The sequence below is a fragment of the Streptopelia decaocto genome (genome assembly GCF_964273445.1).
Source record: "Streptopelia decaocto genome assembly, chromosome: 4".
NCBI lineage: Eukaryota > Metazoa > Chordata > Aves > Columbiformes > Columbidae > Streptopelia > Streptopelia decaocto.
Window position 1 is genome coordinate 49,348,774 of NC_138658.1, and position 52,052 is coordinate 49,400,825.

A 52,052-nucleotide genomic window follows, 5' to 3' on the forward strand; every position below is an offset into this window, starting at 1 on the left:
CAAAGCTTCTATAAATGTGTTCATTGATTTGGCAGCCAGCAACACAATTCTTTTCTTAGTCCATGGCCATTACATCCTTTAAAACACCTGGGCTTTTTGTTTTACTCTGAATACAGCACGTTCAGCTAAACTCCAGTCAGGCCACATCTGTCTTGGTAGATGTATTAAATTCCCAAAAGGATATCTGTAATGAAATGACAAACATATAGTGCACAGATTTGCAAATGCCTTGCAAGCCAGTCCCAGCTTTATCTCCATTCTGCAGCCATGCAGTGGCACGTCAGCATTCGGATCAGCATCCTTATCCATGAAATGCATGAGAGATTCCAGCCTGGATTTCAGCCCAATGAGCTGCAAAGAGAAGGGACATTAATGAGATTAGGGATCCAAACATATCAGTGTGAGCAGCTGGTTAGGAGTGGGGAGAAGCGGTGATGGAGTTGATTCCTCCTGTTCAGAAGGACTGCCAGCATGAACTGGAATTGATGGTGGGTTTGGATGTGGGAAATCAAGAAGAGCCCTGTCTGGAATAGGCAGTTTTGCAGCTTGAATATGGCTCATGTCAGCTCTTATCAATGTAAACACAGCCCATCTGAAGAATGCAGAGGCATTTGAGCATGGTAGCCAGGTCCTTCTCCCTGAAAAAGTATTCTTTTCCATTCTTTGCATGGAAAATCCAGTTCTTGCCTAAGCTTTTCTTATTAACACATCTCTGATCACAAGCAAATGTATTTCACACAAGCATAAAAACATTCAACTGAAAGTGTTATGATGCTTCTCCATGTCCTCTTATGTGATTGTCCCCAAGCACCATGCCTAGGGACTTTTGGCATGGAGTGCTCATTAATTCTAAAAGCAACGTGTGACTGAAAAAGCTTACAATCACGGAGCTGTTGAAATTGGGGACAAAAATTTCCTGCTAATTGCATACCTTTTTGATGGTTCTATGACTGGAAAACATAGTTGGGTAGGATGGATAGCCTCCAGATATAAAGCCGGAATTTACTATTTTTGTGTGAAACATTCCCAAACCATGAATCATCTGAGGTTTCCCCTCATCGCTGGTACTTGAGTACACGCCCTGTGTTACCTCGCAGTATGGGACCTCACAAAGCAACAGCTAGGGCAAGGAAAACAAAGTTAACGTTTGTTCTTACTAATTGACAAATTTATTAGGGACAGAAGTTAACCAACAAAGACCTTTTCCTTGGACTCCAGCCCTGCATTTTCATTCTGCCTGGCTGAGCATTACATTCTGTGTCATAATATATGTCCTCAGCTCCTCAACCCCTGACATTCGGGCTGATTAAGTCCCAGAAGGTCATTGGGAAACATAGCAGGAGCTCGTAACATATGGTACTGATAAACATCTCAGCATTAGAGATAAGGGGCTGGTCAGTGTAATCTTAGGAAGCTCAGGTTTTGTTACCATAAAACTATACAATGTAAAGCCTAATCCCTACACAGATTTAATTATCTGTTAAACATATCAGGTTCATGATGAAGGGTGTTCTGGTTCCCTAGATGTTATTCACTGGCTGCCACTAGCTGGTTCAAAAGTGAAGTATCTCTGCCTTGCAGCTTGTTAGGGTGACAGGTTAGGGTGAATGATGACTGCTCTGTAAGTTTTGGGGTGGGAGTAAATGAATTAAATTTCCAGACCCAGCTGTAGCATCAGACACAGCCTCTGGTGTCAGGAAAAATGGCAGTACTTTGTGGTTTCCTAAGTCCTGGTCAAAAAAAGACTTTCTTAAAAGTGGGCATATATGAACTGAGGTTTAGTTTTGTTTTTCAGGGGGAACTGAAGCTGTTCAGCATCCCACAGAGCTGTTTCCCTGGACTCCATGCTGCTCTCTCTTCCAGTACAGTCATGCTAAGTGGCATGTTTAGCAGTGGTTTCACAAAGTGAGTGGAAATGTAGTTACTTTTGGTTTTATTTCTCTTGGTCTGTTTTCACACTACAGTCAGAAGCATGATTGCAACATGCTGTAGACAGACATGATGTAGTTTTCATCCTGCCTGGCTAAGCAGCAGTACCAGGGGGGCTCAGCAGCCTGGACTTCTGCTTGGTGCAGCGTTGCCCGTTGATAGTGGGGCACACAGCAAAGCCCGTGTTGTCGGCACCAACCTCACCAACAGCCAGCCAGCTGTGGGGTACACCTCTCTGTGTGCCAAAATCACACCTTCAGCTGCAGCACATCCACATTTAGGAATAACCACAGGGATGCAAGTCATGTTTGGTTGCTGGAGTTTCTTGCACTTCTGGATGGACTGCACTAACCCATAATTATACCTGTGTCATGCACCACAGTGACAAAACTTACGTGCAATGTTTCATTTCTTTGGTTTCAGAATGTCCTTCCTGCAGTCTCTTCCCAGACTTCCCAGTCTTTTCCCAGATTTTAACTTTGATGGCTCCAGGTATTTTCCAGTACACAGACCAAGTATTCCCTTGTCATTTTCTCCATGTTATTTAACATTTTATGGGCAGCTATCCCCTCGGTCATTCCCTTTCAAGCCAGAATATTCGTAGCCCATAGTAAAATCTGTTTGCCTCTCCCAAAACCTGCAAGTAGGACTCCTTGGTGAGAAGGTGACATCTGCTTGGCACAGTTCTCAAGCAGGTCTCCACCAAATGCCCAACTTCTGTCGGGAGGAAGGAGGCTGTTGGACAACCAGCAGAAGACAGATTTGTGTCAACTGATTTGAGTGACGTATGTACCACAGCATCGGCAAGCATCGGTCAGTGTTGAGACCCGACTTTGCTGGCATCCTCTTAGTGTTGCTATTTTTGGTAGGTGACATGTTTCTGAGGATTGGGCTGGACTTGTCCCCTGTGTGTAAAGTGTCCCCTGCTCCCAGGCTGTTCGCGCTGGCTCCTGCCTGGCTGCGGGCAGGGATAACAGGCAGAAAGCAGGGGCTGTACGGCTCAAACACCACACAAATGGGGCACCACTTACCACCACAAACAAGCAGAGCAGAGTGAAAGCCTGGCCTATCTTATCAGTTACTTACTGAGTTAAGACTCAAGGATATAAAAACTCTCTTTAAAATCTTGGTAATACCCATAAAGGGAGCCCTTAGGAGATAACTTCACAAGCGGTACTTTTTGGGTGCACTTATGTGTAGTTTTAAATTACAATCACAAAGACATCTTTATATTGTCTGATAAACTTCTTGAACTGGCAACAACTATTTAACATTACAGTTTAGTTAAGTACTAAAACAGCAGGGAGTGTGCAGCTAAAGTGATACAATTATTAACGTATGGTTTGGTAAGACTATCAAAACAATGGCTTTAGGCATTTCAAGCCTGCTCTCAGGCTAATGATGCCAATTTTTCAGGAGGATTATTAAGTTTTATTAGCAATTTGCAACTCAGTATAATTATACGGATATTAGAGAAATCAATATTCTATAATGTAGAGTCCCTTAATGGCTATACAGTTTGTTGAGTCTGTTATGGGATCAGCTCTGAAGTAAATTTAAGGAGGAATCTTTATAATTCTGCTGGAATTGGGCTTTGCATGATGAAATAATTGCCTTATACATTGAAGAGAGGGTTGCAAAACCTGTCCTCAGTATTGAATCTTTGTATTCAAGTGACAGTTTTACCAGTAGACTTTAGAAAATCTTTGCTGTATGTTTGAATATCTTTCCCCCATTCTGACTCCTAAACCTCTTTAAAATTCCTGACCTCTACATAGCTTTCAAGAAAATTGATATATTCATCTAAATATATTCATTCAAATCACCACGCCATAAACATGTTTGTCACCCATTGCAAAAGTTCACAGATCTAAGGTGACTTAGGCAGAGAACTTCTGCAAGTCTGCTGCAGAAGTGTCTGTGACAGATTTCTCATCTGAATTGATGAAGTGCTTTTTATTTTTCATTATATAGTGTTTTTTCTTTTTCTAAGGGCTTTTCCTTAGGTCTGGGCATATGACAGATAATGAGAGATTAAGTATCTGTACTTTCTTTTGTGTCAAAAGCCCCAGGTGTATCTTTCTTTTCAGGCAGCTTTCTTTTCAGGAGCTATACTTGCAGTATCTTTACTTTCAGTATAGGTCAGCCCAGCATTTCTCTGACACTTAATCTGACTTAAGGTGGCAACATCACCAAAAGAAACTACCCTACCTTTCCTCAGGACCCTCAGGCTTCACTACTAACCCCTGCTGTATGCTTTCCCGTGCTGGCAAAGCAGCTGCCTGACCACAGAGTGAATCCAGTCAAAAGACAGAGCTGACTGAAAAGAAATCAGGGGGTTTGGTTGGTTGGTTGGTTGGCTGATTTTCTCAGGTTACTTTGAACTCAAATAAGTCCCAGGATGCAGTTTGCTAAGCCCTCCGGGGCTGCAAAGGGACATGGCAGCTGCAGAAGGGAAGGCAGTGGGTGCTGGCAGTGGTGGAGACTCAGCTTCTTTTCTTCTGCTGGCTGACACCACTAATGGAACTAGAGCCATGGTGGGCTTTTCCAAAGGCAGCACGGCGTGTCTGTGCAGCTATAAGCAGTTTTCTGCATTTCTTGTATTTGTGTTACAGAGAAAGAATGATAATACCTTGCTAGTTCTTCACATAAGTTGTACATATCTCACAGAAGGGGAAGAATTGTAGGGGAAAGTTGCTTTCTGTCTCCTTCAGCACAAGAACTAGTGAGTATTAGCTGAGAAAACAGGGGACAAGTTCAAAACAAATCCAAGAATATACTTTTAATCTGTGTTTGTTGAACCTGCAAAACTCTTTTCCACAGGTTGCTGATACTTACATCAGTTCAGAAATCTGTGGGAGTAAATTAATGGAAGAGGAAATCACTCAGAGGTGCTAAATATAAAGGTGCCATCACAAGCTAAAGAAATCTCTGAGCTGCAAATCATGGGAAACTGAGACAGGATATTTGGGAGAAGTTATCTATGTGCTTATCCTTCTCTTTTACTCTTTCTTAGGCTTCCACTATCAACTGCTAGAGCTCCTAGAAGGGTGCTTTGGTATACTGTGGTATGAGCCCCTGAGGTTTTTATAAATTAATGTATAACCTCTTGCAGTTAACTAGAACAATGGCTTGACACAGTAATTCTCTGAGAGAATTACAGTTTTCAGGCTTCACGTAAAAGATCATAAGTGCGTGCACTGAGCACTGCATAGGTTAGTAAAGGGAATCCTTCTAAAATTGCTCTTGGAAAATGAGTGTGTCTCCAAAAAGAGCAGGAAGGGGCAGCGGGTCAGACATGGTACCTTGCATGTGTGGCTGCAGCCTGCAGTCTGGTCTCAGTGATGTTCCTGCACCACTGTGTGCCAGCTGCGCAGCTTCTACTTCATGTCAGCAGCTTGTTGAAGAGCTATGCAACCTCTGGATGAGAGACTTTAGGCCCCGATTTTAAGCCTTTTGGCTGCAAATAAACAATGCATTCCTGACATTTCAAGTACACAGTCAAAATATCCTCAACTCCAGCAGGCTGCTGACAAGTTGTGCAGAGGAAATCTACTACAGCCTCAGGAACTGATGGCTTTCCTACCCATTCTCAACAGATTGACTAGTGCTAAATATGTATATCCTGTATTTCCACACAATCTTGGCAAAGAAGTCAACCTGTTTACTCTTTTTTTTTAAGACAGAGAAAAACATAAGGTGAATTTGAAATTGTAATTAATAAAGAAAAACCAAATCAGATTTTTCTTACCACTCCATGCTTCTAGCATGAAGTTCACTAAATGCCAAATCAGACCATGTTCAGCAATGAACAAAAGGGAAAATTCATTAACATCATAGGGAATTATGTGCAATTAGTAATATTACAAGGAAAAATTTCCTTGAGACTAAAGCATGGGAGCGTTAACTGCTGAAAGTTCATGAGATGTAAACATTGTGTATTTCTGTATCTTTGGATGTTCCCCTCCTATACTGACCTTTAAGAGATACTCAGATATTTTGGTCTTGGGACAATCTCCAGTGACAATGCAGTGAGCTCAGTCTTGGAGCTGCTGGGACTCAAATCCACAGCTTCTCGGTAGACAAACAGCAGCCCAGAAAATGAACTTGAGCAGAAAAGCCCCATCAGATGTGAAGCTTGGTGTGTGGTGCAGTTGAGCACACAATACCTGGCAGTATTGCTACAGCTCTGTCAGCCTGTGCACAGCATGTACTCGCTGGGGTGAGACGTCAGTGGGGGATCTGGGTCCAGGGGCTGTACAAGCCACATGTGGTGCATTCAGGTAAGAGACCTTCCCAGGACTGTAACTCAGCAGTCAAAGTGTGTGTGGGCTTCCAAGCCTTGCCCATAAGGCCGAAGAAACCGAGCAGACAGCCTGATAGTGCTGCACTCTGTGAAATCCAGCTCTCTGTTTCAGGTTACACCTCACTATCCGTGATTTTCCAGCAAGTCAATGTCTCACTTAAAGTCTTCTCCCACGTGGGAGATATGATATAAGCTTGTAGACAAGCTGCTTCTGCAAATATTCCTGTAAGTCTGTGATGAGGCCCCAGGAAATTTCAGAAACAACTTACTTTGCTCCCCCTTTAAAAAGACTCTACCTTAAAAGTTTAAGATGAGCCCTTAGGTGTTAAACATTCAAATAGTTTTTTCTTGTTGTCTTACTCCCTTCCTTCACATACACACTGACACCTTAACATTTCAGTCATCCTTCCCAGGGTCTTTAGAGCAGGGTTGTATAAATTTGATCTATCTTCTCTTAACTATTGCTGGGGATAGATGGAGATGCAAGCAAGGCTGTGATTGGCATCATCAGAGCAGGAGCTAATCAGCCCCTGGGAACAAACGTTTACTGTTCTGCTAGGAAAGCAGTAGAGAAAATTCTAGTTACAGCTGAATTTCTCTAAACTCAGCCCTGCCCAGATAAGGGTGCTCTAAAATAAAATAAAACTTGTTGGAGGAAAAATGTGTTAATGTTACCCAAGACTGGAATAAAATGGAGAAGTAGACAGGTCTGTTTGCAGGACCACAGAGAGAAACAGAGTCAAGCCTCCACGAGTGTAAGCCTCATCAGACCTCCTCAAAGCACTCAGAGCATCGTGTTTTGCTTCAACTCCATGGTCTTTCTTGGGAGACTTACCAACCTGTGCACCGAAATTTTCTTTCCTCCAGCCCAGACTTGCTGGCCTAAATTTTTCCTCCAGCAAATTTAGAGGAAATTTTCTTTTCCTCCAAGATTTGTGGTTTGAGCTGGGAGCTGTGGATCCCTGTGGACCAAGGGAGATGGGAGCTGGGGACAGGCATGGGACACCCCTCATCAGGAACAGCTCCTTGTCTGCCCTCTGAGCCTGATTCCAGCAAAGCTGAACAAGCTGCAGCTCCTGCTCTTGCGGTCAGATTTCTTAGTGCCTAGTGAGTCACAAACTCCATTGAAGCTTTTCCCCAGCACTGGAGTATATAGGTATATAATAAAATGGAAAACTAATGGATTAAAATGGTCAGTGGATTAAAAAGTCACTACAGGGGGCAGGAAGGGAGGACAGACAGGCAGTATGATTACATTAGAGTGATTTCCTGCCCAGGGTCTACAAGAACCATCAGAGTAGTGTTATGCAAAAAGTTAAATGTCATACATAACATGCCATAACCACTGAATACTTTTTTTTAGAGAGTTCAGGGAAAACTTGCCTTTTTTCTTTGAAATTCACTTCATTTTTTGCCCTCATACAAACCTCCTCCTTGTGAGGAACATCATCCTGCAAAAAGAACTGGATGAAACTCTGCCCTCATTGAAATCTGGGAGTGTTTCACCTTTGGTTTTAATCCAGACAAGGTTTTACTTGTTGCTATTTCTGCAAGATCTCACAAACTGTGCATAGAAGAATCACCTTTCACTGGTCTCACAGTTTCTGACCCCCATGGGACAGTATCTGTGGAAAAAAAACAACAAGGCAAATTAGACAACAATAACTCAGGCTTCTCCCTGCAAAACAGCAGTCCCCTCCCAGCACAGCTAAAGGAAGCAACAAGCCAGATGAGGAAGGTAAACTTGGGATTTGAAAGGAAAGAGTCTCTGGTATTTATAAAAGTCAGAGGTTCACACGGAAACTTAGTTACAGCACCGATCCTCTCCAGCCTATTTCAGGATATGCAGCCCTTTATTCAGGCATAGCATTTGACTCATTAGTGTTGGAATATTTTTCCTCTTTTTAACTCTTTCAGTGGAAAACCTTGTAATGATTTGCAACCATGTTGACAGCTAGAATATCCAAAATAAGAGCTGAACACTGAAATTCATTACTTGAGTGAGAACAGAGGGAAAACTAAATCACAGCTTTAGCATGTGATCTGTAAGCAACAAAGCCACTTGACCCATCATGGTCTTCTATGAGTAACAAACCCGTAGCACAGAACTGCAGCAGTTGTGTTGCAGTGCAAGGAGCGCTGATGCATGCTGCATTTCAAATGCTGTAATAACATGCATTTAATGCCTTGTCAAAGGATCATGGGGTAACTCAGGTTGGAAAGGACTGCAGAAGGTGTCTAGTCTGGCCTCCTGCTGAAGTAGGGCCAGATCTGAGATCAGATGAAAGCATACTTCACCACCTCCTTCAGGTCATTGATAGAGATGTTAAATGCAAGAGCTTCCAAGGTAGAAACCCATGGTACTCCAGTCATTACCAGCCTCTAGGTGAAAGATGACCCACTAATCCCCTAAGCCTGATTATCAAACCAGTTTTTAGCCATCTCATTATCCACCCATCCAGACAGTAATGTCCTAACTTAGGATACAAGAACATTGCGAGCAACAGTCTTAAAAGCCTCACTGAAGTCAAAGTAAAGGACATCCACTGCTCTCCTCTCATCCACAAATCCAGTTATTTTATCACAGAAGAAAATCAAGTTAGTCAGATGTGACTTATCGTTGGTAAATCCATGCCGACTGTTCCAAATCACATGCCCAGAAATATCTTCAAAGATGACTTGCTTCAAGATTTTCCCAGGGATCTAAGGGAGACTGACTAATCTGCAATTCCCTGGATTGTCCTTTTGGCCTTTTTTGAAGATGTGTGTAGCATTTTCTTCTCTCCGGTCATTAGAGAGATACCTCTTCCAATTTCCATGTTTTTTCAAAGATGATAGAGAGGGACCTTGCAATGACAACAGACAGTTTCCTCAGCACGTTCGGTTGCAGCCCATTTGGTCCCTTGGTGTGACCGCCTTTTTTTTGGGCAAACATTTAGGTTCGCTATGTATTGGTTGCCAGTACTAGCAACCTGCAGTAGCAGTAACAGTACTGAGAAATTGCTAAATAGGGTGCTAGAACTGAAAAAACATACACAAAAGGATTTTCATTGTGACAGTAGGCAAGGGTTGATAGCTTTCTTTATCATCAGAGAAGTCAAACTAAAGCAAAGATTGATCTTCTCCTCTGTTCCTTCAAATTAAGAATGTATCCACTGCCAAGGCTTCATAATGGTGTAAATTTGTAGTGGTTCCATATTTTAACCAAAAGCATTTTTGTGTGTTTCCACCTCATCTAGTGGTATGGGTAGCACTGAAATACTCATCTCTATTAAACATGGTTGACTTTGTAAAATTGTTCCTCAATATTTCATAAAATCTGTCTCCCTGACACCAGTTGAGGACATCATCTATGTAGAATCTTTTATATGAGTCAGCTGCTTTTGACATCCATCTCCATTGACTGTGGCTACAGCTTCAGGAGCGACCAGAGTTACTTTAATCCTTTAACCACTGAAAGCCAAGGAAATATTTAGAGCAGCAGTGTCAAACGCATTTTCACCAGGGCCCACATCACGATTTAGAGGTAGCTGGTCCTTCACCCCATGAGCTCCTCTGAGAGCTACCATAGAGGTCTAATCTCTTAAATTTTCTATTCAATATGTCTATATGATACTAGACGGGCAAATAAAGTCTCCAGCTGTTGTGATATATAGATGTCAAACAGCAAGGTTAAAGAATCAAACTATAGATGATATCTGGTTCTAAGTTTCCATTGTTCCTGTCCAGGTTATATATTGACTCAAAGGAGTCACTACTTTTGTTTAGAAAAGATCTGATATCAAAAACTGGAAAAGAGCTAGATGCCTCAGTCCATAGAAAAGGAAATATGCCTTGGTCTATAGCAGAGATAACTGGGAAGCAAATGAGATACCCTAATGAATGGGAATGGTCATTTATAACCCAAGTGTAAAATGTTTCTAGTTGCTGAATGACTCAGGTATCAGCTTGGGACAAAACTGCTCTTTGCAATTAACAATTAATTCTGGATTATTTATTACTCACTCACACTGTGATCTGTGCTTGGATTGGCTGCACCAAGAGGCTGGGCTCTGCACTGTTCTCACCCCAGCTTTTGTGAGCTTTCTGCTGCGGTTAGTGCAGAAAGCAGCAGCCATCCTTATGTACATAATACCATTACACAGACCTTACTGCCTTTCACGCATTGGAGGAGACTAGTATGTTGCAATTTCATATTTAAATTCTTGGAAAGCTCAGAACAAGTGCCTGGATCCTCAGAAATACTGGGACCCCTATGTCCAGCTGAAATCTATAGCAGAGACATATTTGGTTTTGATTTGGCCCCAGACTATTTCTGAAAGCCTTTTTCCAGTCATGTGAGACATCATCCTCGGAAGGACAAGTACTCTAGCTGAAACTCTGCTGTATGGAAGATACTCTGCATGCAAATGCTGGTTAGGCATAAAAAAGATGCAGGCTCAAATTTAATCTTCTGGAAGGTGGGTGAGTCTTTCTTCATTCTAGAGAATATTTCTTGGCTTTTAACAATTGTACCTGGATGATTTCATGCCAGTATGTACTCTTGTTGTGTTGATCTACATAAATTGTCTATGAGGCTGTGTCTGCATTAGCATCAATACAGATCTGTAGAGTGGACCAGTTGGTGCCAAGGACTCAGTGCCCACATATGTGGGGAGAGGATGTTGCTTTGAACTGTTTCTAGCATGATCTCAGAGCTTGGGTGCCCATTAGTGGCTGGGACACGAGAGTTGTGTTTCTCGTGCTCACCCTTCTGGCCCGTGCCATCTGAAGGGGCCCCAGTTTGCACTCTCTGCGACAGTGCCCCAGTGTGGCCAAAGTGTTCATCCATGGGGGAAATGGAAGATTTGATTCCAAAATGTTCCTTTAAAAAGGAACAAAAATGCTAATGTAGATGTAGCCTGAGTTACCCACTGTGAATATTCTTGACTGTAGGAGTTTCCATATCACTGTTCAGGCACCTCTCCTTGTCCAGACATTTCCTGAGACTTGTTAATGTAAGCCTTTAGCTTTTCTCAACAAATTGGTTTGAACTTTCTAACCTCAAAGGTTAAGCCTGCTACTCAGTGAGTATTTTATATTATCTGCCTTTATAAATTAGAAGAGGGCCTGTGTCATCCCAGCTGTAGATGTTTGCTCCACTCCTGGCAGGATTTTAAAATTGCAGGTTACACCTGTTTATCATCTGGAATGAGAAAAGCAATGTGACTCTCCCTGTAGCAGCCCTGTGTTTATCTGAGAGCTCAGGCTCAGGATCGTGAGATCCTCAGGAGACCACATTTCAACTTGGTATCCTGATTTGTGGCCTCTAATTGTTTGTTTTGAAAACAGGACTGTCACCAGCATCCCTTGAAAACAGAGCTCTGGGCTTTAACTATGTTGCAGCAGTCACTTGATATTACTGCTAAAATGAGAGTGCATGTCAGTGTTAATTGAGGTCAGCATCAGATGTGTTTTATTGGCTTCTGATTGCTACCATTACAATGGTTATTACTACTGCTAACCTTTCTATAACTTCCTTGCTCATCCATTAGGTAGTATATCAGTTAAGCAGGTTTCTTCCCATTGTAATAAATGGCAAATGAGAGGTGCTAAGGAAGTCAGCTTCTGCTCCATGAGATTAATGGAAGTGTTAGCGCTGAAAGAGTTGTTATATCATTTCCCTCATTTAAAAAAAAAAAAAAAAAAAAAAAAAGACCACAGAAAAAAATATAGGGTTCTGCACTTAAATCAGTCCTAAAACTTAAAAGCCAGAATTCCAAAAGAGATTAAAGGAGAGAGAGGCACCTGTCAGCACCATCACTTTGAGCAGCCCTGGCTTCTGATATAATGATAAGTACTTTTCTCTGCTTTGACTTTGGGAAGACATCCTAGTTTCTGGATGTCTGAAAGTCACAGGGTACACACATTCACAAGAACATTCAGGTATGTTTGTGTTTTGTGAGAAGGAAATGAAAAGGCATGATGCTCAATACATGGTGCACAGTACTTTTCCACTGACAATCACTGGAAGTCCGTATGCCTTTTGTGTTCATAGGGGATGATATATAAATGGTGTGATGTGTTGGACAGAAATGATGGGGACTGTCATACCATTCCAGGCCATCTCAAGCAAAATCTTGAGGTGATGGCAGAATGGGCTAACAAAATTCAACAAAGACCTGCAAAGAACTGAGACATCTTGTGTCCTGCTGCAGTAACCCCACACAGCAGCATGGGCTGGGACCAGTTCTGTGAAAACGGGGGACCTGCTGGACCAGAAGATGAACACAAGCCAGCAATGAGGACATGATGAAGGAGATGAGTTTGTTTATCCCATGGAAGCAAAGACTCAGGGGGACCTAATTGTTGTCTTCAGCTACCTGTTATGGGACAGAGAGATGTTAGAGCCGAGTTCTTCTTGTAGGTACAGCATGAAAGGAAAAGGGACAATGGTCACAGATATGAGCAAGGGAAATTTCAGATGGATATAAAGAAAAGCTCTTCACCATGAACACTGGAGCAGGTTGCCCAGAGAAGCAACCTTGCAGATACTGCAAACTTGATGGAGAGAAGGCCCTGGATAATCTGATCCAGCTTTGAAGTTAACCCTGGTTTGGGCAGAATGATGGACTAGGTGACCCCCCAGAGCTCCCTCCAATCCTAAATTATTTTGTGACTCAAAGTGTCAGGTTGTACTGGGAAAATATTTCAGCAGAAACTTTTCCATAGAAGAATTCTGCTCTAGTAACACTGAAACTATTTCATAGGACCATGTGTATTTTGACATGAAACTTCTTAAAAATCTGAAAACCACTATTGAACAACTCCAAACTGAAATAGGACATATTGTTTCAGTTGTTACATTATCTGTAGACATTTTTTTACAAATGTATACCATGAATATGTATGTATATTTTCTTTTGTAACACTGAACTACTGTGAAAATGAACAAATTCTACATTATCAAATTACTGTTGTGAGGTCTGGCTGATGTTTCCAAATCCACACTGTCTGGAATGCTCCGTGCAAAAATTTACACAGTTCTATTTTCTGAGAAAAAGAAAGTCAAACCTATCCAAAAAGAGGCAGATATAAATTCTGTCATCTATAAATCACATATTAGCTCACAGAAGTGATAAAGTGTAGCATAGAAAATACATCCTACTTGTATGTTGCCTCACACAAAAGCCACCCATGTTTTTGTTCCAGAGAGGCTGTGTTATCACCAATTGCTTTCAATTTTGATCTCTGTATCATCTCAGTGGTAAAAGGGATGTACCTCCAGATTGAGGCAAGTCTTTTTTCTGCTTAATGATTCAGAAACTATGACATAGCCCCTTTTTGAAGCATTTGGTGAATTTCTTTAAAGAAATAGGAACTTCTTTCACAGCTATTGAAGTTCCAGGAATGCATCGTTAAAGGGAAAGATGAACTCTCTCTGTAAGCTGGACAGTTTGACTAGCCCTATGTTTTGTGTATGGCATTGGCACTCTAACAGTTGAAAGTGGTTCCCAACATTGTGTTCCTCATTCAGTAGAACAGATTATTTCTTCTCTTTCTGCTCCTGTTAGCTTAAATTTATCTGATCGACTGGTTTTGCTTCATTTTTTTTAAGTCAGGTTCCTGTTATGTTCTTACACTTAGCAGTAATTTTGATTTATTTTGATTTAGTTTTCATGATTTTATAAGGGAGCATAAGAGGAAACAGGTGTTTCAATAACCCAGTTCACATTTGCAGGGACATAATGGAGTTTGAAATCATGCTTGAACATTTGCCCCTCTCCCCTGACAAGTAAGGCTGATAAGTCACCAACCATGGGCTCAGGCATGGAGACAACTGGCCTGGGAAAATGTTGTCCTTCAGCTCCTGGATGAAGTGAGGACAGGTAACAGTGAGTAGGCAGGGTAGCAGGTATGTTTCTGCCTGGCTGAACCTACTACCCAGAGAGGGTACAGTGAAAAGGAGCCAAAAGTAACAGTGGGGAGAAGGCTGTCTCATTGCTTTGGCCAAGATGAACATTAAAATTAGTAGAATCTATTCAAGAGGCTTGGGAAGAGAGAAAACAAGTGTAAGAGAGCACATTCTCACTCCCTTTCCTCCAGTCAATTTGGGTAGTTGGAAACCCCATTTTCCTTTGCCTTTACTGTCTTTTCCCACACAACACTAGTAGCGAATTAACTGAGAAGTGTGACCAGGATGGATCTCACTCTGGCTGCTCAGGGCTTTACATCCAAACCTGCAGGGACAGGTCCCATGGGCTGAGGGGTATGCAATGAGATGTCCTGGGAGCGACAAGATTTTAACACCAAGCCAAGTCCAAGCACTTAATGGCTAAGAGTTCATAGACTCGCACATGGATAAATTGATTTTACCATCACCATTTGGATGTCATCAGCATTCACCTCATCTGTCCTGGAATTAAGCTGCATGATTTTAAAAGAAAATATTGTGTTTATCTAGTTAATAAAAATGATTGGCAGTGTCCTAATATTGAAGTGTGATATTTTCACAGAAGAAAAAAAAATACTAATAAAAACTTGTAATTAACAGCAAGAAACAAGAACATAGAATAATTGAGCATAATTGAAGAATGGTACCTTAAACTGATCTCTTGAAAGACCCTTGGAAAAAGAAAATCATCATTCATCTTTGCACGTCTTTTGATTGAAGTTACTTCAGGGATCATCTTTCAGAAGGAAAACAACCTCAGCATATTAACCACTTTGGCTGATGTTTATCCAAACCGAAGCATGAGGACACAACTTAGTTGTGTATAAACAGTTAATTTCACGGGGAATTAGTCTGTATTTCAGGGATCAACAGGGCAACAAGGTACAGTGTTCTTCAAGCTGCCATTGGAACTCAGAAATGTCTGTGGCAAGAGTTTTAATTGAATATGTAATGTTATTCAGACTACTTATCTCTGTAGTCATTTTTGCACTGTGATATAAGTTTTCATCTGCAACAACACCCAGCAACGGCTGAGGTAACAGCAAAAATGGAAAAAAAAAAAAAAAAAACAACAAAAAAAAAGAAGAAAGAAGGTGTACTTGTGCAGGCTTTTGTGAAGCTGTGAAGCTGTTACAGGTGGGAAAACGAAATGTAGAGATTAGAAATTATCGATAGAGTGAGGCAGATGAACCCCTCACTAGTGTCCCTGCCACTTTTGAAGGTAAAGGTATCTGAGTGATGGAGTGAAAAGTCTCCCACATGCCAAAATTTGCAGCACCTTTAGCAACATTTGCAGACTGTCAGTTTCTTAGGCTGGAACCTATGAGGAACCGCCATTGTCTTCAGCGGTGAAAACAATCTACGCTGCAGAAAAAACTGCATGAGAAATGTCTTCCTGCTTCCTCACCGTTCTTACTGGGAGCAGGAGATCCCACAACTGTCCAGTGACCAGAAGAAAACTCAGAAAACTCACTGTCTTTGCCTTGAAAAATCTGAGAGAAGGATTTGAGTAGAAACTGAAAGAGAAAAAAACGTTCAAGTAATACTACAATGATTTTTTTAAAATGAAATTTTAAAGAAAACTTCATATTTAAAGAAAACCTGTGTCTTTTTTTAGGGAAAAAATATCCCTCATTTGAATCCTTCCCAAGTAGAACACTACAACAGCATAAATAACACTGACTTTTTGTCAAAAAAATTGTTCTTAATATATATTCAATAGACAAGATTATGTCTGAATGGACATATTAATTTTAAAAATGTATTTTCTCTCTCCAATTTGCAGGGTAACTGACTAAGGTGATGAGAATCAAAATCAAAAGCCACCTCCAGGTTTTGCATCTAGATACTCTCACTTGTAAGTTTGAGAACTTAGGAAGACAAAAATCAGAAGAGCATGCAAGGCAATTGGGAAACATGACTTTTCTCTGGTCTTCACATTTTGGTGGCTGTTACTCACTGGGCGTTTACCTGCTAGCATGTAAGTCCTCATATAATCCTGATTGCCCCTTTTATAAAAAGTTTGCAGTGTATTTGTTTGTTGTATCTATGCAATAGTAGGGGGCTATTGATGGGCTACATGGATTTTTTAACTTCGGCCAATGTTAATAGCTGAGCTTGCCTGCTGAAATCTGCAAGCAACTGTCACAGCTGCAGAGAAGGAGCTGCCCTCCCCGTGTCTGCCTTTTCCTTCTCAAAAACTCTGCCAAGAGCTCACAATTGCCCGCAAGGGGCTGTTCCTCATATCTGAGCTGCAAGGCTTTAATGTGAAACCACCTTTTTCTGGCTGGGAAACTGGTAAGAGCAGTGGACCACGAGGCTGTGGGGGTCTCAGCAGCCTCTGTTAGCTGGGGTGCCGCACTGTAGAATCACAATGATGAAGGAGGTGCCATAGCTATTTGGATACATAGCCCTGATGTGTGTTTTAAATTGCAGTGTAACTTGTAGGTATAATTAATATTTTTTTTCCTTTTTGGAAATCTCTACCATTTCCAGCAATATTCCTTGTGGGGAATTCCCCTGGAAATGTCCAGCTTTTTGGTATGACACTCATTTTACTGGACATTAATTATCTAGGGGAAGATTTATCATGTTCCTACTTATGACTTTAAAGTCTAAGATACTCTCTGGAGGCTCTGAAGTCAGTCTTTCACATCATGACCTATAACTATCTTTTACATAGAAATGTATTACATAAAAATAAATATAAAAGAAGGAAAACAAAGTATAAAATATACCATATATTTTTTTTCAGGCAAATGTCAAATAAAAACAGGAGCTAACTGGCTGTGCTTCTGTATGATATGGCATTTAACATGTAAAAAAACAAGTCAACAAGACCATCAGGGTTCTTACTTCCAGGAAGCAATCTATTTTTAATATTACAAGTGCTTTCCTGTTTTCTTTTCTCTAACTTTTCTCCAGTGCACATGAAATTCAAGGCTTAAACATTTATATTTTTCCTTGGCCAAGGTATGCAATCAGAAAGAGAGATCAGCATTTGTTATTTGTTTAAAGAAAGTCTCTGCACTATATCAGCCGAGCAGGATAATCTTGATAGGCTTCATGGTTCACAAATGTCACCCTTGTTCTAGGTGAAAAGCTGCTGCTGTTGGGCAGCTCGTGCACCGTGTGTGCATCCAGTGTACGTGGGATACATGTTCTGAGAATGAGAGCGGTCAGGATATCTACTGATCTACAATTAGATTATCCAGGTTAGTATTTTTAGTTCTTATTGAATTGGAAGCAAAGTGAGCTCAAAAAGAAACTATCAAATAGCTCCAACTGAGATCAGCGATAAACAATTTTTTAATTTTTTTTTTTTTTTTTCCACACAGTAAAAAACAGAGTAAACACAGCCTGGGTTTGCTCTGGTAGCGATGCTTGTAATACAGCAAGGACATAGTTTACAAATTCTTGTCTAGGCTGCTGCAACAAGCAGAGAGCAGGGTGTGTTTTGAGAGACTTCTCCAGGCTTTACACAATCTCTGTGGCAGCTGCAACACAGTTTGGGGGTGCCAGGGCAGCAGAGAGAAGCATGGGTATGCATGGCTGCATGTATAGCAGATACTCTTCTCGTTTAGATGGTTGGCCAACCTGTGGGGTCCTGCAGATTAGGAGGAAAATCCAGTGGTGGAGTTGATTGCCTCTGTTGGATAGTAAATATCTATAAGAAAATCACATTCCTTGTTTCAGCTCCACGAGAACTTTGGCAGCTGAAACCAGTCAAGATGCTGGCATCAGGGTGCAGCTGGATCATTCCTCTATTTTTCTTTACAAGGTACCTTTCACAGTGAGTGGATGCTATAGCAGTTTCTGAAAGCAGGTTAGCTGTTTTTTCTGAAAATTGCCCAAACATTGCACAAACTACTTTCTAAAAATAATCTTCATGTTTCATTTCCTATTGTATTAGCATACTACTGGCTTTTATTACAAATTCAGAAGCAGTAATGCTGTCCAAATGGATTTTCGAGTTGACCTCTTCCCTGAGCAATGAGATATATGGTTTTCAACCTCAGTTTTTTGCCAGAATCCCTCAGTCTCCAGATGATCTTGCATGTCTTGTCTTATGACTACAGTGTTTGCTTTTCTTATGCATTGTGTACTCAATAGTGAAACACACACAATCACTCTTGACATACCCAGACTTAACCATCAAGCTGATTTTCAGATGCTTCCCCTTTTGCTCCATGTCCCTTCCCTTATTTCACTTCAGAGGGTGATTTATATTTCTGCTGCTCCATCCTCTTCTGACTTGTGACAATTTATTTATTTTTGAAACTGAATGGTTACCCATTACAAACTGGATTTAATGGTTTTCTGGTTCTTCGTGCTTTATCATGAGTCATACCAGAACTGCTGATTCTCAGCAAGATGCAGAGCTGGAGTTACTAGGCTCAGAATGATCTGCACCCATCTTCCTTACTAGCACCTGCTTCCTTTTCTGGTGCACTACTGCAACAAAAAATGTAAGTAGCATGGCAAATTCCAGAGCCATTCAGAGTCATTTGGCATTCATCCACTGACCTTTGTTCATGAGCTGAAGACCAGCTGAAAGCCTGTAAATTGGTTAATTGCCAGTTTATCCTGGAAATCCTTGGTAGCTTTCTTATCTGCTACTAAGACTTGACTTTGGTGGTCCTCCAGCAGCTCAGGTAGAGTGTCCTGTTTCCCTCTCAACCTCAAGCCCCCACACCTTTGGCTTCACTCTCAGCTGTTTCTCTGGTTGCTCATATTGCTGTCTGCAACATCATGAAAGATGCACTGTTCATGCAAGGGCACTGACAGGAGTTCCTGTCTCAGGAATGACCTAGGAGATAGGACAGAGTACACACTCAGCAAGATTTCACGGTTCAAAATCAGTAGGAGTGGCTGATGCACCAGCTGCCGTGCTGACCTGGACACACCAGAGAAATAGGCTAACAGGAACCTCATGAAGTTCAACAAGGGAAAATTTGAAGTCCTGTGCTCGGAGCGGAATAACCCAGACATCAGTTCAGGCTGGGGACCAAAGGTCTGTAAAGCAGCTTTGCAGAAGTGCCCTTGAGGGTCCTGGTGGACACCATGTTGAACATGAGCCAGGAATGTGCCTTTGCAGCCAAGCAGGTCAACAGCCTCCTGGACTGCACTGGGAAGAATGTCTCCAGCAGGCTGAAGAGAGGATCCTTCCCCTTCCCTTGTTACTGGTGAGATAGATCTGGAGTGCTGGGCCCAGTTCTGGGCTCCCCAGTGCAAGAAGGACGTGGACATTCTGGAGTGAGTCTGGCAAAGGGCTATGGAGCTGATTAAGGGATTGGAGCACCTTTCACACGAGGAAAGGCTGAGAGAGCTGAGACTGCTCATTCAGCCTGGAGAAGAGAAGGCTTGGGGGGGATCTTAGTGATGTGTATACACACCTGGTGGGAGGCAGTAAAGGAGGAGTCAGGCTTTTCTCAGTGGTGCCCAGCAGCAGGACAAGAGTCAATGGACACAAACTGAAAGAGAAAAGGTTCTCTCTGAACATCAGGAAACACTTTTTTACTGCGAGGGTGACTGAACACTGGCACAGGTTGCCCAGAGAGGTTGTGGTGTCTCCATCCTTGTAGATATTCAGAACCTGACTAGGCATGGCTGTGAGCAACCTACTCTGAGCAGGGGGGAGAGACTAGATGATCTCCAGAAGTCTCTGCCAGCCTTGCCCATTCTGTAATTCTGTGATCTTCGCAGTATCTGAAGTGGGATGATTCAACCACCTAACCCTTTCCATGGTTAGAAACAGATTGGAAAACAGTCATAATAATCATAAAACTGGCTTGATCCATTATTCTTGTGGATGACTTCTACAATAGCCTGCAAAACTTCTGTTATCCTTGGGGAAATAATTCTGCTTTTTTCCTAAGTCCTTGTAGGAATTCACTTCTGCTAGAGAGAGCTGAGTTGGGCAGAGGTTTCCTAGTGCCTCCGTATTTCTAGTCCATAGCAGCCAGGCTGCTGCTCTCGCTTTTCCAAACTGGGAATGTTGCATCCGGGATTCACAGTTCTCCAAGAGTTTGCTGATTTTATCCATGCTTCAGAAAAGCATCCCAGGCAAAATACTTTTTCTGTGTTCTTTTTGTGAAGCCTTCAGTTTCTGTTTGAGACTCTCCTGCTAAACATGCAGCATTTATTTGAGTGCATCTTTAGATTCATACATCATGGACCAAGTTTGTGATATGGAAGAACCTCTGTTTTTTGTTCATTCTTAGTTCGAGAGAACCACAAAGTCCTGTTATCTTTCCACAAGAGACCAGTCACAGTTCTTGACACTAGCTAATACTAGCCAAAGCTCAGGGCTCCTCAGGAAGAGAAAATCAGGGGATGGAGTCAGATATCAGATATAAACTTGTAGATATAAACAGATATAAACTTATCAAGAAACTTCTTCCTGAATTTTCTTTAATTCAAATAGGACAGAAATTAGATTTTTTTTACCCAGAAGTCCAAATATTTATCTTGTCCCAGTAGCTTCACTGCTTCTGGGAGCAGTGATATGAAAGATATGTGTCTACCGCTCCCGTATCTTCATTATTAGTATCTCCTGCCTTTCTGCTGCATTTCTCCCAACATCAGCTCAAACAAGCAATGCCTGCCCCTTAACATTGCCAAGTGAGTTCCTGGGACATATAAGCATACAAGGTGAGCCATAGAAATAGGTGAATGCTTTGGTTAAAGCTGTCTATAGCCTCCTGTTTCACTAGTGGCTGCTTTGACCTGACTGCCTAAAACACCAAATATAGGGAAGTTGTCCAACACATAATAAGGTGTACTTTGCTACCATGGGCCTGGGTTTGACAGACTCAGATGTCGCCAGCAGTGCTCTATTCCCCAGACCTGTAGCATCTGAAAACTAATGACTAAATACACAAAGCATTATGGATTAGCACAGATTTACCCCCAAACAAAACACACTGAAATATCAATCATTGAGCATTTTTTTTTTCATTTTCACTGTTCAGGAACTCGCACTGTAGAAGTAACCCAAAGCTATAGCTGATTCTAAATTACTGATCCCTTAACTGCAAAGATTTAGGCACTGAATGTTGCACAAAATATTGCTCTGCACTGGCATTCACAAACAATTTTCTGTGGCTGACACTCTCTGCTGCAGGCATTAATTTTTAATTCCTTCACTTTCATTATCTGCAAGTAGTGATTTTTCCATTATATTTGTAAAGGTGCAGCCAAGAAAAAAAAAAAAAAGATATGAAACAACAAATGGCCACTGGACAGGAAATGAATCACCCTGGCTTTGAGTGTGCTAACTACAGATACTGCAAACATACAGAAACACTTTGAAAAGTTTCCAAGGACAATGCTCTGTTAAAACTATAACATGTATTTGGGGATCTGGATGTATTATTACACAACTCTTTGAAAACAAAAAACAAATGAAGCACGCAGTAAAAAGCCCGGGGATATGCTTGGATGGGAACTTTAGTTTCAAAAGGGCTGACATCCACTACTCTCAGGCAGCACTCTGTAGCCAGATCTCTGTTCTCCTTTCTAGGAAGGACTCGGCTGACTACTGAGTGAAATTCAGGTTAACTCTTGCCAGAGGATTGTTTTTTGTTTGTGGGTTTGTTTGTTTGTTTTCCTCTGCACATCAGTGTCACCCCAAAAGGATGCTGCAGTAACGTGTTGCCAGACAGAGATCTGTTTTGTCAGAGAATATGTGACTATTTTTTTTCCAAAAGGAAAAGTAAGGAGTTTCTCCATGCCCTGCTGTGACACTTGGCATTTTTCAGAGCATGTGTATTTGCCATCATGTTTATGATTTATGTAAAGTTTCCAGTTTTATTTGCTTGATGGGAACCCACTTGCTCAAGAGGGCTTAAGATATATAGTTAAAATCAAAGGTTGTATCAGAAACTTTTCAGCCTCCTCTGCTCCTGCATTGTAATCAGAGAAGAATATTTAAAGCAAAGCTGCAAGCTATGGGCAAAATTCAATCCTAACTCAGACTCATTGCCTCAACTTAAGTGATGGGGAGCACAAGTAGTTTGGACAGGATCAATTACTTCCCAATATTTTACTCCGTGCCATTATTAGAGATTATATTTATTTCCTTATCTTTTCAGGTATGTGCAGAATATTATCTAAAAATCAAATAAACTATTGACCTTGTTTAGGAGACTTTGTCGTTGTGACTCCTGCTCAAGCTGCTGCGATCTGGCCTGGATAATAGGTGACTCAACCAGGGGGAAAAAAAATGAACAAAGTAAAACATCTGTGCTTCATTTTGAAAACATCATAACAAACAATATGAAGTGTGAAAGTTCATGCAGCTTTATTTGAACAGCATAACTTAGACCAATCTTGCTGTGTTTCTTTACCCTCAAATCCAGCACAGAATTAGTTTTTTCATAGCTGTTTGACCTTCAGTTGGGGCTGCAGCTGGGTCAGCTCTCAAGTGAAGAGTTTGTTATTTAAAAAAACCCAAAGGGAGAAAAAACAGTAAGTAACAGCTGTTGCTTACTCGAAAGAAAATTTTAAACCAAGGTATTTTGGCCGTGTTTCAGACACAGGCATGGCAGCAAGAGCAAGGAGTATGCAGGTTTGAGTGTTAGCCCAGGGTGTGGGGCAGGCTCTTCCCCATTTGACTGCCTGTTCCTCCATCACATGGAGTGAGGAGTGCTGTGTGCTGCCAGATGGCCAAGGAACCATCACACAAACCAGTTCCAACCAGCTGAAACTTCTGGTTTCTCAGTAGGATGCAATGTCTATGATGCCTCAAGGACCTTCGTTGATTCCTTTATAACCAGCTTGGCCCTACTTGTGAGCTAGACAGGATCATTACCTCACTATAGTGATTTGACACACGTATGAGAACCTCCAGTTTCATTGAGTGGTATTTGCATGGAATCTGATACTCGGTGTACGGCCAACACAGGGACTTATACACCCATGCAGGTGGGATGTGACATGCTATAGATCAGGATTATTTTCTGTGCGCAATAATTCCTATGGTATTCCAGAGTACTGAACCATCTGAGCCAAACATAGTAAAGGGTGTCCTCTTCATATTATGTGTTAAGTCACTTTCAGCATGTAGAAAAAAGGCACTAGCTTCAATCCGTAGGAAAACAGGTTGGTGTAAAGCTTTTGGATGTTGGGATTGTATGTCACTTCTTGCTTAGTGCTGTGGGATCCTATCCTGCTTCTGTGTTCTGGTGTTAGAACCTACACAAAATAATAAAGTTGAGACTAGTTAATGGGACCAATAACTCTCCATTAGCTGCTTCACATTTTTCTTCCACAGCATTGAGACTGGGGCTTGATGCTGCAATTGCAAAACTGCAGTTTCACAGGAGAGGGCAATAAGCTAACTAAAACACTCCAAGAAAATATTATTCTAACTAAAACACTCCAAGTAAATATTATTTCTTGAAATATAGAAATCTTGCCTGGGCCAGGAAGAAGCACTTAGTGCTGTATATAAGATTGTAATTAGGATTTTAGGAGGAAAACACTGGATATTTACTAACTGATGTAGCCTTTGATTAACAACAAGGTGGAAGTTATTAGTTCAAATCTCATCTCCCAGCAAAGCCTGCCCTGTAGGCACATTGGGGTCTAGTGCTCTCAGCAGGGATTTCCTTGCTGGTAATGCAAAAAGAGAAGATGGAAGATAGACAGAAGGTGACAAATGTGAGCAAGTAGGTACTAAAGTGGAATCATCTGACATGAAGAGAGGGGACTAAATGAAGTTATATCTCTGCTGTGCTTAAATCCATGTATATGATGCTGAATGATCAAATATACATACTCATATACTTGAAAGAGACTCCGGAGGAGCCGTAATGGTCTCATACCATTGCACACGTTCGCTTCCTGTCCCGCTTTGCACAGCCCCCAGTGCCTCCCTGCCTTCTTCACTCAGGTTGCTCTTAGACTTTTCTTATGCATTTCTTCAATCTGACACACGGTGTTAAAACTGTTCTTAATTAAGCCATTGCTAAAAGATTATTGCAGAACACAACAGGTAATAGATACAAAACTAAGAGAAACTCTACCTGGATATGGTAATCATAGAGATTTTAAACTTCATAATCTGAAGAAATGTTTCTCTCTCAACCAGATGTTTAAGTAGTACAATGAGAAAACTTTGATTTCTAAATCACAACGTAAATAACAAATTTAGATACCAATCAGGCACATCATTCATGTGACTGGCAAATATTTGCATTAGGAGCTTTAATGATCTTCTAAAAAATAAGCCATTTATGTAAGCCTGTATAATTCCTCTTCATAAAATATGGTACCTGGATACACCGAGATGATAGCAGATAAGCCCCTGAAAACAAGAAAATAGAGATTTCATATAACGCCCCAAGAGACAGGAAGCCAGTGACAGCTTTCAGAGTGAGGTGACAAAAGAAGAACAGCAGAAAAGGAAGGTGACCTTCCCTAGCAGCAGTGGTTTGGATAGCCTGATAAATGTGTAGCTCCCTACCAGGAGACCAACAAAAATAAGGAAAGATAACTGGAAAGTGGCAAAAATCTGAGGAAGTCTTCAGTAGCTTAATATGCCAAGGACAGTCTCTGTGCCAAGTGAAACTGGGTTCTTCCAAAATTTAATTACCTTCATGCTAATGCTTTTTCTGAGCACTGCCGTTTCGTAACATAAACTAGAAAACTCTAACTTCAGTGGACCTTCTTCCACCTCTCTGATACAAGTAAAAAGCTTACAAAGGAAAGTTGATCTAACTTTTTTTGTTTTGGCAATAAACATATATATTAATGGAGTTGCATTGCTTGTTGTTTAAAAATTTTATATTGAAGCCAGGTTATGAAATTTACCCACACTCAAACTGCATTCAGTTCTCTCTGTGTCCTTGTACCACATCAGCTCACTGCCCTTCTGTGAAACTGGTCATACCTGATATGACATGAGTGATTCTTACTAAAATGCTTCATTCTGCCAGTACTGTATGGACTGTGCTATAAGCTCTATATCATCAGTGCAAATCAGATCTGCTAAAACTAAGAAGTGGTGATTCTCATGTAAAAAAAAAAAAAAAAAAAAAAAAGGCAATACTTAGTGTTCAAATTATCTATGACATATTAAGTCAGTAGTAGTAGTCCTTCGTTTAGAAGACAAGATCTGCAGTTGTAATGCTGCTCCTCTTTAATAAAGACAGGCTGAAAGCATCCTCCTCACCGTTGCGTCCCTTTACTAGTTTGATTTCCCCCGGGAGGAGGCGGGCTGCCCAGCGAGGGGAGCTTTCCCGGGGCTGCAGAGCCATCTAGTGGCGGTACGGCAGGGCTCCCGTATTCATAATTGCTTTCCATCTACTTTTAATTCCCCAGAAGTTTCCCCATTCCATACTTAAAAGATTTTATCACCGTTTCTCAGGCTCCTTTTTGTTCTCTGCATTATCTTATTTTCCCTTCCTTTTCAGTCTTTGGAAATCATTAGGCATGAAAGGATTGCCCTACACCTGCACACAAATTATGCCATGTCCAACTTTCTGTATTTGATCCTTCCTTAGGATAGAAAAACTGAAGAAACACAAAATAGGGAAATATAGGGATGGAGTTGAGCAAAGATCCTTTTATTAAACCCTCTGTGGGGATTTGATTGGCCCTCTAAGGTGTCAATTATACCTAGACTAGCCCTAGAAGATGTTAGTCTATTCTTTCCCTGAAAACATCCAGAACATTCCTATTCCAAGGTAGGAATTTCATAGAATTATACAATAGTTTGAGTTGGAAGAGACCTCCAGAGGTCATCTAGTCCACCGCCCCTGCAATAAGCAGGGACATCTTCAACTAGATCAGGTTGCTCAGAGCCCCGTGCAGCCTGGCCTTGAATGGCTGTAGGGATAGGTCATCTACCACCTCTCTGGGCAGCCTTTCACCTGTGGTTACTCACTTTCACTTGGACAGTTTGGTCTCAAGTCTATCTGCAGACTGTCTCTTGCAAATTTAGGTGGCTTCTTTTTGTCCTACCCTGACAAAAACAGAGGCATTTGACCAGTGCCACCTTTATGATAACATTTGCCTACTGGTGGATGTGCCTCCTCCGATGTTATTTTTCTGTGCAAAGCAAGTGCAAATCCTACAGCCCTTCCTGGCCAATGGGGTTTTTGGGAACATTTTGCTATGCTTTCTGCTCTCACCTGAGCTGTCTCCTTCTCTGGTCCTTTACTGCAAGAGCCATGGCAGAGCTGGATGTTGGTGCAGTCCGCAGCACAAGGGCTGGTGATAAAGCTGGTGCAGAGCTTGGTTGGCCACCTCAGGTGGGGTAGAAACAGTCAGAAGGGCTGTAGAAAACACAGAATACAGCAAGTAAAGAGAGGTCTGAGTACAGGGTGCTAAGAAAAAAACAGGACTACGGGGTCAAATGGGAAATATTATGGGCAGTTCCAGGTAGCTCATGAACACTGGTGGTGCTCTGGGACAGGAGTATGACATGTAATATCTATGTGCATGTGCACATTTCCTACATTCCTCAATACTGAATGTTTCAGTTCACTCTAAACAAGATACCACGTAATTGTTCCAGAGATGGAATAAAACTGTCATTTGACAGACTAGCTGGAGAACAAAGTTAGCTAAATGTAGGTACAGTTTTATTTTGTGACCAAAGCACTTGTTTCAGGCAACAGAAAGGGTTTATGTAGATGACTGTTTTGGGTCTATTAATCAACAACTAAAAAAGAATTAGAAGTTTTAAGCTAGAAAGCTTCCTTATTTCAAAACTAGGTTTGACTGAGTGGCATTTGGCTACTGGCGATATATTTCATTTGTATATGTTATCCACTGTGACCTGCAAAAGATGGACAGCTCTATCCTAAACAAGACAGGACATCAAAGGGATGCCTTTTAAATTCAACTCCAGCTAGAGCAGATTTCAGTGATCCACTTTGGAAGTGACGAGAAACAAATGACAGACAAGCTGCCATCCAAGAACAGGAGCAAGCATAAACACAGAGCTGAAATGGTCCAATAGGAGGAGGGATATAGCTACCTAAACCTGTGAATATTCATGTTAGATAAAGACAGGCATTTATCACCCATGCCTCTGTTTAGACATCTGAAAATAACAAGTTCAACAGGATTTTGAAAGCTATCTGGCAGAAGGTGGGTAACCTCAGATATCCACTGAGATGGATTATTTTTAGTCTGGTTTCCTAAGAAACAAATTGTGTGTGATCACACAGTCTCCCACTAATAACTTCTGAACCTGCTGGCAAGGTTTGATGGAGGGCTAGCAATCTCAGGGTTATGAAATTCCTTTATGTTCCATGAAAATCAGTCACTAGGTGGAGAAAAGAGACCCAAATGAATTTCCCCATGGATATACAAGTCAACAAATGTAATCAGCTGTTCTTGGTATAGCCTAGTCTAGCAGCTGAGCAACAAGTAGGTGCTCGGCAGACAATAAACAAATAAATGTGTGCACGTTGCAGACCCAGGCACAGCACTGCACTGGCTGCTGCCTTTTGGGGCTGCATTGTGTCCAGCTGCTGGGCAGAAAGAGGCTGTCCAGGGGAAAGGGGAAATATGAAACAGGTGGTGACAAAGGGGAGCTCTTACTCATAGGAGTATGAACTACTCTTAATGTTGCTGCTAAGTGGAAGATACTGGACCCTCTGCAATGATGTAAATAAGATGCCTGCTTCCTCCTCTGCTATTCTACCAAAAGGCATAGTTTGTTTAAATAAACGTCTTATATTTGTCTTAGCTTTTGTTTGTGTTAGCTACACAGCAGTCAACAATTTCATTAACTGGGGGTTACTATTTTGGAAAAAAAGAAATCACTCATTTACCTCATCTTAAAATAAAAGGTGTTTATAGAAACCTTTGGCTCACAATAGCTTTTAGGAAATTTTAATACCATGGGAATGGATGTGCTTTCAGACAGACAACTGCCTCACAGGCATAATACATTAGCAGAACATGAACATTAAAAAAATAAGGTATTGTTTTGTGCATGTTTCTGCTGGAGGCCACCCTCCCTTGGCATGCTGAGGGGCACGGGCTGCCCAGCTGCTGCAGGTCACTCCTCCAGGAAAGGAGGTACCACAGAGTTGCTAATGACCTCAATAATACAAGGCTGTGCCCATAATTGCCTGACACCATCCACCAGTACATGAAGATATCCTTTTATTACAGGTCTTTCTTCAGAGGCTGTTGTTTCACTGGGTTATTTGGGCAGAAGTCTCTGCCTTACAGCTTTTTTGTGAATTCCTGACATTTCTGGCTAGAGTGAGGTAGAAAAGGTATGGATATATCTTCCCAAGCTTTTTCCTTCATCTAAGTGTAACCTGTTGCTAAAGAAAGATCAGAAAGCAAAGTTTAAGACCAGAAAACAAGGTTAAGCCAGAAGCTATTATCTGTAAAACCCTAATAAAGACCTGCTTGCAATTCCTGGACAAGTGTAAGCAAGGATTAATATAAGAATATAAGCGAAACTAGTGTGCTTTCCTCCTTATTATTTCCTGTCATTGCTGCTGTGACATACCTGAAGGAATATGTAAGTTATTAATGTAAAGTCTGCATTTCTGCACACTGTATATAGCATAGATACATGGAAGTCCCTTGTACCTTATTTGGAGACAAGTTCTCTGTATTTATATTGTGACCATGTAATGCCAGATGTGTCATTTGAGCTCTCTCAGCCTTCAAAAAAGATGACAATAAGTCTTGCTCCATCTTCCTAGACACACCTGCTGGGCAAGCCAGTGGCAGGTAGAGCTCCACAGCCAGCAACACCATCAGCTCTTGGTGTGCTGGTATCGCCCCATGCTGGTGAAGGTGGAAGTTCATGGTATCCAAAGTGGAAGAAGTATTCAGATCAGCATATGAAATGTCTAAAATATGATATGCATTTGGAAAGGTCATCATAAGTACAGAGGCAAAGTAGAGTAGCAACAGTAGGAACATAGGATAATTTAAGTGGGAAGAGACCTTAGGAGATAATCTAGTCCAAACTCCTGCTCAAAGCAGGGTGATCTGTAAGTTCAGATCAGGTTGCTCTGGGTTTTATCCAGTCAGGCCTGAATATGTCCCAGAACAAATTAATTTGTAATTTGCATGTACAAAGCTGCAGACTCAACATTCATTATTGAGCTAGGGCCCAATGAAAAGTCTAACAGTGTGGGTTATATTCACTGTATGCTCTGCCCAGCGTGGGTGGTGCAGGAACCTGTGGCACAGCAGTTGCCTTGGTGGACCCATTGTTGGCCAGTCCCAAATCCCTCTCTACCTTGCATCTTGCCCAAGCTCAGTCACGAGCTCTCGATGCCACTGGCAGTGGCCTTTCCATGCTGCTGGTATGTGCAGCCACTGATTAAAGACCAATCCTTGATGAACCCTTCTAGTGACTGCCCTGTGGTCTTGGGCATCCCCCCCCTCAGCAGCCTGTGTTTCATCTCCCCTTTAGCAAGCTGCTTAGGCAGGTCATAGTTCTGCTACAGCTCCTCTCTTAATTGATATTTCTTGTATGGCACCATGTCAGATGCTTCACTGAAATCAAAACAGAGCAAATCTGCTGGGAAAACCAGCTGCCTTGTCAAAGGAAGATAAAGTGTTAGTGTGCCACTACCTGCTTTTCAATGAACCTACACTGCTTTTTCCTGTACTCAGACCAGGCCAACACAAACCATCATCCCTCTTGTGAAGAACAGGGTCCTTGAGCTGGAACAAATTGTGAGTGTTCCTCAGTAATCACTAGCACCTTCAGTAATAAACAGGAATTAATTCATCACGAAAAATCTACACCAGTATCACAGCCTGATATGCTAGATTAGTTTTTCTATAGAGGCAGGTAGCACTAAGGAGTCTTACTGTCACTTCTGGCTGGACCAGCTATCAATTTATGTGCCAGAAAGAAGTGTGTGTGAGCAATTTTCTTTCCAGCAACAGTGGCTGTATAAAGAGATGAATGAAACTTCTTTTATTCAGAAATTATTAACAAATATATCAGTCCACATATGACTAGTATATGGAACAAGCCGTTGACATGACAGTGGTAACATAACCATCATTCACACCATCTGGTAACAAATTCCTGCTTCTGCAAAATGGCAGGTTGTGTTTGGCTTGTCTACTGTTACTACCAGGCACTAAGAATCCAATCTTATCACGGTGGATGCCAGAGTTTTCTGGAAATCACATACAGCTTGCAAGCAAAATCTGTGTGGTCCATTTGAGATCCTTACAGACCCACCAGCTCTTCCCCTTTTTTCACTGAGGCACAATTTTCATTCCAAACATCACACACCTCTGTGCAGAGATATGACTTGCTATAGCCAGGACAGCAATTTGGTCCCCTGGATGTGTCCCCAAGGTAGGGAATTGTCTTATTTTCTCTGCACCTGAAGTTTGGGTCACAGCCACGTGACATGAGGAAATCTGGTTAGGTCATATGAGATGTTCAAATGCTGTTTGGCTGACGGACAAGTCTTGTTTCCCATGAAAAGGAAACAATGACTGGACTATGTAGGCTATAGTCTTGTGCTCCTGTTCTCCATGGAGTATGAAGTAGGCAGCAGGAGAGAGGATATGGTAGCAGATTACTGCTCATTTTTAGTAAAAAGTCCAGCACATTGAAAACTATGTCTTTTGTCTTTCAGACAATGTCAACAGCTAATATAGGAGAATTACTGCAATACTGCAGCCCCATGTGGTGGTTGCTCACTCCTCCCAGCACACTGGAGTGAAGTGATTGTTTCTGAATAAGCACCTGTAACCAGAGCCCTGAGTCTCTCTGAATTAATAAAGAATTATTGGCAGCAAGTTTCACTGCCATTCTTCTGGAGCTTTTTAGCTGCCATTCTGCAGCAAGAAGATAAGCACAAGCCCTAGGAGTCTCTTGCAACTTTCCCACATGCTGTAACATATTTTGGAGATTTAAAATAACACAATAGAGTCCGACAGAACCACAGAATTGTCGAAACTGGTGTGAGGGACTGTCGCTGCTTCTCCTACGTTGCAAGCTTAAAGGCTTGCACTGCACTTCAACATTTATAAGCAAACAATTCTCAAGCACTTAAGCAAACTTCATTAAATATAGCAAACTAGAAGCTTTGATTTGGAAATGTTTGGGTCAGCAATCAAGTAATAGTTATATACAGCAGAGTAACAAGGGGGAGATGACTCTTACTTGACTTTAGGTACCTCTGAGGCATATCTGTATTCCATCTGGTTGACTACACACCCTTTAGAGTCAACAGAGTCAATAAAATACAGAGAGCAATTACTCTTGCCTGAAGTAGTTGGCTAGATTTGGCCAGATGGATTATGAGATCTCAGCTGAGGAGATCTCTTCAGGCAGGATGGGCACCCAGGCATCAAGTTCAGGTGCAGTCACTTACCACTGCAGCCAATGTCTAGTGGTAGGCAAGATGAACGTGGCCCAGATATCTGGTCCCTCCTCAAGGTTATCAGGTACAACTGTCACAGAAATAATAAAGAAGATGCTATTAGTGACAGCCAATACAGTGCCAAAGCACAAGCTTTTCAGAAAGAGCTGATTTCTTCACTACTTACTGGCAGGAACAGGAATCAGAGAGCCTGAGAACAACAACAAAACTCCCAGAGGGCTTAAACAGAGGAAACTAAAGGACTCTCCTGAACATCAGAATTCAATTATTTATAACCCGCTGAGAAAATATGTCTCTGGCAGCACTCATGGCATGCCTTCACTTCAGAGATAGCACCCAGTGATTGACAAGTTATCAGCATTTCCCCAAAGCAAAGCCCATCCTGAATTAAAGTGTCACTCTAGTGAGGCTCATTATGGGCGGGGACCATATTCCCCAGCTCCCTGGGCTTCTGCTGGTCTGTCTCTGCGAAGCAGGTGAACAGGGAAAGGAAGGGGAACTCAGACCTTGGGTGGCAGCACCTGCAGCCTTGGACATGGGAGTGGGATGAAGAAGATCCCACCCACTAACCACCCCCAGTGCTGGGGAGTTCTCAAGTCATTAGGAGCAGCTGCACCACTATGTCCTTATTAACAATGAGGCTTTTCTCTTTGCAGGGCTGTACCCTTTAGTTGCTTATTAATTGATGTGCAGCCCTCCTTTGCTTGCACCTTTCTTTCACAGGGCTTTCAGGCATAACTGGGAATATCCTTCTTTTTCTTTCTGTCCCTGTTTATGGTGGGATCCACACAAGGCCTGAAGTAGAGATGTTTTGTGGCCACAGGCTGAGGACAAAGCTTTTTCTTCATAAGAGAACTGCATGCTCCTAAAGCCTCATTTTTCAGCAAGGAGTTTTCCCAAGTGAAATGCTAAAGAGAACAGTTCAAAGATTTACATAGATCAGGATGTAAACCTCAGAGGAAGTAACAGATTTCTCCAAGTAAAGAAACAGGAAAGGGAAAAACAGCAGCTTTCCTTATTCTGAGAGGGGAAACATTATCTGTCCTGGTGGCTCCTGCCAAGTCCTTGCTGTGCTGCAGACAGTCTTGCCTTTCATAGGCCATGGAGCAACAGCCATTGATTATTAGCAGAGGATTAACTGCTTTTTCCATTTTATTTCCTTTTGAAATTATAAAAACTGCCTCGTGGGAGAAGCTAACACTTCGGTTTGCTGTATTGTGCCAATAATGATCAACTAAGAGAGCTATAAAGCAGAGCTGTGATACATTTTGTTTGACTGGGCCTTCTCTCCCACCCCACCACCCTGATAATTATCAGTCTCTGTGGTTTGATTATTGAAGTTAGCGTGCTAGAGACAGTGAGCGTCGCCTGCCCGGAGGGCCATGGCAGCCTGGTCTCCCCAGAAGCCCCTGAGGTCAGCAGTCAAGAAATTGTGTAGCACTGACAAAGTGAGATGTCAAAACAGGCATGTTTCCTGAGAAGCTCTTCCAGCTTGATGTTTGGGCATTTTCCCACTGAAGATACTTCAGTGGAAAGCTGATTCATGTCTGCTTACAGCCAAACTCATCCCTGTAAGGCAGATGTACATTAAAAGTCAAAAAAGATTTGGTGGGGAAGGTTTCTATTGCAACAGCAAAATGTTGACCCTTTGCTGGTCGAGTCACTTTGAAATCTTCTGCTGGTGAAATGTGCTGCAGTGACTAGAGAAAGGAGGCCTCATCACTCCCCAGAGCATCAAGGTTTTTGGTGATCTCAGGCTGCCAAAAATGTTTTTTATCAGTTTCATAGCCCCAGAGAGGTTCAGGGCTATAGCTAAGGAGAGACTAAAATGCTCAAAGCAAAGCTTGGCGGGACTTTAATTGTCAGAAAGTTAATTTCCCAAACTTTGCTCCCCAATCTGTGTACAGTTTGGTTTGGGTTGCACTCCTAAGGCAACTCACTTTCCCCCTACCCAAAAAGAGAGGGAAGAAGCCTAGGTCTAGGCTTCGCATTTCCCCTCTACGAGTCAGCAGTCTATACACTAGATCTTATACTTCAGATCTTGGAGCAGGCACAGGGCAACATTAGCCTTGCCAGCAATTCTCTGCTGCTTCATTTCTGGAGGAGGCTTGACTGGTGGCCATTCAGGTCTCCTGCCTTCCTCTCCACCCTACAGACAGACCACAGCCATTCTTCTGCTCTTGCCCACAGTCACTGCAAACCCTGAACTCTGTCTCCCAGCTCACTCTCTTCTGTTTGCTTTCAATGCCACGTGTGTCTCAATCCTTCTTCATCCTTGTGAAGCCCCTTCATACCATGTCTTTTTGGCAAACACAATGCAGGATGGTTCTCCTCGGTTAATAACACAACAAGGAGTTGCTTAGGTGCTTTCCAGTGTTTTGTTGCAAGTTCATGAAAATTGTCCCAAGAGCGTACTAATGCTCTTACATGTTTCAGAGGCTGCAGGCAGGGGGATTCTGCAGAACCTCCTTGCATACAAGCTCCTGCCACAGAGAGGCAGCCTCCACCAGTAAGACAGAGAAAAAAACAAAAAAACCCACAACAGTGAATGGGAAAGAGGAGTTTTGTAGGAAGCACCAGTAAATGGAAAAATAGGGACAGTATATTCAGGATGTGAGGCTGTGCCTGATCTCCTCCCGAAGTGCCCCTGCACTATGTACTGTGGATGGAGGCAGCACTTCAGTGAGGTGTTTTACATACAATAACAGGTTAAGTTTTCCTGATCTGTGAAGGCAAAAGACGTTTTATCTGGTGTGGCATGAAAGTGGTGTCTTTGCAGCAGCTGATTCTTAGGACCAGGACAGCAGGGGTACCTGTCCTGATGTTTTCTGTTCCCTTGCTGAAAGGTGTGGGGGACTCCTGAGCCCACCTTCTGCAAGCAAGGGACTGTGCCAGTGAAGACCACTCTGTTCAAGCACAGTGGGCAGTCTGAAGAGAGCATGAGCAATAATTTACAGCAGGTAGGGATTTACTAAAACCATGAAAAACATATATAAATTTTGTCTCTTATGTTAAAAGATGAGGTTGAGGACTTTTTTTTTTTTCCCTAACTGAATACATGGATCTTTGTTCTTTTTTTTTTTTTTTTTTTTTTTTTTACACTGGTAACTCTGTGATATCAACATTCCTGAGGACAAATGTCCTTAGCTTTCCACCTGCACATCAAGGATGTTTTTCTATTAAAATTCTAATTGTATCAATAAGGTTTATTCATTGTTTCAAAGCTACTAGTAACAATTAGTATGCTGATGTTGACTGATTAAGAGAAGAAGGGAAAAAAAGCCTAAGGTAAATAAATCAACTTAAAAATTATCCCTTTCTGCAAACAACAGCTGCACAGGAAAAGGAAGACTGTTAGCCATCTTTCACTGATGTACTAGGCTGATCCAGGAGATGCGTTTCAAGTACTCTGTGGCTGCAAGTTAATATATCCTACACTCCACAGGAAAGAACCATGCAGGAAAACAAAAAAAACAGGGCAGAACAATTGTGTGAACCAAACACCCCATCTTATTCTGAAAACATCTGGGCCTCTGAACTTTTCATTCATTCGTTTAGCTTATTTGGTGCCCAAGCATTAGCAGGCTGTCTTGGTTAATAATAGAAAAAGCAAATGTTGGTGTAGGGGTTCTTTGCCTTTTATTTGGTAGGACATGGATTCAGAAAACAGGAACTGCTCAGGAGCTGAGGCTATGCGAAGTATGACAAGATTCAATATGGGGGAGGACAGCTGGGATGTGCAATGCTGGGATTACGGAGGGTATAAGAAATGTCGGCAGTTTTGAAAATACTGGTTTATCGAGAGCCTCAGTTCAGCACTAAGTACAGGATTGCTGGAGAAAAAGACTACAGTGAAATAAATAAATGGAGGATGAAATGCAGACTCAAAAAGTCTGGGATCATTTTGGCACAAAGTTTCCAAAAAGCCAGGATTTTACCAGTCAGGATATTACAGTTTCCGGCAACTTCTGCCAAGCTCAGCCATGGAACTCTGCGTAGGTGCTGAGGAGTGTCCTGTGAAGGGTTAAGTAGTGAAAAAGCAACTGCTTCATTTTACGTACATAACAAAACAAAGCCTGGAAATGCAAATGCGTTCAGCAAAAGCCTTTGAACAATATTTTTTTTTTCCTCTCAAAGTTGTTATATTATTGAGATTTAAGAAAAGTCTTCACTGTTTATTGTCGAGTGTTTATTACTGCAGACGTCAGGCATGGCTGACAAGTTTACATTAAAGATTCCGGATCTCAACATTTTCCCAGTTGTTACTTTTCCTTTTCTACTGCTTCATCTTTGCAGAAGAAAGGGATTAAAGTGATGTATTTTGTCGCACTTTTTCCTGCAGTGAATTAACCCTTAGACAACAATGACAAAGAAGACAGCGCAGCTATATGGAAATTAGCTTGACAGCCCATAAACACGAGAGCCTGTTGTTCACTGGATTTTCTTTTAATAGGCATTAACAAGGCTTTTGGGTTAAGTATGCAAAATGAACTAGCCCTGAAACTATAATTTCATTTCATAGTCCTTTTCACAGGGATTAACTGTCAGTCAGAAAGACCTGAGAGGCTTCATCCGACTTTTTAATTCCAAATGTACTAAATCCATCACAATTCCCTTTTGCTCCTAAAATGCTGCAAACAAGTAAACAATATTCATTTTGGATCCTTATTTTTCTTGGTACGTCTCAGATTTTTAATAAGAAATCTGAAGCTGGAATGGTGCAAATCTTCACTGCTCTACCGAGGGCAGAGACTGACTATTCCCAGATCTTAAGTCAGTGAGAATATTTATTATGCAATGATAATTTTATTTTTAAAAAATGTCAAAGGTACATACATGAGCTTAAGGAACAGCTAACATTTTAGGCACAGTGTGTGCCTGGGTTGAACTTGAATTGGCTACAAGCTCTCTGGGTTGGGGCACCAAGCTTGTGTCGCTCTGTAAGTTAATCAAAGTAAAAGTGGAATCTCACTATGGACCTTGATGCTATTGTTCTGCTCATCCTCCTTCTCAGCTATCTTCCCCTCTCAGAAGCAGCACGACAACTAACAGTGGGGTAAGAACAGGAGCATACTGTGCACACTTTATTTAGGGCTGAAAGAGCACAGGGTAGCCACAGTGGCAAAGAATCAAGATGAGTGGTTTTATTAACCATTTCTGACTGAGAGCGGCATATGGGAAATTAAAATAACGCTTTTATACATACTCAGGCTGAGCAAGTCTTCCACTCCAGAGAAACCAGAGTTTTCTAACAGGAGAGTCGGGACCTCACTGTAGGAGTTCCCACTGGGCCCACGGCCGGTGATGGTGATACCATGCTGGATGGTTCCCGCTCTGCACAGATGCACTAAACCTTGAACACTTTGCTGATCCTGAGCAGCTCAATGGAGTTGTACCACACAGTGCCTGGCATTCCAGATAGTGGCCCCCCATTTCAAGCCAGCCCTGTAAAGCTGAGGACAACGTTGTAAGGGTTACAGTGGTTGCATCCTCCTGTTACCAGGGAACAGCCAAGACTGAACAGCTCTGGGCAGAAGTCAGTTGGTGTTGGCACCTGGTGTAGGACCATATTGGTGGCTGCTCATTGCAGGATAAGTCATGTAACTCTACCATGTCCATTGATACAAGCTTCTCCAAGTACTGGAGTTGGGCGATTGATGAAAAACTGTTTTCCCAAGGATTCACGGTTCAATCAGCCAGGCTTGCATCCTTTTCACCTGCCTTCATACAATTGTTTGTTTGTACAGATATTTGTAAGGAGTCATTTATATCAATAAGTATTATTTACACCCAAGTGAATCTATTGACACATGAACAGAAACACGAGCACTCACTCTCTGGAAGTGATCACCCTGCCACCCTATACGTACACATTTACTTGATGTGAACGTGACTAGAGAAACCAAATGTAAAACATGCAGGACAGCCAATAAATGTATCCCAGTCAGGAAGGAAACCAGCTATTTTTAAAACTGGGATTTATAAATACAGCCAAACGCAATGCATGCTCTAAAGAGGACAAGCAGGGCTCAAAGATGCTCAGTAGCTTTCCTGGAGCTCACAGCTTATTCACCATCCCTGTTACTGGCCCAGACCCAAGTAGAGTAGAGCCTTTCTAACCCCCTGTTAATGTGTTTCTGCTCTTTTAGCTAATAGCATCAGTGTCTCAAAGAAAGTCTGTAGAAATATGCAGGACAGGGCTTGGCACTTCTGTGGGGCTCTGTTGCAGATTTCTGACTCACAAGCAGTGGAGGGGTTAAGAGTGGGGTTTCTATGTGTCTGCCTGATGCTTTCAGACATCGACGCTCACCCTGTCTTGTGGCACACATGAATGTGAGCGTGGTCCTTCACAGCCTGGATCAAGACAACAATTTTCTGCTCTCTTTCCTCTTTTCAAGAATTCAGAAAGGACCAAATGGCTTAAATCACCCAAGCAAAATCTTAACCCAAGCACCTGTGTCTTAAGGCTCACTCAGTGCTTTTGGGTCTCTGACAATACCTCCACTGGAGGATCCTGCTGTGCAGCTCCTGCAAGAAGGATGTCCTCAGGTGAGGTACATGAGCAGGATCCTTGAATGGCAGTGTTGTCCGAGACTCAGGAAACTGAGAAGCTCAGTGCCTGGAAAAGTCTGTATTTCTGTACTAAAGAACAGGAATGTAAATATTATATTAGGGTCTTGTGTTTAACATCTGTGATCTCAGCAAAGAGGAGGAAAAGGAGGAGGCTGTCATAAAGGAAACAGCACTGCTCACTACCCAAAGGTTTCTATTTCAAAGATTTTCAAAAATATTTCATGTGTTATTTGCAAAGTTGTATATAATTAAAACATGCACTGAAATATTTATTAAGATACTGCATCTCTCTCAGCTCCTTCTCTCAAGCTGACTAAGAGCTATTATATCAGCCACTTTGAGGGTTTGTGTACAACAAACAGCCCAGAGGCTTAATTTTGTGCAGTATTTCTCAGAAAGCTACGACTGCAAGCTGTGCTTCAGCAAAGTGTAAGGTTGAAATGCAGCAGAATATTGTTATTTTAATGTTCCTATCACATGGGTATGTAAGGCATGGGAGGTAATCAGTAGCTGGTTATTAAAAATCAATTTACTCCTGTGTTCTACAGTGCAGACATCCACCATCATAAGTAAAAAAATTTAATTTTATTCTGAATCTCCTAATACATGGATTACATTTTCTAAGTTCTTTTCTTGGAGCTGCAGTTTCTGCAAAAAAGAGGACTTGGAAAAGTGTTGTGGGAGCATTATAACATTTCTGGACTGATAAAAAGGACACAGATGTTGTCTTCTTAATATCCTGCTTTGAGACCATTCTTATAATTTTGCAGCTTTTATTAGTGAATTCACTTATGTTTTGGATTTCCCAGTCTCACCACCATTGACTGAAATGATTTTCTTCCAACAAGGAGCACAAACAAAATTCTCTTTCAGGGACTGAATTTCAACCCCTCCTCCATCACACTCCATCATCCCCACAGCCATTGTGATAGTTGTTGGTGTAAGGGGATGTGAAAGCTTGAACTTAACTACTGCACTATGCTGTAGACACTAGTGAAAGAGAATAGCTAAAAGTTTCTTTGACTCTTTTAAGATCTTATTTTAAGGCTTTAAGTGCCAACAGAAAAAAACGTGCAAGTGTGGCTCACACCGTCTTGAGGGGACAAATGAGCTTAGACAACTCGGCAGCCAAGGAGCAGAAGATGGGGAGCTACTGAACAGGACAGCTCGATGCCAAGAGCAAGCAGGGAGCTGATGTGCTACCAGCTTCATCTGAATATTCAGGAAAGTTAGTTAAATGGTAACACCTTGTCCTGGCACACGTCCCTATCCTCTCCTGTAAAACAAGCCCTGGCGCACAGCACATGTCGTGTCATTTGCCTTTTTTCTTTTGGAGGAGGAACGAAAAAATCTGCACATTTGTGAGACATTTGCATTTAAATCCACAATAGCAGAGAACGTAGATGACTGTGCCCTTCAAAAAATAAATCCCAGGGCATATCTTCCTGGGGTGCTTTTTGCCCTGCCCTTTCTAAACCAGACAGTCTTAAGACTACAGTCACATGGATTAAGGCCGAAGCATTGCATAGACTGAAGGAATCTGCCACCCTAGGCAAAGATTTCTGCATTAAGATGCATTAAAAGCTAGCAGTAACTGAGGTGGCAGAGATTTAATAATGCTCCTAAAATTGTCTATGAGAGTTTCCTGGCTGTTCATGGCCTGGAGGAAATGCTTTCTAGGACCAGGGTGGTGCATGTGAATCAGCAGTTCACACCTGCCAGAGAATTTGTGGGGAGGACCATGTAAAAGTGGGATGCCCTTGGGAAGCTGTGTGGCCAGGTGGCAGCCAGGGCAAGCACAGCAAGAGTGGACGCAGGACTGGGCTGTGCCAGGACACAGGGAGGCTGGCAGAGGAGTCAGGCTCCTTTTTGGAAATAACTCCGAGGAGCAGGTTTTCCAAGGAGACTATTAGGCACTTAGCGGTTTGCCTCCCGGATAACAGTGCCGGTCACTGAAGTAGGGACCATGTGTTAGCTGGTTTCAAGCACAAGGCTTGTCTTGCAAATTGCAGATGAAACCAGAAAAGGTGATCAGAAAGAAAGGCTCTTCAAAACACAAAGGTCATGTCTCTGACTTGATGGAGAAGCAGATTTTTCTCCAGCAGTCAGTAGCTATTCTTCTGTGGAGTACAGATTTTGTGAAACATCACGAAATGCTGTCAAAAATCAGAGAAGGCAAAAACCCAAAATCTCACATGGGAGACACAGGGTTCAGGCTTCCCCTAGAAACTTATCCCTCTGGCTCTTTATTCAGGCCAAATCCAGGCTGAGGAAATGCCCATGTTAATCCATTTAAGAGGGAGGATCACAGCAAACATCTCATGACAGCAGCTGACCTTACAATAATGCCTCCCTCACGATGGTAGAGACTTGACATAGATACTTGAACTCAGAAAGCATCTGTCATTTTGAACTGCTGTGTTGGGACAAGAGTTCATAACATCCTGGGGATTCTGAAGCCTTCCTCTCTAATTGCTCTTCAACCTGAAATCCAGTCTGTTCAGAATAATTCAAGTAAATGTTTTGCAGAATTTACCTTCAAATATCTGAGCTGACTTGGAGAAAGCAGGATATTTTCATCACCCCAATACCCATTTCTCAATGGAAATAGAAGGGAATTGCTTTTAAGGCAAAGAAATAGTTGTTTTCAGCTGGTTAATAGTGAAATGAAGTTGCATGTGTGAGTTTGTATTGTCAAATCCTTCGGGTAAATGCAGGGAGAGAAGGGTTGCAGAGTCTGGCTCCAGGCTAGGACAATGATATAGCATCATCCCTGCTCCCCCTCTGTTACAGCCTTAAAAATGATCTGCAGGCTGCACCTCAAGGCAGCTCAAGACGAAGGGTCTGACGAAGCCAGAGATAAGCACCATGTTTTATCACCCCAAATTCCTTTCATCTCCTGCCTGACTCAGATGTAATCTAGACTGGCAGCCTAATGTTCAGGTAGCTTTTGGTATCTTTCTGACTGTGTAAAGGGACCACAAATGGGGCATAAGTACAATTTATACATAATGTAACCTCAGTTTTCATTGTCGCAGTGGAGACTTGCTAACTATGAGACTCGGGCCCAGAAAGTTCACATTAATTCAGGCGTTTTTTTTTTCTTCAAAGTGTAAAACATCAGTTGTATGGCTGAAAATCCCAGTGGCTTCACAACAGCAGACAAATAAAGCATTCAGTGTTCAGAAAATACCACAAGGGCCAGTCTTGGTGAATCTGCTGATCTCCCCCACATCCATTGAGCAAAGCCTTCTCACAGAAAAAGCATCTGTGTTTGAGACTGCTCATACATCCAACAGCTCAGGAGGTGACTCACACACTCTGGGGCTGATGTAAAGTTAAGCTGACCAGCTTGGTTCAAAACCAGTTCTGAGAGCAGAGAGATGAGTGGGAAGAAAGAGAAATGGCTCTGTTGTTAGAGACATGTCGTGTGACCCCAAGTCCAGCCTGTGGCCATGGCAGTGAGGAGGCTGCTGCTGCTTTCTTTGCCTCCCCCTAGAAAACTTGGGCTTACAGACTTTTTGTTTTGGTTTGGTTTGGTTTGTTTTGTTTGTTTTTTTTTCTCTCAAACACAGAGCAGCTTGTGGCATTGGTCTGTACAAACATCCGAGTCCACACAACCAAGGGATCAATGGTGGGCAAAGGCTGGCAGGGACAGCTTATATCCAAGAAGTCATCACAGAGTAAGGGAGCTTTGTGGGATTTGACACTGCTCCTCCTGGAGCATCCATCTCACCCTCCATAGTCCCCTGCACCAAAAACGTTGTTCACAATTACAAATGGTTCTTAAAGGCATGCAGGCTAACTCTGCTGTTTAACAATAGATAGTAGCAGTGCAAAGGTAACTTCTATTTATTTTCTTAATCTTACATTAAGCCAGGAATGTGTGTTTACATTTAGGATTTCTAAGTATCATGCTTCTCATGTGTGTCTGATTTTTAACGATCTCCTGAATAATTCATTCTAAAAGCCTCTTTATTTTCTTCTCTCCAGTTTATTTAACCTCTTCTTGCAGTCGTTGGAATTTTACCATAAAAGCATAATGCATTTTGCATAGCATATAACTCATGCTGGAAGACTCTGAGTACAACCACTAAAGGGTTAATAGCAGGTTCTGACTTAATGCCATTTTATTATGGATGATGAACATTTTCTTTATAAGCCTGAGCACGACCTCAGGACACTCAGGAAAGAGGACTGCTCCTGCCCAGTGCCCCTGGCCAGACCCGGGCACACAGCCTCCTCCTTGCACTGAGGCAGAGGCAGTACTCTGCTTTAGCTTTCTATCGAGTTCTCCCCGCCCTTCCCAAAAGACTGGAGAAAGCTCTCAAATGTATGCGGGTCCTCTGCCAGAGCCTCAGGTGACAAGTGTTCTGGGAAGTGTGATTGCAATGTCAGGAGGGTCTTGACTGATATGTGCTTTTGGGTTCCCAGTCAAAGCCTTTTTGAGTTGTTACCAATGGACCCTATTGACCATCCCATCCAAAGACTTGGACTTCATCAGTAGAAAAGAGCATTTCTCCTTTCTGCTACAAGTTGGCAGCGATTATCAATAACTGTGTGAGCTAAAGGTCCTTGTTCAAGGAGACAGACTGCTTTCTGCAAGGCGAAATATTTTTTTGCTTTGCAAATGGAAGTTGATACAACATTGTAGCAGACAGTCTTTATGAATGTCCATGTATGAGGCATCTTCTTATTTCCAACATACATTTTGTCCCAGGATTTCTAACTGCCCTGTGAGTGAGGCAGAAGATGCTCCTGGTGCATTCTGCCACTTATCCTACATCCGGGCAAGTTTCTGTATCTCTGACTTGGTAGCAAGTCGTACTTGACCAAGTCACGCTTGGGTCCCCTCAGTGCAATATATTTGCGGTGGACCAGCTGAGCATCACTTTGGTGCTGTGGTGAGAAAAGGCACATGGTCATATCAGGCTGCCCCGAGTGAGGACCCAGAAAATGTGCAAGAGGTTGCAATGGCAAGGAGCTATGTTTTTCCCTGGGCTTATGAAAGACAACCCATCATTAGATAAAAGCCCGTCCCTGAAGATTAGAGAACAATTCCTAAAATAAGCAAATGATTAAGCCCCAGCTGGTTTGGTCTGGACTAATTAAGGCTGAGTCTTTGGCTGCTGAAAGTGACATGGGTCTTAAATCAGCCCAGCACTGTTTCAGGAAATAGATTCTCTGGTGCTGTTTTGTTTCCCCCATAACTATTGTCTGGGTTCAGATTGTCAAAAACACGCAACGGTGGTTATTCACTGTTAATTATTTGGTCCTTTCTTAAGATCCTCTTACGCAACTGCTTTGTTAGGCAATTAAACAGCGGTAGGTTGCCACACACCAGGCAGGGTATAAGGAAGCTGGTCGTACCTTAGATAAGCGCCGGGGGCTGGCAGAGCAGCAGGGGCTGGGGCCCGGGGGCCGTGGGTTGGGGCAAAGGGGGTGCGGGGGGGACAGCGCTTCCTATGCACAAGCCGCACCAGTGCCGCGGCTTCCTGAGCATCTGCGGCTCACGGGATGGGCAGGCCTCGCAGCTTTCCCAGTAAAGGCCTTTTGCTTCCTTTCCGCCAAGACAAAAATACAAGAAACCACCTATGTTTTGCAACATGGCTAAACTGAAACTGCCTGGGTCAGGGAGTTTCTCTTCTCCCTCTCTCCTTGTGTACACACACACGTGTACATTCAAATACACCCTAAAAAATGTAGTCTCAGCAGCAGTACATAAATTTGAGAGGGAACATCCAGTTCCTACGTTATTTCTCACAGGATTCTCAGTTGGAAAGATTTTGTAATTTTCTTTAACAGACCTTCTGGACATTTATTCTTTTCTCGGTGCACAATGCAACTCAAGCTTTAATCACAGAGGCAACTGCTGCCTCCATGAGAGAAGCAAAGACTCTAAATTATTTTGCTGCAAACTATTTCTGAAGACATTTGAGTGGTTTGCATGCCAGCTTTTTCCAAGCATGGATGAAAACCCAATACATTTGGAGTCTGATATTGCAGACTGTAAACTGTTCCCCACATGACCCTGGGTGCTCAGAAAGGGACAGAAATGGCACTCAAGTGGCTCTGCTCCCTGTGGTTTGAGGGAGCTCAGAGAGAGGATCATAGGAGCTGGAGCTGGGGTGCCTTTTGCTGCTCAGGCTCCCAACATGGGGATCTTTTGCCTTGTCCTGGGGAGCAGCTGTCAGCAGTACCCTGGCTGGCAAGGGGGAATGCCTCACTGCTTTCCATTGGGTCCTCTCTCCTGGCATGTAAAGCCTGGTTTGCAGCTTATTTAAGGAGAAATTTAAGGGACAGGTTTGATCTGTAAAACCTTAAGCGATGTGGCCCCTGGGCACCAGCACCTGCCTTATTCCTCATAGGACACCGTGGCCAGTCCAGGCACCCCAGCTGGGAGACACGTGTTGCACACAGAAGGTGCCAGCAGGCAGCATCTCCAGCAGTCTCTGAAACCAGCTCATCACTCTCATCTGCCCCAGCCTCCATTTGTGGCACTCAGACCCTTCCCTTGGGGGCAGAGAGGAAAGCCTAGTGAGCATGGGGTTGTTTTTAGGTCTGGGCATTTGTCCAAGTGTATAATTCCAGGGTTTAGTTTATTAGGATACCTAGATGTATAAAAAGACATTTTATTTAAGTGTATTTTAATACATACCTAAATGCCTGCAGCTCCCAAGATTTCTCTGAAGACTATTTTAAATTCTTTTTTTGTGTTGGACATGAAGACCATCGTATTGTTCCGCAGAATGGCACATACTCATGAGGATGTTATGATAAGATGTCTCTTGGTGTGTCTCTATATTAATTTTTGGTAAGACCTTCTCTAAGAATACACAGTAGTTCTAAAAGCTAGTATCTTGTATCTGAGACTTCAAAATAAAGAAAGCATGCAAAGACTATTTGCCTCCAAGGGCTTCAGAATGGTCCCAAGCAACAGTTCTCAGAGAAAAAAAGAAAAAAAACAACATTAAACAAAACAAAACACAACACAACACAAAACACAACACAAACAGTGGTTTGCATTTTTTACATTTTAAGTAATTTTAAAATTTAAAATTTAATAGATAAACTCTCTAACACAGGTCCACTGAAAGCTGAATGGTACATAGAAAATATGGTTTTTTTAATTATTTTTTTTTTCCCTATGTAATCAAGGAAAGATTGTGCAGCCATAATTCAGGCCATTTGTGTCTTGTAATAAGATGCTATTTTTTCCACAACATCCCAGCATTAGAAACATATACCAAAAGTGGTGCTTAAATTCCAGCCAATTTAAATTGTTTGATCTTGCTTGTTCCCAAGCTTCATTCTCTGCCAAGAAAGTTATATTTCTGTGTCATAGCAGATTATTATTATGGTCTAAAAGTATTTGCACTGAATGAAAACATGCAGGACATGCATATAGCTTGTGGGCTTTACAGATCGCCATGGAGGAAATTCCTTCAGCATACAAGCTGTCTGTCCAGCTGGAACTTGCTATGTGTTGAAGCCTTTATATGCTAAACATATGGTATATGATTTAAATCTCCTCATGCTATGGATAGCACATCTTTGAAGGCATGATTTTAAAATGGTTCTTCACCTGTGAGATCTACCACCACCCAGCAGCACTCTTTCACTGGACACACTGAGACGATGGTCACTAAGTCTCTGTCTTTACCAGCAAATTTGCCGGGGAGGGGGACAGGATCAGGCTCTGCGTTAGTGTGGTTTATGTGCTTCAGGGAAAGCCCTAAAGCCCCAGGAGGGACCATTTTATAGAAAACCTCAAGCACTGAACAGAGCTGGTGTTTATGTACCAAAAGTGTGAATTTTCAAAGGAAACAGACACTCAGAAAGTTTCCGTTACTGAAGAGCAAGTTTTCCTTCCCAAGGCATTTGTGTCAGCACACGCACTGCCTTGTTCTGGATTTAAAGGTTTCTCAGCTCACCCAAACACGAACCTGCTTGCTGAATTTTCTAGCTGGGGATCAGCTTTCCAAAATACTAACTAACTGCCCGCACATTTCTTCATGGGATAGTATTGTGATGTTACAAGAAATCTCATCTGAAGAGCATCGCGTAATCCTCCACCGCAAATTACATTAGTCAGTCTTCTGGAAAGCTGAGCTGCCAAGGGCAAAACACCACGTCTCTGTGTCTGTCAAACTGGGGTAATAATAACACTTATCTATATCACAGGGGTGCATTTAAGATTAATTACCCCTCCTCATGCCAAGGGTGAATTTATCCCATGGCGTTTGGTACTGTCACCCAATAGTGGTAATCTGTATAGCTGATTATTGTGAGGCCTGCCTGCCAATGTTTTCACACACACACAGACGTGCATACAGATTATACACTAACTTCTTTCTAGTAGACTCTCTGGCTCTAACAGAAGTTTTGGGCAGATCTTTCCCAGCTAAGTCTTGCTCTTTTTTTTTTTTTTTTTGGAGTTCATCTGTAAAGCAATCTTGACTGGTGAGTTCCCATGTAGTCTGGGCTATTTGTCCATAAGGCACAAGTATTTCCTGCTGACATCTTAGGATACGCTTTCAAGCATCTTTTAGAAAACGAAGCAGAGTAGGACCCAGAAAGATCCTGCCCCAAAACTGAGTTGCAAATCTCTCTTCCAGCTGGTGGCATGAGATTATGGCATGCAGCTCAACAAGACTGTACAGCTCGGTCATGTTGGGGCTGAGGCAACATTTACTTCCCAAAATTAATTGCAAGCCTAGTTTCCATTTCCAGAAGTCATTTAAAAACTGACTGAAGCTGTTAATGATTAAAGGATTCAACTCCCGTAGCTTCTGCAGTATAAATGTCAGCTTTGTAGGCTTGAGTGATTCATCCTGTCACAGAGTGAAGCATCCAAGACAGGTGAAACAGTCTTGCTGTCGGATGCAGAAATAAACTGGGTGGAAGCTTGGCCAGGATGCCTGACTTTCAGACAGTTAAAATTAACTGAAATTAATCCCACTTTAAGGTGCTTTTGAAGATGGAAATTATTTTGGAAAGTCACTGCAGCCCAGGACATCAAAGGTCAGTGAGCACCTCACTCAGGCTCTTTTCCCCATTCTGAAAATATTCTCTCTGCATCACATGAAACTCTGGTGCTCGGTGAAAAATGCCTGTGCGGTCATGTATCCGAACTTGTGAATACAATGTCCTGTATATATCACAGTGCACTATACTGCTTGCATTCATTAAATCCTTTTCCACTGGAAAATTGGCTATCTGGCTAGGGATATGCATGACACATAGGAAGGATATCTGTAATCACTTACACAAATGTCCGTATCCTTCTGTTCTTCCTGCTCGTTCCTTACTGTCTCTCATGCCCAACCAAGCTGCATCTTAAACTGGAAAATGACAAGCCATGAAGTATTTTCAGTCAGTTAGAATTACGTTTGAGTCTTGAGTACCATAAAAGCCAGAATAAACTACATTTACTGAAACCTTTTTCTCTGAAAATGTATTAATAATGTATGATCATACTTTGTAGATAATGCAATAATTGCTTGCTTGATTATGTAGCCAAAATAACCATTTTCAGAGATGTTTGATTTTTGCCTGGTGACTACATTTTGAGGGCAACAGATGCCATTTATTTGTTCTGGTTCAAAAAAAACAGCTCTAAATTGAAAGTGAATTACTGTAAACCTTCTGTGAGCATCTAATTTTACTTTGAAAATACATGAAGCCTAAATGGTCTTACACTCAGGAGGGGAAAATCCACACACAAAGTCCATATTCAGCTCACTGCAATTAGCATCACACCCCACTAAAACAGACAAATTATGCACCCAGAGAATATACACTCACACACACACACACAAAAATGTGTGCTGTCTTTCAAATCTGGTTTTTCAATGTTGATTTTGCTTCTTTGCCCCAGCACGAGAGTATTTTATGTATGTTTTTACATATGCACATATTTCACTAAATATATACAAAGTAAATACATTAATAAATGCAAACAAACAAATAAAAGTAAATAAATATATGTTATGAATACAAGTAAGTAAAAAAAAACAAATTAAGTAAATAGATATAAGTTGTGATCCTGGCTATGCTGAAACGTATTTGAAAACCCATTTGGGTAATGATTCGGAAAGTAATGCACTACGCAAAACCTGACTTCCAAAATGGGAACTATCTAAAACAATCTAAACATATATCCAGGGATAGACAGGTACTAAAAAACAAAACAAAACAAAGCAAAACCAACAAAAACCCTCAAAACACCCCCCCTAAAACCAAACCAACCAACCAACCAAAAAAGCACGTGTTCTTCTGTGGTTTTTCTGCTAAAGAAAAGGGAAAAATCCAGCAGTAGAAAGTAAGACAAAGCTGCAACCAATTAGCTGATCTGCTTCATTTTTGGGGGTGTTATAGATACTGTACCTGAGTTTTTTCAAAAGTCATTGCCTTTGAACTGACTGTTTCCACCTGCTTTAACACCAATGCAAACAAGGCTTGGTGAAGACCCCAGTTTACAACCTTGTCCAGACCAGCTTTTTTTTTTAACGCCTTAGGTGTGTTTTCGCTGCTCACATCCAAGGGTGAATTCTCTCTGCAGAAGAGGCTTTGTTGATTTTTTGGTGAGTTTTCACAATTCCCACCTGAGTTTGCCAGCTACTTTTTTTTTTAACAGGGAGCAAAGTGCTTTATCTTTTGCATAGCCACAGGTAAGTTCTTCTCTAGTTGACTTCTCCCTTATTCAAGTGTATTTTCACCATGGTCAGGCCTGAGGTAGGAGGCAAATTAGGGCTTAGAGAGTTGTGACCAGATGCAGCATTTACAAATGGGCTCCCTTTTACCCAGCCCCACTTACTGGATCTGCATTGAGGGTGTTGCAATTAGATGAAATAATGCTTGAAACTAAAAGAGGGAGAAAGACCTTGTCATAGGACTCTTTTTGAAAATAAGGCATTGAAACAAGGCAATGTTGCACTGGAGAGGAAAATGCAAGAAAGAAGTGGCCAATCTGGTTAGTGAGAGGCTACTTAAACCTGTTTCTAAACAAGAACTTGGGGTGGAAAAGGAGAAGGAAACACCCCAAAAGGTATGGTTGGTCATGACATGCAGTCTGAAGATAAGAGCACCAAAAAGAGAATTGGTGCATGGCAGGTGGAAGAGGCTGGTGCTCAGAAACAACTCCGTACATTTTGGGTGGGAGGCAAGGAGGAGCCACTCTCACCCCTGCTCCTGCATCTCTCCCAGCATGGCTGCACCGCGGTGCCTCCTCATGGTGCTGCCTCTGCCTGGTCCCTTGAGACCATGGGAAAGATTTCAATAAAAACATAAAATCCTGGGAGGTAAGCTTCAAGAAAATTAAGATAGAGGTGATCTATGCAGTTATTAACCACCCAATTTAAGAGGTGATTTTTGCAGTCTTTATGTACCTGATTTGAAATCTTAGAATATAATGAAATATGGTTAAAAAAATTCCTTAAACAATCTGCCTCCAGTCACAATCACAGATTGCTGTTTTCTGAACAACAGGTCAGGAAACTAAGTAGGACGCACAAGATACTATACTCTTGATTTCAGCTGGTTTCTCTTACCACACAGCACAAAATCCTACTTGGTAAAGGACCAGATGCTAGTTTGTGTTGTGTATAAGCATTGCCTCATGAATTGAAAACTTGTTTAATCAAAATGTAATGGGAACTACCTCTGTTTCAATAAGGCCCTTAATGGAATGGCACAGGCATCAGCATTAGGCCTGTTTTTATTTAATATATTTCATTATTCATGATCTAGAATTTTACAAAGGAGTCAATTAATTACAGTTGCAGAAAAAAACAAAACTGGAAGGTGCATTAATACGCTGCTGCCAGTAGTTAAAGGCAACTACTTCTTTGGCAGGAGGATATTCTTTCCTTCCAGTCAAAATTAGCAGTGCAATTACCCCAAATTGCTGTGTCTTCTTGCCCCCAGAGCAATTCCTTCAGGTGACGGAGCTGTGTGATGGCGGTTCCTGTGCCAGGCTGTCTCAGGAACTGTGTGACAGTGCTTCCAGCTTGCTGCTTCTGACTGTGCAGACAAAACAGTACAGAATATGTGTCTTCTGAGCCCTCAGAACATCTAGCTGATCTACTTTTATCCTCTTTATATACTTCTTCCCACATATTTCTGGGGCAGGCATGGATGAGAAGAGGAGCAGATGTGCAAGGGCCACAGGTGGGTGCTGAAAAGCACTGGTGGGAACGTAATGAAGATGCTTTGGCAGTAGCCACCTTAGTAACAGTGAGCGTCCTCAGGGGTGACCAGTTAGTTTAGCAAGTTGCATCTGCAAGCAGCTGGCAAAACAGTTCTCTCAATGGCCTTCTCAAAAATAATCACAACTTTTTTCATGACAAAAGGCCTCTGGACACCAGCATGAAAAATGTTGCACAAAGGCTAGGTGGAAGAATAATGCTAATTCTGAAGTATTTCTTCTTCTTGTAAAGTCTCCACGGTAAGTCTGTCATGCATAGTCATGTCATAATATGCATAATATGCATAAGTCATAATGCATAGACTTATAGCTGACTCTCACAGCAGCCCTGTACAACCCACTTTCCATACTTAGGGTAGAATGCTAAAATCTACAAAAGAATTATATTGCACGTATCTGCTTGGAAGTGATAGAATTTCCAAAGCTGTACTGATGTACAGGAATGGTCTTTTCAAGTTCAGCATATACTTAGCTGAGAGAGAGGATTTGGACATTATTAGACAAAATGGATCGTATTCATATGGTGTTTATATAATACATTTGGTTGTTATTTCCCACTGCAGCAGATGGTACCCAAAATAATAGATGACCTGGAACCTCATTACCAACAGCATCTAGTCTGCACAAAACTGCTCAGGGAAATAGGAAAATATTTGACTCATTTTCTCTTGAAGAAGGCTTTGCTAACTTTCAGTCTCTTAGAAAAGAAAGTTTGTGGAAGATATTCATCACAATTATCCACCATGACACTGGGAAGGATGGAAAGTTAGAATAAATATCCAGCCTCATGCTGCAGAGTACCAACTGTCAGTCACTGCCTTGGGCAAAGAAGACGCATTCCCCCACGAGGCAGCTATTCCCGAGGTGTATGTGATAGGAAACTTGTTTCCAGCCTCCCCTGAAGCAGCTGATGGGGCCGTAGCCCACGACTGCAAAGCTAAATGCCAGCATTAGTTTTCCAGGGAAACAGCTGGGGTCTCAGATGTCACTAGATAAGTGTTCTGGTGTCATATGATGCGACCATCCCGCCTTCCCAGCTATGAGGGCTCTCGAGGGATGCAGAGAAGGGTAATTATGCAAAGATCCAGCACTCAAGAGGGTGCCCATCTCTAACACTTCTCTGGTTTTGGCATCATGCACCACAGATTGCTGGAGTGATCAGCTAAATGCGCAATCTCCTACTTCCATTAGTTTCTGACACTGTCATGAGTTGCCGGGGACAAGCACAGGACTGATGTGGTGTCAAGCCCAGTGCTAACAGCAGTAGGAGGCAGCCAGGGAAGGAGCCTGAGCCCTTGCAGAAGCTTTTGAATCTGAAGTTCCAAGTGACCATTTGCAGTTGTGTTTGCCTATATAAATGTTGAATGAAGCTTTGCCTGGTTTTGCTTCATTTCCTCTTGCAGGTTGACCCTTCACGATGACCACACTGAAGGGTGGTGGCTGCTGTTGGCAGAGGCTGAGCCAGCAGTGCTGAAGGTGTGTGAGCCCTCACTTTCCCCCAGAAGCTCAGAAAGCCTTTCCCCTTCCCTCTGAGTTTGCTCCCCTTCCCATGATCACTGTAAACTGTTTATATAGATGTTATAGCTTTGAGGCTGGATCTCCCCAGGCTTTGGGTCTTAGTTGGGTGTCTGACATCACAGATCCCATTCTCAGTAGGGCTCTTACAACTCAGCCTTACAGCAGGGCTTCTTTGCTCCTGCAAACTGCTGCTATGGTGGCTTCCCCTTCCACATGGGTTTACAAGAAGTCTAC

General features: G+C 42.1%; 1 long non-coding RNA gene across 1 annotated transcript; it reads left to right on the plus strand.

The window, feature by feature from the left end:
* Window positions 1–1,411: 1,411 nt before the first annotated feature.
* Window positions 1,412–30,985, plus strand: LOC309439198. The gene is made up of 4 exons (XR_014183938.1): window positions 1,412–1,905; window positions 15,955–16,149; window positions 17,264–17,383; window positions 30,770–30,985. It is a non-coding gene; the product is annotated as an uncharacterized lncRNA (long non-coding RNA).
* Window positions 30,986–52,052: the final 21,067 nt, after the last annotated feature.